Genomic DNA, 71,250 nt, shown 5'->3' on the forward strand with positions numbered 1-71,250 from the left:
TGTACCAGATATCCGTGTGCTTGGACCAAATGACTGCACATCCGTATGTACAGTATACCCATTCTTGTATATATGTGATCTGTAAACTGAATCATACACTTACATGACAATCAGTCATGTTAAGGATGGTGGCAGGGTTAAGGAAGAGCTGTAAAAAGATTACTCCCATTTCAAACGTTGCATTGATTGAGACCTGATTTTCATGGTTCATTGTGTGTACTGGAAGGAACATTCCCAAGTAGTCATCAGTGAAGGAAGCCCTCTCTACCTTTCTTATTATTTTCCACATTTTGCACCATGTTTGCCCACTTGAGACATAGGATAAGTAGGAAGAAGGTACTTTGAAGAGATATAGAACTCTTTGTATCACATTGTCCATTTTTATTTCAATTTTTAATTGCCCAGAGCCTAATTTCTTTGGGCCTCTGCTGATTTGCATATTTGAGATTCATGTGTAAATATGCATGTGGCATGTGTGCACGCCTGGGCTTCCTTATCACAAAGTGTGCTCTCTTGGTGTTTAAATACACACAGTCCACATCGATACATGATTATGGGCTCGCATATTTGCCTCTTCTCTAGAATTGGGCTAATTTTCCCTTCACTAATCCTCAAACCCATTAAGTTCCCCATCCCACCCCCCACCCCTGCCCCCACAAAAAAACTGCAAACCCTATCACAGACCACTGGTCTCACCCCACTTCTCCAGCAGGCAACTCTCCAGGCAGGGTGCTGGAGTGAAGGTTCCTATTAGGCAGACTTCATTAATGTTACCAAATATACCCCAGCACATTTACTCGTCTACTATGAAGTATTATCATAAATAATTAAAATTAAACTGCACTTGTCAAAATAAATGAACAAAGTACAGTTAGTGATGTCTTTGCCTTGATTTGCTGATTCCCTCATTTGAAGAAAAGGAGGAAAAGAAAAGGAGAGAGGGGAGGAGAGAAAGGACAGACCTCCGTGAGAAGGGGAGAGGAGCTGTGTAGAGAAAGCAGAGGGAGAGACCAAGAGAGGAGACCCCCTCAGTCCTCTGTCCTTGGGTTTCCAGTCGATAGGGCACTCAGGGAGGCTGAAATGCAGTCTCTAACGTCCGCTCCTAATGAATATTGAGGTGTGGATGTCGAAGGAGGGATTTCTTTGTTTACTGAGGAATGGCCATGGGAATGGGGGAGAGGATTGCCTTTGGGGATTAAGGAGGGGGCTTTGTTTTTATGAAGGGCCGTACTTCTTTTCTGAAGTTTTCTGCAGCTAATTGATTCAATTCAGACCTTCAACCTCCCTACCCAGCCAGCCCAGGCCCTGTGTCTGGGAGATGCGTGCGGCTCCACTTCCCCATCTGCTCCGACCCCTTTCTCTACTGTGACCCTTGAAAAGGGTGTGAACCTTCACATCCAGGAGATCACAGGCTATGGAGAAATCGGTCATCGGCTGAGACCTTTGTGTGCATATGTTTGAGATATGCTGCCACATACTTCTACACCTACATATATATTATTAGAAGTATAATTTACACATAGAAACAGCTATAGGTGTACAGTTCGTTTACATACATACATAACCAACACTCAAAATAGCATTTCCCTCATTTTAGAAACTTCCCTCCTGCCTCTTCCCAGTCAATCCCTGCCCAACCCCCTTCTGCTATCACCTACCATGGGTCTGTTTGACCCATCTAGACTGTCATATGCGTAGTGTGCCAGGACTACTTAGATTTCATGTTTGTGGATGCATCAAGTTAAACACGCTCCCCTTGAATGAGCCTAGAAGCCCGACTTGTAATTAGATTTGTTTGGGTGGGGCAGCTGGATTGGGGTGGTCTTCCTTCACAACAGCCCTGATCTCACCTGAGGTCTGTTAATGATGGGGGACAGGTGAAGCTCACACTTGCCTTTGCAACTTGCTTCCCATCAGCGGCATCCAGGACCTGATGGAGAGCTATTAATGGAAGGTGCCGGCTTTGTGCTAATTAGAACTTCCTTTCAGTCTCCATCTGCACAAGCACTGGAGCCCCTCACTGGTCAGCCTCACCTCCCCCCACCCCCGCAATCAGCTTGCAACCTAGTTTTTGTCCCCCCCATGAATTAGGAGGTACTGTGAGTGAAGCTGCTCTCCTCTGTCCCTGGCCAAACCCGGGTTCTTTGTGTGTTGCAGGAATGTGCGGAGTGGCATTTCTCAAATCTTCTCTGTCTTGTTAGGGTGGGGATGGACTGCAAACTGGAACAGGGTGGGGGGCTGGGTACCATGGCCTTTGCCCCAAGTTAGGCTGGTCTCCCACTCTTCCACTTGAGTTTATTTTGAAAGGAACCTTTCTCCTCTGTCCCCTGGAGAGTGTGTGTGACTTCAGATTCTTGTTCCCTCCATTTCCTCTGTTCCTAGTGTCTCTCCAGTCTGGCTGTACCCACCCCATCGCAACCTTCAGCTGCCATCTTTGCTGTATCAGGCAGCTGAGGGTGGGGACTGTCTCCCTGGTCCTCCTCTGAAAAAGCCCAAACTTCCCCCCCCCCAATCATTTTGCTTTATCTTTCTTTCACCTCTGGTCCAATGGACATAATTTTTTAATTATTAGAGGTTGTTTCTTATAGAGGTTTCATAAAAAAGAGGAAAAAAAAACATTAACGTCACATTAACGTCATTAACTCTCAGCTTGGAGGCTGGGAGAGTTATAGCTAGCTTCCTGTCTGATTATCAGTTGGGATTGAAATCTCTTGCAGAGAACCAGAGACAGGGGCATTTCCTCATAACTCTCGTCTTTATAGCTCCTGAATCCCCCCAGGTCTCCACTGGGGTTATGTGTAAAAATATCATGCCCTCCTGCCCCTTCATCTCATTTTCTCCTGCTTGAATTATCTTGATTATAATACAGGTCACCCAATTCTTTGACTGTGTAGACTGGGATTTTAAAAATCAGGAGTGGATTACTGGCCAGTCTGAGGCTTTGCCAGGTTCCCTCAAGGTTCTGGACCCAGTCTAGAGGGTGGAAATGCCTCCGGGTGGGGGGTAGCTGGGGGGCAGAAGGGTTGCAGAACTTCCCCCTCACGGGTCATGGGGAGAGCGGGACGACACGCTCTCCTCTGTGACATTTTCTGCCCCTCGGGGTGACAATCCTGAGTTGAGGCACTAGGATAGAGGGCTCAGGACTGTCCTGGAATGGGTTAATAATCCAGCAGTCCAGATTTCAGAAGAGCAGCAGCTGGGGGTGGGGTGGGGCTGCCCAAGCCTGTGAGGCAGGATTTGAGGACATGCTTTAGCCATTACAACTCAGTGTATCCTTGACAAGTCACATCATCTCTCTGGGCTTCTGTTTCCCCATCTGTGAAATGGGAATAATAGTCCCCACACGTCCAGGGGTCCTGTGAGAATTAAGTAAAATATACAAATAAAGCGCCTGGCATATGTAGGTACTAAGTCAATGATAGCTACCTTCAGGGTCAAACCGGGGTGCACATGAATACTTGGATCTGAAATTCAAACCTCCACCTGCTGGAGACAGAGTGAAAGCACCAATCGATGTCCAGAACCCCCTGGAAGAACTGACCAGTGCCTGCCATTACCCCCTGGGCCCCTGAATTAAGAGGCGAAACAGGACTCCAAGGTACACCCAGTTTTCTCCGGGGGCGGGAGGGCGGGGCGCAAGGTGGGTATAAAGGTCCAAACTTGGCAGGCTGGTGAGGACACACCAATGTCTACAGACTTGAAGGGAGTGGGATAGGGATTGACTTTCTCGGCCAAGAGGGCATAACCAGTTGGTCCTTGTCAGTTTGGGGGTTGGGGTTTCTAACAGTCGGTGCCTGGCATCCCAGCTCTGGCAGGTTCTGAATCTCAGGATTCATGAATATCTGTGAGGGGAGCCAGGAGCATTTTGGGGCGCTGTAGCCTCTGCACTAACCCAGGTGCCCCACTCACACTTCTCCATTTCTGGAGCTCCAGCTCTTAGCGAACCTCCTAGGGGTTCAAGGCACCCTTACTGGTGGGTGGATGCCTGGCCCACTGGCATATGGAGCTCCCGGCCGGGTCGGAATCCCCCTTAGCCGGTACACCAGTTCCTCCTCCCCTCCGCCCCGTCTTCCCTCCTGAGTCCTAGGCGGACGAGAGAGACTCGCGCAGAGCGTCCAGAGGCCTCCCTGGGCTGTGATCTTGACCTGGAGGATGCATACGCCCCTACCTGACCTTCGAGTGGACGCGGGCGCCTTTCTAGGCCGGCATGGGTTGAGAAGGGGAGGCGGGGGCTCCTGATTCTCCGCTCTGTTTTGCAGCTACTGCCCTGCAAGCGCTTGCCTCCTGGCGCCGTTCCGCCTGCGCTCGGTGCCCTCTTCGCGGGCATGAAGTAGCAATGGGCACGGGCTCTGTCGTAGGAGGGCGCGCCGGAGGCAAGGTGAGTAGCCAAGAGCCAGGGAATGGAAAGAGGAGCTGTCCTCCCGCACCCCACCTCTGCCCTGAGTTGTCTCCAAGAGCCGGCTTGCCGGCCGGCAGCTTGGGGTTTGGGCGATTCCAAGCTCGGGACGGTGGAGCGGCTGTGTTTTAACCTGGGTCACCAGAAAGGCGCCGGCTCCTCCCTAAGCCCAGATCCAATGGCGCGCGCGCACAAACACACACACACACACACACACACACACACGCCCAACGCCCTGTGAGATGCCATTAACCACACACTCTCTGGCTTGCGGTGCTTTGTGATACAATTCGGCAGGGCTGGCGCGGAGCAGGCGGGTAGCACACAGTAGGCCTCAAGTACATGGCGGCCCTGACGCTTCCGGCCTTGGCTTCTTGGGCACCTGGTCTCCCCCCTACACCGCCGGCTTTCAGCGGGAGGCCGAGGCCCCCAGTAGCCCGCGCCTTGCCCCTCGGCCTGGGGATGCGCGGCTGGCCTGGGAAGGGTGGAGCTGAAGAAAATGGAGTCCCCGGCACAGACTCGAGGGCCGCAGCGGGGCGCGAGCCTAAGCTGAGCGAGACTCCTTTGTAAGCCTTCACACCTCGTGTATACCCGGGGCACTGCCCGGGCCTACGGCCTTCGGAACCAGACGCGCCCGCCGGCCGCACAGCGTGGGCTCTGAGGAAGGGGGTTGAGCAAACGGGAGGCCCTCGGGGAGAGCCGAGGTCGGCGGGAAAGGCGGTGGCGGCGGGCCTGCAGCCGTGACCTCCTGACAGGCGCCGAGACTCGGGTGGGGCGCGCTGCGGGGCCTGGGAGGCCATTTTGAGAGCGCGAGGAGCGGCGGCAAGATGGCTGCGTGGGCACCAGGTAGGTCGCGGCGTCGCGGCCCCGCCGAGCTCCTCCTGGTTCCTCCTTGCGCTCGCCGGGCCGCAGGCCCACAGAAGCTGGAAGCGCGTCGAGCGCGCCCGGCCTCGCTGTGTCCTGGCCGCCGCTCGCCCCAGGCAGGCCCTCGGGCATTAATTACCCGGGGGGGGGGGGCGGCTGGTGAGGGGAACGGCTGCCGACCTCCTTCCCACCCGGACCTTCCATCGCGGCTCCCCGGGTCCCCAGGCCGCTCCGTGCGCTCCCACCCGGCCGGAGACGCGGAGTCCGGCGCTTGCCGTTGCGACTGAAAAAAGAGGCGCCAGGCAGGAGTTCTCCTCTCTTAACCTGCATCAGACGGGGGCGGACACTGCCTTCCCCCTCGGCCCGAACAGGTTGCGGCAGGGCTGGAGCGGACCGGGCGGGACAAGGAGGTTATGTTGGAACCCGGAGCCCCGGGCCTGCATCACACTCTTATTTCTGACGCCCGGTTTTACTTGAAACGGCGAGGCGCAAGAGAGTGACAGGGGGCTGAGGAGCAGAGTGCCCCGCCGATGGGGACGGGGCGGCGGTCTCTGGGAGGGTCTCCGCAGCGCCGCGGTGGTGGGGGACTGAGGACGGGGCTGGAGGCACCGCTCGCATCATTAGGGACTGCTTCGGGGCCGTCGCGTCCTCCGCTGGCCAGTTGGAGCCACTTTGAATTCGCCCCCTCGAGGTCTCGGCCCAAAGGTCAGAGCTATGGCTCTAATGCACCCCCAACCACGTCCACCTGGTTGAAAAATTTAAGCTCAGTCCTACCGCTGCCCTAAAGCAGGTTCCAAGCTTATGCTTTTGTACAGACTAAGAAATTCCAGTAATGTTCTCTGTGTTTGAGTCCTGCTTTGTGCCTGGCCCGCTGCTAAGCATGCCTCGGACTCTTAGCTTGATACATAGGGTGATGATTCCTTCTTTGTGATTTTGGCTATATAGCTATGATGTGGCAGAGCCAGGAGGTGGATTCAGGCCTGTCTTCCTCAAAGCCTGAGTTCTTACCCACAGACTCTGCATTTGCATAAATAACAACAGACTCATGGGTTCATCTGTTGTGGTCTCATCTCTCAAACACACACCAAGCCTGTCCTGAATCCAAGCCCTCATCCCCACATCACCTATGAGGGCTCACAAAAGAGGACTCTTCTGCCACCCCATCATCTCCAACCTCTTGGCCTAAATGTGTTAGTCATTCAGTGGTGTCTGACTTTTTGCCACCCCATGGACTGTAGCCTGCCAGGCTCCTCTGTCCATGGAATTCTCCAGGCAAGAATACTGGGGTGGGTAGCCATTCCTTTCTTGAGGGGATCTTCTGGATCCAGATATTGAACCCGGGTCTCCTGCAATGCAGGCAGATTCTTTATTGTCTGAGCCTAAAATAGATGTTCTACTTTAACATTGTGGTTCTGAGCCTCCTGGCAGCCAAGAGAAAGAAGAAAGCACGATGATTTATAACCTTGTTCAAAAAAGGAAGCTCATCAGGATTTTTAGAGATAGGGACATTTTTTTTCCTCTGCAAGATTTATAGAAAATTTAAGGCTTGGTGATTACGTAGGTCAGCGGCTCATGTCACAGATGAGGATCCAGCTCAGAGAGATTCATTTTCCCCAAAGTCATGAAGTTTGCTTAGCAGAGCAAAGAATGGGACCCAGGAGTCCTGATTCCCAGTCAAGTTTCCATCCTCTCATGAGTGGCTTTATTGGGATTCTCAGCAGTGGTTTATTTGTGTTTAGTGACTGCTCCATCCCCACTATAAATGTTTGCCCTGGTTCCTAGTGCTCGGCTGGTCTCCTCATTGTGGGTTTCTGTGAATATCTGGTGGTGGAAAGACATTCTGGTTTCAGTCCACTGGAGGGACTTTGTTTCTTGAACATCCCTGAGCCCATGAATTACCTAGACCTCTCTTGGCAGATGGTGTGAACTAGGTGGTATAATTCCCCCTTTTGGTAGTTTTCAGGTGCCTATCACATTGTTGGACCTAACAGGAAAGGGCTACTTCTCTCTTGTTTTTATTTAGTTCTGGCTCTGTTGTGTGTGGGATCTTAGTTCCCTGACCAGGGAGCGAATTCGTGCCACCTGCAGTGGAAGCACAGGGTCCTTACCACTAGACCACCAGGGAAGTCCCTGGGTTATTTCTCTCTTGAAGAGACATGTCATCAAATCTCCTTTTGTGAAGTAAGGAGAGCTTCCCCATGGCCCCAGCACACACAGCTGCTATGAGATCTGGTGGACCCATTCTTTTGTCTTCTTTGGGTGCAAAGCCAGTCTTTCTGAGCCTGCTCAGGTTTGGTTCCTGCAGCTTAAGTACAAGTCACAGGCTATGGCTCATCAGATCCCCAGAACTGATACAGATTAGCAGATTTCCATGGCTCCCAAAAGGTAGCCTTTGAACCCCTGGCATGATAACTCTTGGTGCTAAATACATTTAGTGAGCATGTCATAGACCAGATTCTCTGGAAATTTGTACTGGAAAGTTGTCACCCCTGTGTGTAGGGGGGTGGAGGGAAGGTGGGGAGGGGTCTGCTTCTTGGTGAGGAGCCCCCATGGGCATCAAGGCTCTAGCAGACCCTATCCAAATCCTGACCATCGTCTTTGGGCCGGCTCTGCCCAGGCATAGCAGAGTGGAGAGCTGAGGCCGGTCTACAGCTAAAGCCCCAGCTGTGGAAGAAAAACAGGGTTCAGCTCCCCAGCTTAGTTACTGTCTACAAGGATTAAAGGCCCCAAATAATGGCTGGCCTCTCCCCTCCTCCGTGCCAAGGGAAGACATGTAAATACAGCCGCACGCCAGCTTAGGCAGTAGATGTGTATAAATCGAATTTAGCAAATCAGATCATGGTTTAAATGCACTATTTAAAGCAGTCCTGCAGTGAAGCCTTTTACAAAGGGAATAATCATTTTGTGATGCTAATCATCAGCCTCCAATTTATCTCCTTTGTAAGTTCAGATGTTGGTGCACTGGGTGTTCTGAAATTGGGGCGCTCTTGTGTCGGGCCCGGGTGATGGCTGTCTGCCTTCTTTTCCTGACCTCTCATTTTAAATGGGTGCATGTCCCTGTTCTCACAGGGGCCTCAGGATGCTTGTCACTTAGTCTGATAGTTCTCATCCATCCCACTCATCTTTTTATAATCGGATAGAGGCCACCATTCAGCGGCTCCTGGCTCCTTTTCTGAGATTTGCACCCTTCCTGGGGGGAGATATAAGCCCTGCTGTTCTCAGGGTATTAGATAGAACCAGCTCCCTCTCTGATCTGAACCTTCTTTTGTTTCCCTGAGCTTCTGGTACCTCTGGGGCTAATCATAAAGAAGATCTTAGAGTTGACTGAACACGCATCAGCCTCTAAATTTAGTAGGTAAATTAGATGCAGGCGCCCACCCACTGAATAGACACTGTCCGAGAAATATTCTCCCCATTCACAGAGAACTAACTGAGGCCTAGATGTTCAAGTGACTTTTCCCACAAGTTAAAATCGGGACTCAAAGGAGAACCTGTCTCCTAATTGCTATAAAAGTGTTTTATACACTGAGCCATAGCGCCTTTCTTTGCAGAGAAAATATAATCAGAGACCATCTGGGTGGGAGAGAAAGAGAATGAAGGGAAAGAGATGGATCAGAGTGGAATAAAGGAAGTGGGCAGGAAGCTGGGGGCCGCGAGGAGCCTGACCTTGCTTAGCTCACAGGCCCTGATATAGTGTCTTTGTCAATGCTGCCACTATTGGCGCGTTCCTCGGTAATTATGACTGTGTGTTGGCATGGCGACTCCGAGTAAGAAGACTAGAAGCACTGGGTAAATGCACGACTTGTTCTTGCCTTCTAAAGCAGAGAGAAGCTTTTGTGGGCAGTTCCTCCAGGGAGACGTGGTCGCAGAATCACCAGACCCAGGGTTGGAGTGTGGGTGTTTATAGCCCATCGGAGCCAGGTGGCCCTGCTCACGGATGCCACACACAGAGGTCCTCATCAAGACCCGCCTCCCATGCAGAGATCTCCCAGAACCTCCCGTCTGTTCCTCCCCGTTGGTCTTTGTTCCGGAGCAGAGCGCGTGATGTCAAGTATATCTATTTCTGCTCCTCTCTGGCGTGTCTATTTCAAGTAGGTTTAAGTCGCAGTTTCCTTGAATTGTATTTATCATAAAATGATCTATTTCTTAGGCCATGAGTATTTACCAGGAGGATGAAGGGAGAGGCTGATGGGCCCAGCTGTAGGGATGGAGTTTGGGGCTTCCGTTTCTACCCCAGTGCCCTCTCCTGAGATACTTGGGCCACATCCTTCTCCAAAAATAGGGGAGGTTGCTGGAGTCAAGAGGCACTGTCCAGTATGCCAGCCACTGTGGGTCTCATGAGTTGTAGCGAGTGCAACATGCTGAAATGGTAATACTGGGTTAAAATATATTATTTAAGTTAGTTTTAGGGAGAAGGAAATGGCAACCCATTCCAGTGTTCTTGCCGGGAAAATCCCACAGACAGAGGAGCCTGATGGGCTACAGTCCGTGGGGTTGCAAAGAGTCGGACATGACGGTGACACACGCAACTTATATCAGTCGTCCCTTTACTATTAAAAGTGTCCTGCTTTAAAAAAAAATTTTTTTAAATAAATAAAACTTAGTTTTGGACTTCTCTGGTGGCCCAGTGGCTAAGACTCCACACTCTGGATGCAGGGGGCCTGGGTTCAATTTCTGGCCAGGGAACTAGATCCCTCATGCCACAACTTAGTTGTGTACTGCAACTAAGACCCAGCACAGCCAAATAAATATTTTAAAAATAAAATAAATTAGTTTTAACTGTTCTTACTTTTTGGTGTGCCTTCCAGAAATTTTTAATTAATTTGACTTCGCCACGTCTTTGTTGGGGCATGCAGGATCTCTAGTTGTGGCATATGGGTTCTAGTTCCCTAACTGGGATCGAACCTGGGCCCCCTGCATTGGGAGCACAGTTTTAGCCACTGGACCAGCAGGGAAGTATCTAGGAAATTTTAAAGTGATACATGCCACTCATATTTTCATTGAGCTAGACTAGAGAATTAAGACCTCTTCTAGCCCCAGTGCTCAGTAACTAATGCTGATCTACCCCTAAAAGATCTCTGGCCGTGAGATATCTGTGGAAAAGTCAGGCAGGAGGCCGGTACAGCCTTTTAAATGGGGATTACCCCTCAGTCCTTTGAGGCAGAAGACCTGATGGCTTCAGGTGGTAAAGAATCTGCCTGCAATGCAGGAGACACAGGTTTGATCCCTGGCTTGGGAAGATCCCCTGGAGAAGGGATTGACCCACTCTAGTTTTCTTGCCTGGAAAATCCCATGGACAGAGGAGCCTGGTGGGCTACAGTCCATGGAGTCACAAAGAGTTGGACACAACTGAGTGACTAACACTTTTTACACCTCAGTCCTTAGAAACAGAAGACCCAAATCTACAGGCAGCATCATGTTTCTTAGGTTTTAGGATGGCGGGGGGGAGGTGAAGAGAGCCAGTGGGGAACCCCAGAAGAGTCTTTGCTTGGAGGTTTAGTGGTGACTGGTGGAGTTTGTAGGGGCACAGATGTAGATGACAGGAGGGTGGTCCTGGGGTGAAACACGCCCCCCATCAACTCCTGTCCTTGAAGTGATTTCATCATCTCCCAGATGTGTGGAGCCCTCAGGGCATGAGGAGACAGCCGTGCATCCAGGTTCATGCCAGACCCACTTGCCCCAGGTTTCCTTCGGCCTGAGGGATCCTCGTTGCCCCTCTTCTGGCGACCCCTCCTCCCCTCCTCTTCTGCTGCTCTTTGGGAGCTGAAGCTTCTGGGATGCGCCTTGGCTCAGAGCCAGCATCTTCTTGGAGAAGCCTCCTGCCCTGGCTCCCTGCCAAGCCGCGGGTCTTCAGTGAGATTTTCTGGGGAGGCACTGGGCCCATTCTGCTGTCAGAGGGTAGAGAGGCCTTCTCACCTCGGAGGACTCCTGGCCTTGGGTCCAGCCTCACTCCCAGTTACCTCCCCATCTCTGAAACTTCCTGCCCTGGAAACCCTGGACGGGGCTAAGGACCTCGAAGCTCCGTTAAGCCTTGATGTTATGAAAAGAAGGCTCCTCACACGAGCTGGGGAGGTGAGGAGTGGGCAGCCAGGAAACCGTAATGAGTCATGATAATGGTGACAGGAACCATTTATTGAGCACTTATGTTGTGCCAAGTTCTGCGCTAACGCTCTGCATACTTTATCTCCTTTAAGGCCTGTCTCTTGGGGAGCAGAGAGAGTGATAAAAGTAATCTAGAATCTGCCCTTCTTTTCTAAGCCAGATGCCATTGGGGTGTTCGCATGAGGTGTGTCTCAGAAGCTAGAGCCATTGGGTGGGGGTGTCTGAGTCCCCTGTGAGTCCTCGTGTCCTTAGGAGTCAGACTGGGCTTTAGGAAGCAGTAGGAGCTCAGTTGGGCTGCAGGGGATGGCTCTGTAGTGTCTCCTCTTTGGGCTGGTATTATATCTGAATGATCCAAGTAGGAAGGCTGAGTGCTGGGCCCCTGGGAGCCTTGGTGAGGTGCTCAGAGGGGTGAGAAGCACCCACCAACCCTGACTTTCTCCTAATTGTCGGTGTGGTCCGTAGCCTGGCTATGCTTCAGTCTGTGAAGTCAGGGGTGGATTCACACCCACCAGTCTGCCCATGGTGCCAAGGGATTACACCTGCCTGGGACAAGATAGAAGCTCTACTTCCTGCAGTGTTACATGCCCTGAGGTGGCATGCTGTCTTCTGCATTGGAACATGGATTCTTAACCACTGAACACCCAGGGAAGTCCTGGACTTCTGTCTTCTGGAGAAGGCAAAGATCTCCACGTCTTCTGTCTAATCTTGTCCTTAAGCAGAGACCCTTAGACCCACTTCCCGTTCACCCACTTTGGAGGCACAGGACAGGAGAGGTGGTGCGTGCCCCTGAGGGTATGTCATGTCCATGGGGAGTGCTGGGAGACTGAGAGTAAAAAGGAGGAGGTCTCCAGTTTGTAGCCACCCCCACCCTTTTGAGTCTGCAGCTTCTCTTACCCCATTTTTAGTTGTTTCGTCTGTTTCTCTCCTGCTGTTGGATTGCAGGCTTCAAGGTCACAGTGGTATAAGGAAGTGCATGTGGCTCAGTGGGCTTCGGGAGTCTGTCTGACCTAGCTGGGACCTCTTGGCGCATTCTCTGTCTCCCAACCAGTTCTCCTATCTGTAGCATTGGGGATAGTAATACTTAACCTTGTGGCTCTCAAGAAATGTCAGTTTGCATCCCCCACCTGCTGTCCTAGAGCGGGTGTGTGTGTGTTGGGAGGAGGAACCAGCAAAGTTCTGCTACAGGGAGCCATTTCACTGGTGGGCCAAACATGTGGGATGAGGGAAGGAGCAGGGAAGGCGGTAAGCAAGAGATCAGGCTCAGCCAGTCTACAGTAAGTCATGGCGTCCTAACTGCATCAGCTCCTAGCTCCAAGGTCCAGAGAGAACCCAGGACCTGACCTGTTCCCTGAACCCTCGGGGCAGAAAGCAGCTTAAGGATGCACACATTGGAGATGTACAAAACTTGACTTAGGCCATCAGAGTTAGGAGAGGAGGAATTCATGTGGGGCAGAGCATCAGAGCAGGCTCATTGTAGCCAAAGAGGTCTTCTGGGCTGAGGAGGGGCACGACTCCTTGAACAGAGGCTCAGGTGTAGGCATGAGTCTTACAGGACAGACCTAGAGATTTGGGTATGAAAAGCAGGTCAGATGGTGGGGGCCAAGAACAGTGATGACAGAGGGCAGGCTAAAGGAAGTGGTCTTGTCACCCTGTGCATGGTGGGTGTGTGTGCTTCCCGGCCAGCCTGAGTCGAGTAGACACATCCACCCTGGGCCTCTCACCTCTGCTGGCTCTTGGCCTGGATTTCAGCGCTTCTAGGGCTGTTCATGGAACCATACCTCAGTTAGCAAGGGAACTGTGGAGCTCAGGAATTGGAAGTCTTCCCATACCAGATTGTATTTTTTCTACTTCATTCATTTATTCATTCAGGTTTCATTGACCGCGCATTCCATGTCAGGCTCTGGGCAAGGCCTTGAGGATACAGAGAAGAAAACCACAGTCCCTTGCCCAGCCCTTTAAAGCTTGTGTGATACAGAATTTCATCTATTCACTCATGACCGGAAGGCTAGGCCCTGAGCAGGGGGTGTTGGATTAGCAGGCGCTGGGGGTGTGACAGCTCTCACTCATTTGCAGCTTCCTGGCTTCACTGCCCCTCTCCACACCCCCAGAACCTGATCGAGGCCATGTCATGTTTTGCCCTTGGTGACCTTAACCTGCTATTTAGCCTGGCCTAGAACTTTAATTTTCCAGATTCCATTGATTCTTTATAGAACTGGACTTCTCAACAGCCTTTTCTTCATTTAAAACACAGCTTTGATCCTAGGAATCAGCATAACAGTCACCTATCAAGATTTGCATTTGAAGCTAGACTGTATCCCCAGGCTCCTCTGTCCATTGGATTTGCCAGTGGGTTGGGTTGCTGTGTCCTCCAGGTGATCATCCTGACTCAGGGATAGAACCCGGGTCTCCCGCATTGCAGGCAGATTCTTTATTGTCTGAGCCACCAGAGAAGTCCCTGAGATTGGTAAGGAACATCTTAAATGCAATCAAAAGATAAATTACCTCTAATTCTTGTGCAGAAAGTTTTTCCTCAGAAGAAATCCAACACTGTTTGGGACCTCAAGGCCAGAATTCTCTACTGGTTCTGCTCAGACTGGACCCCGAGTACAGTGGTTGGGAGGTGAACCTGCATATAAGGTAGCAGTGGTGGGCACCCAGGTACCCGCTCTCAACACATCTGGTATTTGGAAGAGTCATCCAGGTAGCTGCTAGATTGGAGCCCACTATGTAAATGTAACTCCCATCTCTGAAGCCCCAGCTACAGGCTCTCATTCTCTCACTTGCCTCCCAGGAGAGGGAAGGCCAAACAGGTTTCATCTTACTGTGGTTGTTGGTGATGGTGTTTTGGTGGTTTTCTTGTTGAGGTCCATATAATATGTGTTTAGAAAGTTAATGCGGTAACGCCAGGAGTTACAGGGCATTTATGGTCAGAGTACTTTTTCAGAGGTGTGAGAGAGACCATGCAACTTCCTGCTGCTTGGAAGGTAGTTCCAGATCTGTGAAGTCTGGAACTGGAATCCCAGATCACCTGGAGACTCTCAAGGAAGTGTCTTGCTCTCAACTTCTATAGGGCTGGGCCAGATGTCACTGCTGGGCAAGATAAGCATCTGTGAAACAGGCCTTCCTCTCTGGACAACTAAGAAGCAGGTAGTGAGATGCAGAGCATTGCTGGACTCTGCTTCTGAAACCTTCCTTCTTTCCTCCCCTGGGAAACTCCAGAGAGATTGGTAAGAGTGATTTCTTGGGAAGATGTGGTACGTTGTGTGTTCCGTGAGCGACAGGACCATAAATGTCCAACTGCTGGCAAGGAGTGGGCCTTCCTCACACTGGGTGGCCTTGCACCCTTCTAGTTTCCCTGGCATGGCTCTCACCAGGTAGTTGGAGTGAGTGTCATGTGCGCACAGCCTGGCCTTAGGTTTATGTTTTGTGGCCAGTTGACAGCGCACGCTTCAGTCTCAAAACTGCATGGTCGATGTCTCCTCCAGTACATGCACAGACTCTCAGCCAGCCTGGAGAAGCTCTGGAGAAGAAGCCAGTAGCACAGCTATCCCATTGCCCACGCCATTCTAGTCTCCTGTTCCTTCTGTTCTCCCCAGGACATGCTCCAGAGCCAGAAGATGGGGAAAGGAGAAGCAGGAGCCCCGATGAGGAGTCTGAAGGTGGGTCTTGGCCTGCTACAGGCCGCAGGCTCTGTGTGTGTGTGTGTGTGTGTGTGTGTGTGTGTTCACAGGTCATTCCAACGGCTCCTGTGACGTCTCTGCATGATGTGGTTATGTGGCTATAGGCAGATGCTCCAAAAGTAGATCTGGGTCTTGGATTATTGGCTGTTTTTTTTTTTTTCTTCTTTGAGAATAAAATAACCCAGTCTGGAGAGGAAATGTAAAAACGGAAAATGTACTCAATAGTTCTTGGAGCCAGTTGCCTGTTAGGTTGGCCCATATGAAATTTCTTTTTGATAGATCATCAATAGTTAACTATTGGTGATCTTGTATGGTTCGACCTAAGACATTTCCACTTTGCCCCAATTTCAAGACATGTCTCAAAATGCAGGACAGTCAAGATGACTTAAACACCTTTTCTTTCACTGTTAAAAAAAAATCCTTCAGGGCAGCTTAGACTACCCTGACTAAGGGCTGAGTCCAGTTCCAAGCCTTTCTGTCTCAGGAGACATTTGCTCCCACCTGGGTGACTGGTATGGTGTTGCACCTCAGCTCCGCAAAGCCGAGAGCCTGGGACAGGAGACTGTGGGGAGCCGGCCTGCAGCCTCTCCATAACCTTTCAGCCACCCTGGTGCTGGGCGGTGTGGGCTTTGGACTGAATGCTCTTGCCGTCCTGCATTCATTACACCATTGTCAGTGTGTGTGTCTGGGCTGCCTCTGGGTGAGTGTGTTTCATTTTATTTCTGCGTGTCTGTTTACGTCCGCCTGTCTAGGCGGGCTCAGTGCGACAGGGAGCTGGGGAACTGTTAGGATGAAGGGCTCAAGCCCCAGATCTCCCCTTCAGGAATCTTGGGGGATTTGTATAATGTATATATATTTACATGTGATATGTATGTGTGTGTATGTATATATATATGGGCCTTCCCTGCTTGCCAAGGCAGGAGACACGGGTTTGATCCCTGGGTTGGAAAAATCCCTTGGAGGAGGAAATGGCACTCCAGTATCCTTGCCTGGAGAATCCCATGGAGCCCCGTGAGCTATAGTCTATAGGGCAAGTCAGACATGACTGAGCGCACGCGCGCACACACACGCGCGTGCGCGCACACACACACACACACACACGGGGTATTTTTGTGCTGCTCATTGTCAGGCTCTGTGCAAGTGTCTGACCAGGTGTGGCGTGAGCAGCCGAGCACTGGGTGAGCCCCATCTGCCAAGAGCTTACGGACTTGCCTTCCCACCTGCCTGCCTGCCGTCCGTGGGGAGCCTGTCCCTTCGAAGCTCACGGCCTCCTCTCTAATTTATTAGCCAGGAAGGAGGAGAAAATGAAATGTTGCCTGAAGACAATGGCCAAGACAGCAGGTCCCACCCCGTGCAGTGGCCAGCACCTCTCCCCCCAGCCCCATCTCCTCGTCTGCAGTCCGGACCTGTACGTTCTGCTGCTCCGTCAGCAGTAAGAGAAAAAAGAACTCCAAACCCAGTTACAAAAGGCACACTGGCCATGGACACTCAGGGGTAGCTGTAGACTGTTAAAGGTGGGAGAGAGCGACACGGCAAAGATTTGAGCCAGACTGTATCCATCGGCCCAAGTAGATTCAAGTCCCCTCATCTGCTGCAGGGACCCCCCACCTCCGAGTCAAGTCCCGGCTGCCAGCCTGGTGGGGGAAGGGAGAGGGGCCCAAGGCAGCTGCAGGGGCTGTGTTAGTAAACACTTTCCTGGGTTCCCATTTTCTTCACCACCCCACCCTTCTCCACTCCCGATGCCCGGTTACACTGCCCACCCCCGACACACACCGCCCCCCAGCATCCCTTTTTCTGTGGCCTACACAATGAGCTCATTGTCCTGGGTGTGATTTGAATAAGGGATCGGCAGGCCTGTTCCCAGCATTGTCCGAGGGGCTGGGAAAAACCCCAGCGCAGGCAGGAGGACCAGACCAGACAGAGACAGATGCCTAAATTAGCAACAAAGCTTTGTGCACGTCCCCCGGACAAGGGCTCGCCTTGTTTGCGTGGACTCGAGGGTGTGGAGCTGGCCGGCTGCTCACATGTCTCCCCATGTTAATTAGTTTTGCATGCATGTCTGAGAAGGTGCCAGGGGAGATGTGTTTGCCTTTCCCCGGGAGGGGGACCTGTTTATGGCTGTGGAGCTGAGCTGGGCGGGTGCTTACCTGGGGAGCCAGGCTCTGCGCCTGGGTGGGAACCTCGGCTCCCCAGCCTGCTTTCCTGTCTCTGCCATTTTAGAGGGGCCTGGCATCGCTCCCCATGCCTTCTCAACTCCCACCCTGCCACATCTGAGAGTTGGTTAGCTCTGGCTACAAGGAACTCACTGGCTTCCACCCAGACCCGGGCCAGCGCCCGTCCATCTGGCCGTCTGTCTCCCGCGACACAGGGCCCTCCGGGACCAGGCAGCAGAAGCGGCCAGTCTCCTCCATCCCCAAGCCAGATGGCCAGTCTGCTTATCGCATTACGGCCTCCCCTGGCCCCAGACCCCCGCCGCCCACAGTTGGGCCAGGATCTTATTTGGGGTATGACGGAGAAGCCCTCTCTTAGGCCCTCGCAGGAGCCCGGCCCTGAGCAGACGCAGCAGGAGTACGTGCTTGCTGTGTGACCCCGGGGAGGCCAGTTTATCCTTCACACTGGATCCCGGTGTTCTCCCTGGCACAGTGAGTGAGGAGAGCTTCAGGAATCTCTTGGTTCCTTCTAACTCTGAAAGTCTGTGATGGTTGTGATCATTTCGAACCTGTGTTGATTTCACACTCCCTGAGCACGACGACAGGCATGGGACCAGTGAATTCTGGCGGGCAGTGAGCAGAACTTAGAGGAAGGATTTTACCCCTGCGGACACTGGAGTGTGGGCCTCTGCTCTCGGAGCGGGCAGAGCCTCTCTGCTCAGGTCCTCACAGAACCACCCCTGCCCCCAGTCCCCTGGGCTCTCGTCCGCTGCCCCTACCCTGCAGTGATGGGAAGCAGGCCCCGGCTGGCAGAGGGGAGCCTGGCAGTGGCGGCAACGGAGAAACTTGGAGTGAAAGCAGCTGCTGGCTAAGGCCCTGGGTGTGTCCTGGTCGCCCCCTGCAGGCCCTGGCATGGGGATGGGGCTGGGACAGGGCTGGACACCTGCTGGGCTGGGCCTCCAGATGACTTTCTGGGTCAGTTTCCAGGTCTGCACAGCCCCACAGAGAAATGCTGGAAGGTCAGGGAGCGGCGACCTGGAGCATGGCCCCTCTTGTCCAGGTGCAGGAGTCTTAGGATCCAGGGGAGCTGGCTCCAGGCCCTTTTCTTGCCTTTCCCCACCCAGCCCCACTGGTCCTGTTCTCTCTTCACAGCTGCTTAGTGATTGAAAGGGTAAGTCTGGGACCCTCACAGTCCAAATTTCCCTGAGTCAAAACCTCCATTTCTTTCCTGTTGGGTCTCTGAACCTAGCCATCTCATTTCTTACAGACCTGGTGATTCTTTGCAGACAGAAGGGAACTTTTTTTCCTGTGTTTGTGTTTTAAATGCTTGGGGATGGCATTGGTTCAGGAAGTGTTGGGGTCTTAGGGAAGTGCTTCGAATGCCCACATTCCTTCTCTTGTCCCTTCTTCACCATTCTCCCAATCCCTGGTGCTCCCTCCTGCTCCCTCATATTGCGGGGGGTGCACCTTGCTCTGGAGTTGGGCGGCTGGTTAGAGAACCTCTGGGATCGCCCTCAGAGGGCATGCAGTCCTGGCTGGGGAGGCCCTGGGCTCCAGTCAGTCCCTGCCCCCAGCACGCGCACTGTCTTCCTACCCTGCTCCATCTGGGGATCTGGAGGGGAAGTCAGAAGCTAAATGAGGAAGAGTGTACAGGTTAGAGTTCAGGCAGGAACAGTGACCAGGGTGCACAGTAGGGGTGGAGAGAAAGAGGCAGGGCAGGCAGGCCTTGGGAGAGCTGCCCACTGCCCTGCCCGCCCCTCCCCTCCCCTCCCCACCCCTCCCTCCTGGGTGTTAGCTGCCTCAGCTGTAACCCTGAGCTCCTTAATCTGGTGATCAGTGTGGTGCTGGGGGGTGGGCTGGCAGAGGCTTTAGGGGGTGACAGGGGATCTTGGGAGTTGCACTCTGCTAACCGAGCATCACGCAAAGCCCGGGGATCACATTCCAAGCGCGGCTTGGAGGCTGGGCCAGCGCGGGTGGCGCCATGGAGGGCTGGGCCGGCCCGCGCGCGGCCAGGATGACCCTGCGCTTTGTTCCTGGGAGGAAAGCTCCCAAGATGCAGGCTCTGCTGCCCTGTCTGCCTGGCTGAGGTTTTATTGTTTGGTAGCTGTCCCCACCCTCACCCCAGCCCCCAAACCCTCAGGCTCCCCATCTTAGTAGGAGACGCTGTCTCTGAACATGGCAGACAGTCCTTCCCCTGGTTAGCCAGGAAAATGCTGTCAGGGCTGCTCAGGGGCTGGGGGATTTGTCCTAGAACGAATCAGGTGTGCTGGGCAGTAGGTGTGCTGGGCAGTAGGCCTCTCCTGCTTACACTAAACCGTGAGAGAACCCGGGGGAGGGAAGAAAATGAGGTGGGGGTGCTAGGCCCAGGCCCAGGCCCTTCAGAGCCTTGCAGCCCCCTAGGCTGGTGATGCCCCGGGCCTGGGACCGTGGCTGGAGAGGAGGGGCCGGCAAGAGGCCCAGATTGGCGTTCTGCTTCTGGCATCACTGTGCAACAGACCCCTGAATGTCTTAGAGCCTCTCAACCCTCATCTGTAAAATGGGAATAATAATTCCTACCTCCCAGTGAAATCGCTCAGCACTAAACATCTTCCTTCTATCCCCTACGGTCCGGGGCAGGTATGGAGGATCTGAGCTTCTCAAGGTGGGTTGATGCAGCCATGATTCGGAGGATGAAGACAGTAGTGACATGCAAGATATTTAACTGTGGGCACCAGCCAGTCAGGTGGCAGCTGGCCCAAACCAGCAGCCCAGGAAAGAGGGCACAGCTGGGCTGAAAGAAAGTTCATTTGTCTTTGTATCTTTCTGTCCCATCACATGTCCCTTCATCAGCCAGCGCACAGACTTCCCTCGAGGGCGGTTCCTGACAAGGCCGCACGATGCAGGGTCCCTGACCTCCTTTGCATTTTGAGCAGGTCAGATCTGCCTGGAATGGGGCCCCCGCTCCACCTGGCAGAGGCCCTGGCAGCCAAGGGCAGCGAGCCGAAGTCCTTCCCAGCTCCAGACCCCGCCCTGGCTAAGGCTCCACCATCAGGCTCTGTGGGGCAAGCTTCTCCTGGGAGCTCCCACCTGCCCCATAGCCGTTGCTCCTCCCTGACTCTTCCGGAAAGCATTGGGGGGTCAGGCTTCGGGGCTGGTCTGTGTTTTCATCCATCTCCTCATGCCTGTTTTGTCATCAGCCAGACAAGATTTGTGGTCCCTACCTGCACAGTGGTGACAATGGTGTCTTCCAGGAAGGCTTCTGGTCTCAAAGCGGCATATGTCCCAGCCCCAGGCTTCCAGCGGCCACCCCTTGACACGTGGTGTGCTTTGCCAGCAATAACTTCTTTTATCTGGTCCTTCTATGTGCCTCATTGAGTGAAATCCCTGCTTTTGAGGACACAGGGTGGCCTGGTAGAATGCCAAGTCACTTGGGAAGGCACAGTCCTACCTAGCTGGAAGTCAGAGATTTGGACTTTTTCTGGCCTTGCGTGAACCCTCTCCCTTTCTGGACTTGGCAAAGGAGCATTGGCTAGGATGTAGCTGTGACATTTTGTAATTTGGAAGTTCTTCCTGCTTTTTCTCTTCTGCTACTTGCCAGTAACCCTCAGCCTCAGCCCCCTGGCTCTCAGGAAACCCAACCAGTGTGGTCTCCTGCAAATTACCCTGGGATGCAGGGAGACATCATCCAGGGGCTTCAGATGAAAACCCAGCTCACTGCCGGCTGGGACCTGAGGCTGGGATGTGACCTGCCCTGGGGCGAGACTGTGTCTGGAGGGCACAGGTCTAGCAGAGTTTGTCCCCAGCTTCTGATCTGGGGCCTTCTCTTCTGTTTCTGTTTGCTCTAGCCAGCCTTTGTACGGTAACTCTGCCACCAGAGACCCTCACCGTGGGCTTGCATTGTTCTCCTTGGGACTTGCCTTGCCCTACTTCCCTTGGCCACGCCCTTCAGACTCAGGAGGTCCAAGCCCCAAGAAGCAATCCACAGGGGAAATTCTGCTTCCCACTGCTTGCCCCCGCCTCCCCAGGACCCCAGCCAGGTGGTTCTGCCACCCATACAGCTGACACAAGTGCAGGCCCCAGAATCAGGGGACATGGGCTCAGGTCTATATAACCAGGGTGACCTTGGGCTTGCCCTTAACCTCTCTGAGCCTCTCTTTTCCTACTTCTAAAATGAGGATCACACCTTTCTCATAAAGTTGCAGCAAGGCAGAGCAATGATAAAGGAAAAGTTCTTTGAAAATATACAGCAGGTCTGTCTTACCTTCCCATCCAAGCTGAGCCTCCAAAGGCCATGGACAGAAACCATTGCCTTTCGTAACCTGTTGCCTTTGAGTTTCAGCCTGCTCTGCTGAGGAGGTTCTGAGACAGCCTCAAGAAGCTCCTCCCCCCAGCCCCAGGGAGCAGAAATACCTACTTTCAGCCCTAATAATACCTGAATGAGATTTCTAGGACACTTTCCTTCCCAGAGGGCCGAGCTCCTCCTCATATATTATTTCTCTTATCTCTAGATTGTCCTGCGAAGTGTGATGGGACAGCCTCTTTTCAGCTTCTCTGAAAATGGAGACAGAGGAGCTGTGAGTCTTGCTTGCCAAGGTCATAGGATTGGAATCCAGAGCCATGCCCCTCGCTCCAGGACACGAACCATCATCAGAGGCGGAAGAGGCAAGCAGAAAGGGAAGATGCAGTCGCTGCTGTCTTCAAGCTGCAGCCGTCAGGGGCCAGGATGGAGGAGGAGGACTGGGGCAGAGAGCACAGTGCGGGTTCTGCTCCCACTCCTGCCCTTCTGGGACTTGGCTGGCGGCCTGGGGAAACATGCCCCTACCCCCCTACCCATCCTGCAGAGGTCTTGGCCTTTGACCTGTGGGCCACCGTTTCTGCCCTCGTCACATTGTATGCCTGCTCCAGTGCAGGGTGTTCCAGCAAACAGAAGCTCCACCCCACATCTCCGCCCCCAAGGACTGAGGGCGGCGTGCCAGGTGGTTGCCCACGCAAGGGGCTCCAGCCTTCTAGGAGTTAATGATGCCCTCTCCCCAGCTGTCCTCCCCTTGGTGCTCCTCTTCCTCCCTCCTCCTGCTCACAGCAGGCAGGGCCTGGACCTGGGAGCCATGCCGCTGTGCTGTTGCCAGGGGAGCCGGGAGCCAGATCCGAGCTATGCAGGGAAAAGGCCCGGCCTGTCAAAGTGTCTGAGATGAACCGCCGCCATCCCTGTGCAGCTGGGCTCAGACGTGTCTCTGCTCTTGTTCTGTGCCTGAGAATGGCGAAGCCCAGTGAGGTTCAAGGGCAAACTCACTATTCATTAGTCAGGGGTTCTTGACATCCGTATCTCCCAGGGATGGGTCCCCCCTCCCTTTTCCTCTCCCTCCTGTGACACATTTCTGGGTGCCTTTGGTGAGGGCTGCACACCCTCCTCCTACTGCCCAACTCCTCTCCAAAGGCCCCTGAATAAACTCCCCACAAGGAGACCAGGCAGGGCAGAGACAATGGCCGCAGGAAACCATTCAGGCGGGACTCCGGCCATGCTGGCCCGTCCTCCACTCCCAGCGCCCCTGTGGGCCCCGCTCCCCTTCTGACTCAGGGCACCCCTGGACTACTAGACCACACAGGCCTGGACAAGACAAAGGCACTGGGCACTGCCCTCAGGGCAACAGGCCAGTCCATCGCCATTCTCAGTGGGCTGGTTGGATGCTTCCATGACCTGTATCTTACATTGCTGCCTCTCTCGATGCCTTTCTCCACCATCACATATCTCTTCTAAGACACTCAAACACCATTGGTGGGAAAGTATGAAATGTGGCAATACCAGAATGTAAAGGACACATGTACTTAGTTACAAGCAAATTGCACTGCTAGAAGTTTACTCTACGGTTAACATGTAGACATTGCCAAAGAAGAATGTACAAGAATGTTCATCTGAGCATTTGTTTTTTAAGAATGTAAAGAAATGGAAATGAACCTGTGGTCCATTCATACTGTGTGAAATACTATGCAACTGTAAAAATGAATGTGGTGGGTCTCTAAATATTACCTGATATGGAAGGCTGGCCAGTATACATTGTTGGGTGGATAGAATAAATTACAGAACAGGCAATAGAACATGATCTTATTTGTGTGTATTTAAAAGTCAAAAATATGCTTATATGTGAAGTGATTCTGGGTGTGTGTATTAGAAGACTACCTCTGGGGAGTGAGAAGGAATGAACGCAGTCTTCCATTTTCGTTCCATGCTTGTGGGAAACTCACTGAGAAATGTAAAGAGGTTATAATATAGAATATATCAGGCTTAACCTCTGTTATCCAAGTTGGAGTAGGAGCTCCAAGGGAATTTTGCCATTGGCCTGCCTTGTTTGCTTCACCCCAGAGAAAGCAAGTGGCCCAGCAGGTATCTCTGAGGAGTGACCCAAGGTCTCAGGAGTGGAAGGTGTGGGTCTGACTCCACACATGGCAGGCCAGAACCTGGCCACAGCGACTGGAGGAGCTCTCCATTGGGCCCTGATGGGCCTGGGTGGGCCCTAGGTAGGGTGGAGGGGCAAGGTGCCATAGATCTGGACCAGGTAGCCACCCAGAGGACCCTGGGAAATCCACTGGGTTGCAGAGTAGTCCGTGGGACCTGGGCGACACCTACAGTCAACGCAAGTTAGCTGTGGAGCTTTCAGAGTGAGCAGGAAAGAAGAATTTAAAATGGACCACAGGCAGAGGGCTGCAGTGACTCCTCATAACTTTATAGATTGTCGGTATTATTGTTACCCACCCATTATATAGATGAGGACACTGAGACCCAGAAAAATTAAGTTTTAGGTCCCAAGTCACACAGCTAGTTAGTGCCAGAACTAAGATTCAAACTCAAGTCTCTCGGGCTGTGAAGTCTTACTCCAGACTGCAAAGAAATCCTGTTTGGCATGGCCACTAGGAGGTCCCCAAAGCTGGAACCCCTCCTTTCCACCTCCCATTCATAGAGATATTAACCCCTCCTCTGCAAGGTCACCTCCTCAAATAGTTGCTTGCCTGGGGTACTCCCCCAATTTTACCTAATGCCATGTAGCTCCTGCAGTATGCCTGGCCCTGGACTGGGCAGTGGAGGGGTGGGGAGGAGGATTATAGAGACTTTGGTTAGTATAGCCTCTCCTCCAGAGCTGTCCAGGGCCAGAAGGGTTGTCCAGATGGACTTCCTGGGGGCAGTGGCCTGGAGGCAAAGATACAGCCCAGCTGGTTAACACAAGCCTGAATGAGTGTTGGAAAGTGGGGGCAAGGTACTGGGGAAGGCTCAGAGCTTCCACCTGGTGGAAAATGGGAAATAGGAGTGGGTGGGATCAGAGGGTCTAACTGCTGCAGCCCCCCAGTCCCCTGGCTGCAGGTCACCTACACTTCTGCAGACTCTGCTTCTCCCCTGACCTGATAGAAGCCTGATGGGCGCTCCTGGGCCTGCCCCCATGCTTCCCAGAGTCTGGCCTGATGAGGTCCTCAAGGAAAGCTAAAGCTGCAAAAGCAGCAGTCGGTAAGCAGAGATCTCACTCAGGGATCTGGAGTCACTGGGGCTCTTGCAAAGCCAGGGGGTCCCCCTGCATGGTCCTGAGAGAGGACTCAGGCAAGTTCTGCAAGAAAAGCCTCTTCTCATCCTGTAAACCTCACCTCTGTCTTCCCCACGGGCTTCCCTGGTGGCTCAGATAGTAGAGTCTACCTGCAATGTGGGAGACTCGGGTTTGATTCCTGGGTTGGGAAGATCCCCTAGAGAAGGGAATGGCTTCCCACTCCAGTATTCTTGCCTGGAGAACTCCGTGGACAGAGGAGCCTGGCAGGCTACAGTCCATGGGATTGCACAGTCGGACACAACTGAGTGACTAACGCACACACCCACACACACTCTTCCCAACTCACAACAAATAAAGTTTCTTTGCAAAGCCTTCAATGTGTCTGGTCAGTTCTGTGGGAAGGATGTGGGTGAGGAAAGTAAGATTCAGCCACTAGCAAAGACAATTCTTGCTGTGCCAGGTGTGGTGGGTCCCTGGCATGGATCCAAGAAACCCTCCCAAGGCCTGGGAAAGTGTCTCCCTGACCTGGGCTAGGGTCATCTGGCTAAGAGGATGAAGGCCATTGGCTACCCGGCCCAAGGCTTACCTCTAGCCTTGAGGGTGGCAATCTTAGGTGTACTACCCTCAGAAGTGGGGTTCTGTAGATTCTGAATTTTGAAGCAGCTCCCAAACCTCCCATCAGTGTCTTTTCATTTAATCCTCATAGTGACAAACACACCCTCCGCCATAAGACTTAATCCCATTTTACAGAGTAGCTAACGGAGGCTTCAGAGATGCTAAGAAACATGCACACTCACGCAGCTGGAAAGTGATGGAGCCGGGCTCCAGCTCTCATTTCTGTGACCAGAATGGGATGCCAGGCTTCGTAAATCTCCGGAAAGACCCTGACAAGGTTCTCTATGAATGTGCAATATCACAGCATCCCTTTTCACAAGGCCCTGGGACCCCAGACAATTATCAAGACTTTCTTGTGCTAGGCACTGTTCTAAGTGCTTGCTCATGTCCTAAATCATGGTTTAATCCTCAGACATCCCTATACAAAACGGGCACTGTATTAATTCCTGTTTAACCAACGGGGAGAGTGAGGCTGAGGTAGCTGGTGGGTGCAGGGATGGGTGCAGCTAGGATATCGGCACAGGCACATCTGCCCAGATGCCAAGCATTCAAAGCCCTGCCCACGCGGCAGTCCTAAGTGCCTGACGCCCTACCAGCCTCGCCCTGACCGGCAACCACAATGAAACGTCTCTCATCCCCGCTCCACCGCGCCCGGGGGGGCTGCGGTCAGGGCCGCAGGCGGCGAGGCGGGGTGGGCCCGGCCGTCCGGCAGGCGGCGCTGCCCCGGGGCGCCCGGCTCCCCCCCGCGTGCCGCGCTCCGCCGTGCAGCAGGCTCGGGGCCCCAGGGCCCCGGGAGGAGCCAGGACCCCGGGCGGGAGGGAGAAGACTGAGGGGCGCGCGGCACAAAGAGCTTTTTATTTAAATTTGTTTAGAGTTTCGCGAATTTGCATGAAAAATGTGTGAGAAAAGCCAGCTCCGGTGACCTCATCCGCACCTGCCATTAACGTTCAATTAGCGGCTGAATAGCGGCCGCCGACGCGACGTGCAGAGAATCCGGCCGGCCCCGCGCGGCTCCGGCTGCGGGCCGGGCTCGGGGTGGGGTGGGGTGGGGTGGGGATGGAGGGCGGGGGCGCAGGGCTCGCGCCTACTCCTGCGGGCGGGAGACCCAGGGCCTGGTTCGCACCCCGATTCTCCGAGGGGGAGGGCAGGAACCCCACGACCCTCGAGCCCAAGGCCGCTTGGGGGCGCACCGGGCCCTGAGGGCACCTGGGGAGGCAGGGGCTCCCTCCTGGCGCCGAAGAGGCCGGGTTCGCCCCCTCCCCAGGAGGAGAGGTGGACGGACTGAGCCCCCCGTCCTAGCTCAGATGGGTTCCCTCGCCACCTTCCGGACAAAGTGTCAAGTACAAGTTCAAGTTCAGGGCCAGCCCCGGGGATGGGGGTGGGGAGTGGGAGGTGGGGGGCGCCAAGCCTTTGCCGGCCTCCTTTGTCCTTCCAGAGAGAATCGCTCTCAAGTCCTCTCCGGGCGGGGCCCGGCAGACGCCCCCGCCCCGCCCCGCCCCGCCGATCCCCGCCGGAGCCGCCTCCTCCCGCCCGCGCGGCGCCTGTCCCCCGGTCCCGGCGCCCCAGCTCGGGGCCACCGAAGGGTCTGGGGGCTCGGGGCAAGGGGAGGCGCGATCCGAGTCCGTGGGAGCCTCCCCAGCCCCGCAGTCCCAGCAGCAGACCGAGCTCGGTCGGACGGATGCTCGCGCTTAGGTAAGAAGCCCTGGCGGGGTTCGCCCGCACCCCTTCTGCCCCGCCCCCCAGCCCCGCACTCTGCGACCCAGAGAAACAGGGCGGAGGGCAGTGTGTTGCCACGAGAATGGGAGGCTGGGAGGGAGCCCCGCCGGGTCTGGGGGCGGGGGCGCTGCCTCTCTAGGGCTCTGAGGGGTCCCAGGCCTGGGGCGGGGGGCACAGAGGGCAAGGGTGCCCCGTGTCTATCCGGTGAAGTCGCCGGCCTTTCCCAGGGGCGTCCAGTTCATCCATCTCTGGTCGGCCTAGCCTCCTTGGTCTCCGCTTCTACGCTCTAGTTCTGGATCTTGCTCTTCCTCGCCTTCTCTCAGATTCTGCAGGAGGGGCCCGCAGTTAGAATCTAGTTCCCCAGGCCCTGAGGCCGCTTCTGGAGAGCTGGAGAGGCGTGAGTGTGGCTCGGTTCTAGGGAGAATCAACTATGGACATTCCCTCCCCCCACATCTCCAGCACCTAAATTAAGGTCCTGGGCCAAGTGGTGGTGGGTGTGGTGGGAGTGGGCTGTGATTTAGTGGCGGTGCAGGGGCCCGTAAGATATCCTCCCTTTTTGTGGCTTAGGACTTCTGGCTGTTCTTACTGTGGCTGGTTCCTGGATTCTGTGCAGGGACAGATGTTAGCTGGTACCTCACCCACCAGCACACTTCGAGGCTGAAAGGGCACGGGAGGCCTCTTCTGAGGGGCCCAAACCTTGCCTCCCTCCCATTCCTGCCTTTCATTGTCAGATATTCATTCTGAGGTTGTTTATGTACTGATGTTTTACACACAAGCCTAACATCCATGTTATCTGGTTTCTAAATTCACAGCCAGTTAGAAGCAGCAAGATAAAAAGGGGGAGATGGGCTTTTCCCTCTGTTCACACTGTTCCCCTTCTGCGTTTCTTCCCTGCTTCTCTGTGTAGTTCCCAGATTTCTTACTCCTGGAATTCTAGTCATGATGAAGTTTCTCCTTCTAAGAATACACTTCCCATTTTCACTTGGCCAAACTTTAGCAAGTGTCTCCTCCTCCAGGAGATCTGCCTAGATTTCCTCCACATCTCTGCTTCTCTTAACATCTTCAGCTGCACTGCCAAGGGCTTGGTACAGGATAAATGAAATGGTTTTTGGATGGATTCATAAAAAAAAAAATCAAGTACATATAAATTTAGGAACCACTGAGGATTGGGGGTTTTTGCTGTTGTTGTTTTAAATAAACACTGGTTCAAACTGAGAGATCTCCCAGGGACTGCTTCCCTCTGTTCTATTACATACAAGGTCTCATTCACAAACAAGCATTAACAGGAAAATGCTGGGTCCATGTACTCTGTTAAAAAGAAAGGGAAAAAAAAGTGTGCAAATTGCTTTAAGATTTTAAAAAGAAGAAATGCCAGAAGGGAGGGCTTCAGCCTCTGTGAGTCTTTCCCTCTCCATCGAACCCAGTCCTCTGAGGGCTTGGAGGGGCTGAGGTTTCCTGAGCTGCATCAGATCTTGGGCCCTCCTGCAAGGCTTCAGCCAGGCCACCAGGAAGTTGACTAAAAATGGAGCCTGTGACCTACCTAGTGCATGTCTTTTTGCTCCCGATGATTCATCACTGACAAGCTGATGTCAGAGGAGCCTGGGAAGATGTTTACATCTTTTTAAAAAGGGGAAAGGAAACATTTTTTCCTTCAAAACCTTCTGCAAAGTCTGCTCTAGACCCTTCCTCTTCCTCGTGAGAACTTCTGGTCTGAGTCTAATCTGATTCTCTTCGGGTTATTGTGACATCTTGGATAAACTGCTTTTTTTTTTTATTATTGGTCCCAATAGCCAAGATGCCCAATTCATGGAGGGGTAGAATGAGGAACTTGAAGGCAGCAGTTCGCAGAGGGCAGTGTAAACACTACTCTGATATAGGCTGAGAAAATAATTTATAATTTATATATATGAACTCAGCCCTTCCAACTAAAGGAGACAGGGTCTTGTTATTACCCCCCTTTTACAGAAGAGAAAACTGGGATGTGAAGGGGTTAAGTAAACTGTCTTCAGTGTCACAGCAGAAAGCGGTTCAGGTGGGCTTTGAATTTGGGCAGGCTGTTTTATTTTATTTCTTTGAAATAATTTTGTTAGAGTATAGTTGGCTTGCAATTTTCTGTTAGTTTCAAATTCATTACCAACATTTGAGCTTTGTGTCTGAGCTAGTCACTGCAAATGCCTCCCAAATCACCTTTCACATGGACGCTCTTGCTTTCCTTATCAGAGAAAGAAGGTAGAGGGTGAGGGTGAACAGCTCAACCTTTGGAATCTTGTGTTACCCTGGCTCTCTCCCTTACAAACTAAATGACTTTTGCCAGTTCTCCATTACCTCATCTGTAAAATGGGCTTATAAATCAATCTCAGGGGCTTGTTGTAAGGATAAAATAAGATGTTGTGTTTGGTTCAGTGCCTGAGACATAGTGAATGTTTCCAAGAGGGAAAGCCATTATTGTTTTAACAGCAGTCTTCTTTAATGACGATGATGTTACTGTCACTTTGCATTATCAAAAAGCAACATTCCCTCCCCCTCAGAAAATAAAACACTGACACTAGTTGGTCTCCACGTGCTTCAACCAGGCATCTGAGGAGGTGTCTAGATTTTGGTAGGACAGCTGCTCCATTCTGTACAAGATAACCCAGACCCCCAGGAGGGCACACAGATCCCCAATGTCTTTGAAGGTGATGAATTAAACACAGACCCTTAAAATCTTGTCCCTCCTGGAGTCTAACTCCTTACAGGGATGTTTGTATGTGGGGCGGGGGGGATGTTCGAAGAAGGACTTTGTAAATAATCAAGAGAATTAGAGGCTGAACCAGAAGATGACTAAGGAGAGAAATCTGAGATGAAGAGTTCTCTTTTTTTCCTTTCTTATTTTAATATCTGGCCATTGCCTCTTGATGAGGAAAATAAATGAACACTGGACCCTGCTACAGAAACTGATCTGATCAGTGGGGACACTTCTTCCTTTCACTGACTTAATAGTTATTTAGTGAGGGCTTGTTCTGTGGGCAGGCATCACTTTTAGGTACTGGAGCTACAACAGCAAACAAAACAGAATAACCCCTGCCCTTGGGGAGCTGACAGTTGTGTATGTGTGTATTTAGAGAGGGCTTTCCCGGTGGCTCAGGGCTGCCCTGGTTGCAATCTATTCCTCGTGGCTCAGACAGTAAATAATCTGCCTGCAATGTGGGAGACCCAGGTTCGATCCCTGGGTTGGGAAGATCCTTTAGAGAAAGAAATAGCTACCCACCCAGTATTCTTGGGGCTTCCCTGTTGTGTTGAAAGGGGGAGAAAATGTCAATTGTTTTGTGCAGTACACCCCTACTCACCTCTGAACAGGATCGCTCATAGTGGGGATAGATCAACTGGGCCTCCCTTACTTGCTCACCCTTCAGAGCCAAGGGCATGTGTTTTCACACAGCTGTTTCTGCCTATGGGTGGAATTGAGGAGAGAGAAGGGGAGAGAGAGATGACTCAACTTCCTTCCATATCAGAAAATAAGTAAAGGATTGAGGCAGAGATTCCTCAGGCAATGTACTCATCAAGTGGGCAATGTACTCATCAAGTGTGCAATACACAGGAGTCCTGCCCTCCTGCATCCCATTCCCAGACTCCCTGGACCCAGGCAGAGCTGTGATTCTGTCAGTGGTGCAGGAACAGAAACGGTGACCATCAGTGGAGGAAACCAAGAGGGATGGGAAGGGGTGAGACTGCATTCAGGGTCTGGGAAGATCATTTTAACAGTTTGCCCATGCCAGCATGCTTCTAGGTGCATTACATATATATATATATAAAGATTAGCTCAGTTACCTTTAATTATTATCAATCTCTGTTTCAGAGATGAGGCAACTGAGGCCCGGAGAATAAAGTGGCCCAGGGCCACAAAGCTAGTAAATGGCAGATCTGGGTCAGATTTGAACCTAGGCAGCTTGGCTCCACTAACTCCACTATCATGCTGTTTATCAAAGGACCAGGTTTCAGAAAGAAATGTTCACTCCCTTGGGAGGACACCAAGCATCCTCAGAAGGCTGCAGGAGTTCCCAATGTGGCCCTCTCTCACACTTATTGGAGCCTCAGATTAGAGATGTTAAGGGTCTTCTTTGAAAACCCTCCTCCCTTGGCAGATGAGGAAACTGAAGATGGGGAGGGTCTTTCCCCAAGGTCACTGTCAAAGCAGACATCAGACCTGTAGTCTCTTGTACATCTCAGCCCACTCGCTGCATGTCAAGGTGTTGGGCTGAAGGGCTGCTTCCTTTACTGCAGACTCTTCAGCGTCAGAGAAACCTCATTTGTTTCATCATAAGCCCAGAGGGAAGATGTGAGATGTTCAGGAAGGAGTGGGCTTCCTCGGGATCCCCCACAACAGGATCCATCTTGAGTGCTACCTTGTCCGACTCCATCCATTGTGAGCCTTGGTGCTGTGAGGAGGAAGCTGGTCTGTGAGGTAGACCCCAGGAAGAGCCAACACACACTGAGGCCAGCAGGTCAAGGAGTCCGAGTTCTACTCTGAAGCCTTCTGGTCAAAACTTGGCATTCAGCAGTGTGCACTCTACATCAGTCACTGGGAGGGTGATGGGCAGGATGCTAGGTTACTGAGATATTCCCAGCTTTTCCAGGAGCTATCATCAACTGATCGATGTATGAGTCATTTGTGATGAAATGTAGCTGGAGTAAGAAAACCCATAGGAGACTCCTGCCCTAACTTATTCCAAAACTTGATAAAGCTCTTCCTGGTGAAAGGGTTCTGGCACTGGTGGGTCTAATTTCGGACTTAGGAGGGCACCCTATTGAGGGACTCTGCCCAGGGTTCCAGCTTAGCAGGCCTCATGGCCTAACTCACTAGACCACATAGTGGGGCTTTGCTAGAGCAAGATATCCCACGCCCACATGAGCACAAACTGCATTTGCTCAAAAGGCTTACTTAGAAAAACAAATTTCAGCTGGGGGAAGCCAACCCGAGGAGGGCCAAAGATTACATCCGGGCTTATCTACTTCTCCAGGAAGTCTATTCATTCTATTTTTCTGATGTGTTCTAAATCTGTAATGCTAAGAAAGTCAATCGTGGGCGTTAGCATTGCTGGCCCTCCTCCTGGTCACACCTGCATCTTTTGGGTGCGCGTTAAAGGTCTTGGGAATAGAAATATAAAAACTGCCTTGCGATGCGTCATCTGTAGTCTCCACCACCGCCCGCACTCATTCCAATCTTTCACTCCTGCCTAAATTTGGGGCCCCACGCCGGGGCCAGCAGCGTTTTATGATAACAACAGAGGAGGCCGAGGCGCGCTGCATCTGTCCCAGGTTCGCCTCCAGGGCCCTGCGGTATCCACTGCATGCCTTTCTGCACGGCTCTATCCCGAGCTCCTCAACTGCCCCATACCACTTACTCCAGGCTGCCGAGCAAAGAGGCTACTTGCATGACCTTGGAATCATTGCGACACTCCAAGGAAGGGGCCGCATCTAAACATCTCAGGCTCTCTGAGGCTAGGGGCCCGCAATCCCCTTAGAGCAGGGGACGCAGGCTGTAACCCTGGAGAACACTGTGCTCTGGAATCCAAACTCAGGTCCTAGCAGGAGACACAAGGGGAAGCTTTGCTTCGCTGTTGTTGTTCAGTCGCTAAGTCATGTCTGATTCTTTACGACCACATGGACTGCAGCTTCCCTATCCTTCACCATCTGCTGGAGTTTGCTCAAACTCATGTCCAAACTTAGTGATGCTATCCAACCATCTTTATCCATTCCTTCTCTAGTGATACCTTTAACCTAACCGCGGCTCTGGATCGCGCTGGGCTGCAGACAGGCTGATGGTCGAGCGATCTGGTCCGTGGGTGCTGGACTGGCCTCCGCATGCCTCCCTGCCTCACCTCTGGGTTACCACTTTTGGTGTGCGTTCACATCCCAGATGGCAGATTTTCTGGGGAATTGGGATTCTTATATCTGCAATTTATTCTAAGCCCAAGGTTCCAAGAAAAATCTATAATGAACATTAATGTCTACAATCGCCTGGTCAATCTGCATCGAGTGGCAGAGCCGCCTGGTTCTTATTCGTGGGAGAAAATGAAAAAAAAAAAAACTGCCTTGTGATGGGTCAGGTCAGGTTCCTGCCTGTTATTTACAGTTAAAAGAATTTTTCTCCCCACCAGGAATCCAACTTGCTTGAAATAGATTTCTCCTCTCTGATTCTCCAGACTGGAGAGAAATCTGTTTTCAAAACAGTTATTTTTTTTAAAAAACAGGCAACCAGACAGCCTGAGGATATCAGGCCAACAGGTCAACAGTGTCCCCTCCACTGTCTGAGTGCCCCAGACCCCTGGGCATGGCCAATAGGAAGCACCCTAGCTGCCTGGGGTGGGGGTAGGCCCCAGGGGGGTGAGAGACGCAGGTTGCCCTATGGGACTCCAAGGGAGATACTTGGCCGCTCACGTCCAAGCAGGCTGGGGACCCGACTCTCAGTCCCCCAAGGCCCGCGCACCAGCTGCGCTCTCCTCGCGCGCCGAGACGCCGATCGTGGGCAAAAGCTGGCGGTTCTTAGGGATTCCAGAGCCACTCCGAGGGCGAGATCCGGTCTGTCCCACGACCTTGGCGCCAGGAAGCTGTGGAAAGAGGCAGACCCCAATTTTCTCCCCTTGAAGTTGAAACAAAACCTGAAAGCCCGAGGTTACCCGCACGGCCAGAGGTGGCGCCTCGGCGGCGGGGGCGGCTCGAGCCGCGTGCCCGCGCTGTTCCCAGGCCCGGGTTCTGTGGCTTTCCTAGTTGTTGAGTTACTTAGCTGGTTAGCTAATAGCCAGCTTACAGGCAGCGTTTACACAAATGCCCAGTCTGGTCTCACGCTGAGTCCCTGCGTCCGCCAGACCGAGAGCTGCCCGGCTGGGCTACGGGAGGAGGGACGAAGGGGAATTCTTGGTAATTAGAGGGGAGGATTTCCCGGGACGCCCCTTGGTGAAGTGGCCTTGGCTTCGGACGGGGAACAAAGGGCTAAGGTGCCTGCGCGCCGCGCGCCCTCGGGGCCCGGCGCGGCCCTCATTCACGCCCCTCCCCACGCCTCTGCGGCCGCGGGCTTTGTGCGCTCGGGGCGCGCGCAGCGTTGCACCTGCCCGGCTCTAAGTACCTTGGCGAGGCGGCGCAGGCGGCTGTTCTAATCGCCATCTCCAAAGTACCTGCTCATGAATAAACACCAGCCCCATTTATCAGGTACTTAGCGCTCATTGTGAAGGGGAAATTGGCCCTTTTCTGAAAGTGTCTATCTTCAACCCATCTGCACAGTCGTGGCTGCAGAACTTCCCCCACCCTTTAGACACACACACACACACACACACACACACACTCGCAACACGAGACTCCTCCAGGCTAAGATAAACTCGCTTTTCTTCCGGTAAGTGCGTGATTGAGCTGCAACAATAGATGGAGAGGAGGAGGCCGCTAGGTCAATAACCCACCTCTCTCCCATTGACAGGAGTCAGCCCGCAGAATGCCCGGTCTTCGGAAAGGCTAGTCCTGTGTTCTGGCTACGGGGTCCTGTGGACACACTTGCACAAAACCCACAAGTCCCCAAACGTGGGGCCATATATTGGAAACGCTGGCCCGAGGTGTCCGTGGTGCCTGTCAACGTTGGCTGGGGCCCCCGCACGTCTTATCTTCTGCTCCCCTCTCTCCAGGAGTGCCCCATACCTGTGTCTGACCGTTAAGGCGTGAGCACGCAGGACACAGGGTGTAAGGATCTGCACGGCACAGGGAAAGGGGGCCTTTTCTGGCCCGGCTGGGCCGAATGGTAGCTTCTGGCAGAAGCGACTGAGGTTTCTGCCCACGCAAAGGAAGAAAAAGGGAGGCTGGCTAGGCCCGTACAACCATGGCAGCTCCACGGAGGGTATAGAAGCAGCGTAAACAGGCCAAAAAAAAAAAAAGTAGATGCCTGCAAAGTCACACCAGTGAGTTTATAAAGGCGTTTCGTCCTGGGGCTCGCTTGTTAGCCTCTCATCCATTCCTTCCAACATTTGTACACGGGCGCGCATTCCCAGGGCTCTGTTTCCTGGGTGGAATTCACCAGGAAACACAATCGATTTTCTGGACCTGTGTGCGGCCACAGACAGCTCTGAAAATGAAAGTGTTTGCTAAGTGTGGAGATTTCACCAATCGAACGTTTTAAAATGGCTTTGTCTTCATTTGGCTCTCTGGGATTTATTGTTTTACAAATAGAAGCCCAGAGCCTCTGCCGAGAGCCCCGCTCTGCCGCCCAGTCCTTGCACGGCTTCTGGCGGTGGTCACACAGGGTTCAGGAAGCCGGGATATTTAGAAAATCGCAGCTTATTGGGGTTTCGTAGCCCGTTCCCTTTATACTGAACGCAGGCAGCCACTGCAAATCCAGGTTCCAGTCTCTTGCCAACGACTGTGTAGAACCCTTGGGGTCTTGCTATACTGCTGACGGGTGTGACCGGCTCGACTCGGGGGAGACCTGCGGTGGGGACTGGTTTGTCCTCGAAAGACGGCGAAGAACGCCGGGTCTGAGCACGCGAACCAGGGGCTGCGGCGGAAGGAGCTGCGGTAACTCTGGCTTGAGCTTCTCCCCAGAAACGCCGGTGGCCCCGAGTCCCTAGCCCCTGCCGGCGCCCACGGCAGGCCCACGGAGATCCTACCCGAGCTCCGGCGGCGCCATCACGCCGAAGAACGCAAGCTCGGTCTCGCTGTAATTCACCCAAATACAGCCGCTCATTTTTGGAATCTTCTAGAAAAAAAAAACCCCAAAAAACCAAGATCCCGTATCTCTTTGTGATAAGAGGGAGGTAAATGATGGGGTGAGCCTTTGACGTGAGGGCAGACAAGGGAACGATGAGGGCGACTTCGGGAGAAACGCTCTAAACTAGGGACGACTCGAAAGTCCCTTGTCTGCAGTTTCTGGCTATAACTTGGCCTCGGGTGGCTCCTGGTTGGGAGAACCCAGGCACTTCTGCGCCGCGGCTTTTGGGCCGCCTCCAGCCCACTGCGGCTCCTTTTGTGGCCGCGGGGTCTGGCGGGCGCCTTCTTCGCCCTGTGAACTGGGGCACCAGGCCGCGGGGGCGCCTCCGGGAGGGCCGGGTGAAAGGGGTTCCCTCTCGCCCCACAGGGCATCCAACAAACACCTTCTCCGCCGGCGAGAGGCTACCCCACCTCACGGTCTAAAGGCTGAGTGTCGCCTCTTTAAGTTTTATTTTATGTGGAGAAAATTCTGGAATTCGAATTCGTTGCTCCCATAGATTTGCGTTGAATAAACTGTGTGGAATCGCTGTGTGCGCTTCCGCAGGAACCTACGGATTTCCGGGCGGCTGACAGTGCCTGGAGAGTGAGGGGCTGAGGGGTAGGGGAGCGGGAGGAACGCGTCCCCAAATACTGGGAGTGATCACCGAGGCGGGGCTGAAGCCTGATTTGGGGGCGATAAGGGCTCAATCCTCTCCAGGCGGCGCCCCCGTTTTCAGCCTTCTCAGCCGCGCCCTTGGTTCCATACCTGCTGTCCCTCGGGGCTCCGATCCAGCCTCCCCAGAAGACCTGGGAGGAGCGGAGCTGAACCGGATCAGGGCCCCGCGGGTCCCGAGCTGGTTCTCTTACCCAAAGGTGCAGCCAGGCCCGAGGCCTGGACAGTCGTTTGGGAAAAGCTACAATCCCTAGGCGAGGCCCTCCGCTGGAGACTTTGGCCACAGCGAAGGTCATGAGCCAGGTCCGCTCCACGCAGCGTGGTTTGTCCTCAAACAGCCTCTCCAACTCCTCCCCGCATTTCATTTAGGCTCTTCTGGACGAGTGGCCCCCGGGGAGTTTCTCTGTCCCCAAGATAGGAGTGCACTGGGCTTCCAGGCCCGGAAGTTCAGCCTAGATAAATCCCCAAAACAGAACTCTGCGGAACCAGACTTGAGAAGGGAGCAGTGAAAATGCTCCCGCGGGAAGGGTGTGCAGAGGTCACACGAAACCTGTTATTTGACCTCAAAGCTAAGCTTAGTAGACCCTTGGGTGTTAATTCTACCTTGGAGGAACCGGTGGCCCCTGAAAATTTCACGCTGCAGTTACCATGGACCTCTTGGAGGGGATGGGAAGGGATCTGCCATCCCTATTCCGTCTGGTTTTCTGAAACCTCTCGGTTCAGTGAATCAATCCCGCCTGTATCTTAAACCCAAGCCTCTTTGGTTCCCCAGTGATGCCTGCCCACCGCGGCGCACGTCTTGGTGCCCAAGCCCGGAGGATCTCACTTGCACTTTCTGTCCCCACTGCTTTCGGGGTGGGGGTCGTGCCCCTATTGTCAGCAACTAGCCTTGGCGCCGCCGTCCAGGGAGGAGGGGTGACAGCGGCCATGGCTGACCCCCGAAGGTAGGGGGGCGAGGGAAGTCTTCTGGGGCTTCGGGGTCCCCTCCTCTGCATCGGGTGGCTGAAAGGAAGTTTCTTTCCTTCCTGGGGCTTCTTCCTGGCTTCTTCGGCTGCCCAGAGTCATCCTCCGTCCACGGCTCAGATGGAAACTCTGAGGCCGGTTGGGTCAGATTCGCCAGCAGCTGGCGGCGGGTCCCTGGCCCCTGACAGTAAGCCCCCTCCTCTCAGTCATTCCCGGGGACTCACTGCGCGGCGCTGGAAGAAGAGTGTGTGTGTGTGTGTGTGTGTGTGTGTGTGTGTGAGAGAGAGAGAGAGAGACAGAGAGACCCCATGGGCAAGAGTGTGTGTGTGTGTGTGTGTGTGTGTGTGTGTGACCCCATGGGCTGTAGCTCTCCAGGCTCCTCTTATCTATGGAATTCTCTAGGCAAGAATATAGGGATGTTCTTAGAGATCGTGAGAGGAAAGGGGCGGCGACGCCTTGCGGTTCCCACGCTCCCTCTGCGGAGTTTACTTTCGCAATCTCCATTCCAGTCTGGTCAGCGCTTCCCCAGCTTTTCTCAGCAGAGCGCAGTACCGGAGCCAGTGGATTTCGCCGCGCGGACTCTTCGGGTCAGGCCCGAGGGTCAAGTGTATTCGTCCGGCCTCCTCCGGGCGCGCCTGTTCCAGATCCGCCGACAGAGGGCGTCCCGGGCAGAGGAAGCGCGGGGTTGGATGTCTCTCCTGGGTTCCGCGCGCCACACTGCGGGGCTCTGTGGCGTCCTAAACCCGCCAAGTCGCGCGGATGGAGCCACAGATAGGCGCGGCTGAAGGTGGGTGGGGTGAGCGGGGCGGCAGCGCCACCTGCAGCGGGACGTGCGCGGATGCAGGCCGCTGGACTCCCAGGCCCGCCCTGCAGTCTGTAACCCTGCGAAGAGGGGGAAATCGTGACCGTGTCCACTGCGGAGAGCACACCTGAGTGCAGAGACAGGGAAGGCGCGGGAGGAGTAACCCCTAACCCTTGACCCCTCCTAGCCAAGGGGTGATTTTTCACAGTCACCCCTTTCCACTTATACATGCCATGCACAGACACAAATACCCCTTTGCTCCTCCAAAGACACCCCCTCTCACACACTTCTGTAGGTACAAATACAACACCACACAATCTGCAGACACATGTACCCCTGGCTGGAATTTTCTAGAACATTAGTCCAAGCTCCTCCTTTTAATAGTAGGAAACTGAGGCCCAGCTAGGAAAGAGACCAGTCCGAGGGCCTGAAGCAGTCGGGTGACACCAGTGGCACAGTCCCTTGGCTGTTTTCTAAGCCTCAGTTTCCTCTGCTGTAAGCACTGAAATTGCACTAAGTCTGTGGTTTGAGGGGACGTGTCTGGAGGGATATGTTTGTGTCTGGGAAGCAGCCTGTTTGTCCATGATACACTCGGAGACATACATGAAGGAGGAGTGTGTGTCCATGCAATAGGTGCCTGTGAAAATACGGCAGGGCCTGTGTGTGTTCACCCAGGAAGGGGTGCTTGTGTCTGTTGATTGTGTGGACTTGCATTTGTGTCTACAGAGGTGTGTGTGAAGGGGTGTGTTTGGAGGAATGCAGGGGCATTTGTGTTTGTGCATAGCATGAATAGGTGGAAAGGGGTGACTGTGAATATTGGCACCCTCGAAAGGAGGGAGGGTGAGTATGTGTGCACACTCATGTACATGCACACTGCCCACTACCCCCTCCCCGCCCCCCGCCCCCGCCAATGCTTTGGAATCTGCTGTGAGGCCCTGAACCTGCCCTTTAGGAAAAATGAGTGAGGGGTGAGAAGGCTGAGGGGCCCAGTCTCCAGGGTGTGGCCCTGCCCCAATGCCCAGCACGCTCTAAGGGGCTGCAATTAAGCAACGCTTCTCCTGGGTTTGGGAGGAGGAGGATTATGGCAAATTCATTTCTATTTTCCAGCCCACTAAGCCTGCAGTGCGTCCTGGTGTTAGCATGAGAATGGGCCGGGCTCTGTGAACCCCTCCCGACCTGCTGACCCCTCCCCCCCAAGTGAATAGCCGGACCCGAAGCCTCTCCAACCAGCTCCTGCAAAGCCACGACTCCTAATCAGGGTAATTTAATATATTTTAAGCCCCCGGCGGCTTTATTTTCCCTCCTTTTCGAGTTTGTTTTAGGCATTCACAGCTCTCACCCCGTCATTAGACAGCCTTATTTGACGGATGGAAGGAGCTGCTATGAGACCACAGCCCTTTGTGTCCCCCACATAAGCTGGGCTTCCCTGTAATTAGAATGGTATTCCCAGCCATTGAGGCCTTTCATGAGACGGAACAAAAACCCGCCCGAAGATGAATATCCCCCAACTCTCAGCCTCCTGGCCGGGAAAGGGGCTGCGAGTTAAAGGGACTCCTTGGGGGAAGACGGTCTGGAAGGAAGGAAAGACAGCCTATGTCCTGCCAGGGTGAGTAATTTAGGGGCCATGGGGAGTGGGCATCAGACAAAGCCTCTGTGAGGTTGCCCATAAACAGCAGTCATCCATACTTACTCTCCTACATGCTCAGCCAACCTGGGGACCTGCCTGGGTTCAGCCTCTGTAGTCAGAACATTCACATATGTCCATGAGACTGGGGAATATGGAACACGCTGGGGTGTGCAGGAAAAACACATGGGCATACAGAATCATCCAGACCCTGACTGAAGTATGGTTTTGCATCTAAATACACAAACACTCCTAGTCATTCATATATAGTCTTGGGATTACATTATAAACACATATACACACATGCATAGATGCATACATACATGCTCAGCTACAAAATGACAATTGTCACAAAACCAGGTTAGAAATGTTTGTAAATATATACACCTACCACATGCACTGTCACCCAGATGTAGAACCAATTCGTCTTTGTCTTTGTCTTTACACATTCATACTATCCACCCAGATGGGTTTTTTGTGAACACACACACACAATTCTTATATACTCATGCTGCTGTTTAGTCGCTAAATCGTATCAGACTCTTTGTGACCCCATGAACTGTAGTCCACCAGTCTCCTCTGTCCATGGGATTTCCCAGGCAAGAATACTGGAGTGGGTTGCCATTCCCTTCTCCAAGGATCTTCCCAACCTAGGGATCATACCCCTGTCTCTTTGACAGGCAGATTCTTTACTGCTAAGCCACCAGGGAAGCCCCTTACACACTCATACATACATGCATATACATATACCCCTAGAGTTTTCTGGACCCCATTTCTTCTGTGGCTCTAGGGTATTAACCAGCTTGAGCACACTGTGGTGATGCCACACATCTCTCCTTTCCCAGGATATAGGCTTGTTTCTGGTCATGTTCTTGGATCCTGCCTAGCCTAGATGGAAATCCAAGAATGAATCTCTGTGTTCAGATACAGAGACTGTCATGCACACACATGTGTGGACATATGCACATCCTTTAGCTCACACTGAAGTGAAAATACAGGAAAATACTCTGGATATGAAATGCCATTATAGTGTCATTTTAGCATTGCCAGGCCAGCCTCTCCCAGCCTCATGACCAGACATTCAGAAGAGTTTCAAGAGTAACCCCCAACAAACTATCCCCTGTGTGTGAATTCAACTTCTGCATGGGCTGGATTCTCCTCTGGGGCTCAGGTGGGTTTCCCCATGGAAAAAGAAATCTCCCTTTTCCAGTTTTCCCCTTCTAGCTGGGCTCCAATACAATCTGTAGTTTTTCAAAGGTCTCAGGAAAGGCTCAGTGGGTGATACTAGGTCTAGGAAGCTACAAAAGGAAGAACCCAACCTACCAACTGACTCACAGGGGAAGCACTCCCATGGAGAAGTAGTGAGTGCCCCATTTCCAGGAGGATTCAAATAGTGACAAGATAATCAGCAGTCATCTGATCCCAAAGCAGGGATGCTTTGGGGGAATTTGTTTATTAATAGTTCAGCCCCACCTGTACTTCTGTGTCAGATCCTGTGCTCCGAGCTCAGAGTACAATGATGAGTAACATACAAACCTGTCTTCAAAAACTTAAGGCATCTTGGACTTCCCTGGTGGTCCAGTGGTTAAGAATCTGCCTGCCAATACAGGGAACACCAGTTAGATCCCTGGTCCAGGGAGATCCCGTGTGCTGAGGGGCAGCTAAGCCGGTGCACCACGGCTGCTGAGCCTGCACTCGAGAGCCCAGGAGCACAACTACTGAAGCCCATGAGTCCTAGAGCCCGTGCTCTGAAACAAGAGAAGCCACTGCAATGAGAAGCCCTCGCACTGAAACTGGAGAGTAGCCCCCACCTACCACAACTAGAGAAAGCCTGTGTGCAGCAAAAAACAAGCAAACAAAAAAACACCCAGCAGAGCCAAAAATAAAAATAAATAAATACAAAACCTTAGAGTCTTAAAAGGGGCGTGTATGCGTGCATGCTCAGTTGGTCAGTCTTGTCTGACCATGTGACCCCATGGACTGTAGCCCACCAGGCTCTCTGTGTCCATAGACTTCTCCAGGCAAGAACACTAGATGGGTTGCCATTTCCTATTTCACTTAAAAGGGGCAACCACACCCAATATTTTGGCCTGGAGCAGGGTATAGGCATGACACTGGGGCTGAGTAGAAGACAGTGAAACGAGTTTCTAGTTTCCACATTGGAATATCAATATCAGGGACTGGAGAGGCCCATTTAATGTCATGTGCCTAAGGTACTGTTGTGGCACCTTTAAGTCCCCCTGTTGGATAAACAGAGTCACTGGTATCCAAGGCCTCTCTCTACTCGAACAGTCTTGGACTTCCATTTGGGTTCGTGGTTTTCTCACTATGACACTCTCTCCATGGTGGGTAGTCATTCTCTAACTTAACTCTGCACAGTGTAATTTTACCAAGGCCCGTTGCCAGCCCCCAGGAACAAAGGAGAAGCTCAGGAAGAGTGTGACAGGTCCACTTTGAGGCAGTTAGGCACTTTAGGCAGATAGGTCAGTTTCCTTTATGGTTCCTGGCTTATCTTGGAAATGAAGAATGGCCTACTGAATTTTATTAAGCCTCATTCTCTTCCCTGCTGGAAAGGAAGTACAATTTTGAAGGGATAGGTGGGGATCTTAAAACTGCTAGTGAGTTACATGTTTTGAAAAATGATTTTTTTTTTCTTTAAACTTTACCTCTCCTTTGAAATGTGGGGAAACCATCTTATTCTGGTGCCACAAGGAAACAGGAAGTGACCAAGAAAACCCTTACATCTCTCTCTAGATGAAACATTCATCTGTTTCTCTTTCTAGGAGAAATTCCCCAGGGAAATTAGAGAACAAGATGCTTTGAAGCCAATTCCAGTGTCTTTTTTTTTTTTTTTTTAACCACAGTGTCCCATATGTAATATGTTGGCTGATGGCCTGGGCACTAGGGACAGCCTAAATTCAAAGCCATTTACCAGCTATGTGTGACCTTGGACACATGTCTTGGAGCCTGAGTGTCTTCAGCTGTAAAGTGGAGATAATAACAGTGCCATCCTGCTACCTCTGTTGTGAGAGTTTAATGACCTAACACTTGTAGAAGAGCCCAACAATCAGCACTCAGTTAGTGTTAGCCAAGGTGGATAACCTGGTAGCTCATCTAGTAAGCAATCTGCCTTCTCTGGTAGCTCAGCAGGTAAAAAATCTGCCTGCAATTCAGGAGACCCCGGTTCAATTCTTGGATTGGGAAGATCCCCAGGAGAAGGAAACAGCTATCCACTCAAGGTGGTTAATCTTAGAGTGCTCAGAACATATTTGTTGAGTAGATGAGTGCATTCTTTATTTTGTTTGCATTTAGGATAAGTTGTAGGAACATAAAATTTTCCCGGAATCTTCTCATGTGTAACTTTGGCGGAAGGCGGGGCTGGGGTCAGGGTTGATAGACCATGGTTGGAGGAACCCCTAGCTTAAAAAAAAAAAAAAAGCTTTCCAGTTTTCGCCGGCGTTGCGCGCTCAGGTCGTGACCGAGGGCGCCAGCAGGGGGAGCCCGAATCGCCGCAGCATGGCGGGTTCCTGCAAGAATTACTCTCGATCGAGCACCCACTGTGCGCGGGGCACCCGCCAGTGCCGCAGCTGTCGGATAGCCGGGAAACTGGGGGCTCAGGGAGAGCCGTGAGGCGCCTTACTTGGAAAGAACTCTGACGTGGAGGGCAGACTTCTTGAGCGCGAGGGTCCCGGGTTCGGGTCCTGCCCCGGCGTGGGCCAGGGAAGCCCAGTTGGTGGTGACCCGCGCTGGTGGAGGGCCGCCGTGCGCTCTGCTTCACAAACGCTGCGCCGTCAGCACCCACCTCCGACGGAGTAGGCACCCTGTACTTCTCGCTTAAAGTCTCGGGGAGGCTTTGTGGCCTGGGAGGCGTGGGCGCCAGGGCCTCATTCCGGGCAGTTTGGAAGTGAAAACCGTATCCTTCCCCCAGCCCTTCACGCCATCCCTGCGCAGACCCGCGAAGGGGTAAAACCTGAGCCCCCTTGGCACCAGGCGGGGCTGCCACGTGCGATCTGGCCTTGACTGTGACATTCTGCGTTCCACTTCCTGCCGCGCTGTTTTCTCCGCCGCTACCCTGCGGTGGCGGTCCGCAGCTGAGAGAAGAGCTAATTCGGGAGTCCTGGTATGTATATATGCATATCTATCTACGTAATAGTTGTTTTCAAAGGTATTTTAAAATATCAGAGCTGCTGACAATCCATCATCGCGGCTAATTAAAAACCAGTTTGAATCTGGTCTTTGAAAATGCGGACGTCAGACATTGAGAAACAAATGACCGAAGATGGTTTTCTTCTCTCCCCACCGCAGGAGGGTTCTCCAATCCCAGGATCTCCTGCCCCGAGGGTTGAGGATGAGGTCTGGCACCGGAATCTGAAGTAGGGGTGGGAGCGGGGGACCCGTCTGGGATGCCTCTACTCAGCTTCCTGCCCGCCCAAGGGGCCCAAGGAAAGTCAGAACCAGAGCCTCCGCGCAGGTGTGGGCGGCCTCGCCAGCCCTCGGGGCTCCTCGCCCATGCCTTTTGCCCCGCCGCTCCACCGACTCATCAGGAGCCTGGCTCCTGCCCTCTCAGGGGTTCCAAGAGAACTTGAGTTGGAGTGGTGGAGCCACTCGTTTCCATTGATAAACCCTTTGGAGCCAAAACATCAGCCCCCTTGCAGCTGGGGTGGAGTGTGGGGGTGGGAATGTGGGTTCCTTTGGGGCATCTGTAAATCCTGGACGCATTGTTGCATTTTCTTCTAATTTAATCCTCATGCTCACCTAAGGAGTCTTTTTCTCCTCATTTAAAGATGAAGGAGCAGTCGTTCCCAAGGTTCCTTTAGAAGTTCCTGAAATGAGGTGCTGGAGCCCCTGGAAGTGAGGAGAGGCACTTAAGGTAACTCTTGCTCAGGATGGACGTTTCCCTTCATCTTGAGTCTTGGTCAGAGGAGCCAGAGCAGGATCCCAGACAGGCTAGGTCACCTCCAGGGCCTTACTTTTCCCATCTGTACAATGAGTGTGAACATGTTTGCCCAGTCCTCAATGGAGGTCACAGAGATCTCGAGAGATACTAGGAAATGAACTAGTTGGGGTGAGGAAAGTCTCCCTTAATTCTGAGATTCTCCTCAGGCACTTCGCTTTCTGGAGGGCACCCACATTTTAATGAGTCCTTGGGGCTGTGGTAAAAGGCTTACTTTATCTCAGTGACTCCTGATAGCAGCCCCCTGGGAGGAACCACGTTCATCCCATTTTACAGTTGGGCAAACTGAGGCTGAGAACAGTAAAATGAAAAGGGACTTACCCAAGGTCACCTAGTGAGTGAGCAAAAAGAGAAGGAGCTGGAGTTTAAATGAGGTCTCAGTCTGGCCACCTTCTCACACCAAGATACTTACTCCTAGCCACCTCCCCACTTCTGTATCCACCTCATTTTCTCCTGGGGACAGGGTGGTTCTGAGGTTGAGACACTTAAGCCCTGGTCCTTTTGGAGACTGGCAGGCCTAAAGACTGAGCCCTCTCAAAGTGTGGGGAGGCTCCTAGAGGACTTCTGGGCCTCACTCCAGAGGGAAGGGAAGGAGAAAGGGGGAAGTGGGTGGCCAGATAACCGTGTGGACTTGGGCAGTGGCAGACCAGTCTGAAGGGCCAGACTGATGCAGGGTTAGCAGTGTGGGGCCATTCCAGATGCCCAGGTTGGCTCCCGCTGTAGTTTGCCAGTAAACCTAAGGCTAGAGTCTGACTCTCTGCTCCCTTACCCCTCAGGGAAGCTCAGAGATAGCTCCCCTGTGGGGACTCAAAACTCAGAGTTCATTTCAGAGAGGGAAATCTTGCAGTCCCTCTTGTCCTCCCTGATCCCTCAAGACTGTCTTTGTGATAGCCTGAGTCAGAACAGCAAGGTCCCTTTGGTCTGCTGACCCCAAGTGGTGCACCCCAACTCCACGAAAAGGAATTCTACCAATCTCCAAATAAGAAAAACAGACCAGGTCAAACACATTGAGAGAAACTAGATTTGGTTAGATCCCAGCAAGGGGAAGGGCAGGAATGGGATCCCTAACCCTTGCCATTTCATCCTGGAGAAACTGCTATTGGAGGGAGAAAATGTCCACCGTGCCTGAAACAATTCAGACTGATTGTCCAACTCTCAGAGAAGCAGTTAGTTATCCAGAGCAGCAGCGACGTGACATAGTGGAGTAGGAGACCAGGAACTGCCTGGGGAAACACCCCAGATTAGGTTTCCAACAGCTCCTTCCCTCAAGGGAAGACTTGGCTTCATTTTAAACTCTCAGAAGTCAGGGAAATGAACTCTGAGCCTGTGCAGACACTCCAGCCAGCCCCATCCACTGGTGCCCAGAGTCCTTGAGTAGTGGACTCGTTGGCCCTCGCAGCAGCCTTGTGGTGTGGTGTGAGGAGTGACTGTTATCACCTCCATTTTAGAGTGTAGCAAACGGAGGTTTCCAAAGGAATGATGTTTGCCTAAGCCCAGTTCAGGCCCACTTCCCCTAGCCACCGGCCTCAACGTAGGGCGCTGGGCGAGGACTGAACCCCGAGGCTCCCAGCTCTGAGATGGGGCAGGAGCTGTCCACCCAGTGGTGCTGAAACACGGACCGCCTCTGCTGGGTGCACCCACAGCGTGAGCTGGTTCAGCCACACCCTGGCCCGCCTTCCAGACTCTGAGACCGGCTCCTCCTTGGGGAATTGAGGTGGGGGATTCTTCATGTAAGAAAGGTAATGCACATCATTATCATCCTGCCACCAAACCTCAATAGCTACCTAATGGGTCTCACTGCTTCCAGTTTTGCCCCCTCAATTCATTCACCACTCAGTACCCAGGGAAGTGTTTTTAAGAGGCAAATATCATCATACTTAAAACCTTCCAATGGTCTCCCATATAATTCAGAGTAAAACTTAAATGTTCTTGCTACAGCCAAGAGACCTCTCCTTTCTTTCAATATTCTAACCGCTGCCTACTTCTCCCACCTTAAACACCTATGAGGATAGTGGAGATAGGTCAGAATTGGCTTATTGCTCATTTATTTTGAAGACAAAACTGCCATGATTTGCTGAGGGACTGGAGGTGGGGTGTGAGAGAAACAGTGGAATCAAGGATGATCACAGGGATTTAATCTGATCTCCTGAAAGGATAAGGCTTCTATTTCCTGAACTGAGATGACAGAAAGAGGAGCAGAACCTGGGGGATGAGGATATCAGCTTGAGATCAAACCAGTAAATCCTAAAGGAAATCAGCCCCAGCCCTCAATATTCATTGGAAGGACTGATGCTGAAACTCCAATACTCTGGCCACCTGATACAAAGAGCCACTCATTGGGAAAGATCCTAACGCTAGGAAAGATTGAAGGCAAAAGAGGAAGGGGGTGGCAGAGGATGAGATGGTTAGATAACATCACCAACTTGATGGGCGTGAATTTGAGCAAACTCCAGGAGATACTGGAGGACAGAGGAGCCTGGCATGCTGCAGTCCATGGGGTCGCAAAAAGCTGGACACGGCTGAGTGACTGAACAGCAACATACCAGCTTGGGAATTCCCTGGTGGTCCAGTGGTTAGGATCCCACGCTTTCACTGACAAAGGCCTGGGTTCAGTCCCTGGTCAGTGAACTAAGATTCCACAACCCACAAGTGGTGCCATTGGGGGGAGGGGGGGAAGATAGCTTGACTCTGGACATGTTAAGTCTGAGAGGCCTATCAGATAATTGAGTGGGGGAAAGGTCCCACGGGCAACTGGACTTATAGACATGGCATTCAGGGGAGAGGTCCAGGCTAGAATTTTAAATCTGGAAGTTGTTACTTTATAGATCTTATTTAATTTAAAACTACAAGGCAAGATGAGAATACTAGGGAGTGAATGTTGAAAGAAAAAAAATTGTTCTAGGAGCTGAACACTGGGATACTTTGATTTTGAGAGGAGGAAGATGAGAATCAGCAAAAGAAACCAAAAGGGAGAATCTTTGAGTAGGAGGAGAATGAGAAAGTGGTATCCTTGAAGTCTGGGAAATAATACCTTAAGAAGGAAAGAGAGATTGAAAGAGTCTATATACTGACAGACCAAGTACAATGACTAAGAACTGGCCCTTGGATATATCCCCAAAGAGATCCTTTTTGAGAAATGGGGGTCTAAGTTGGTGAGCAGGGGGAAGACCAGGAGAGTAAGAGGAAATGGTAGCTAGCGCTGACATGAACAGACAGGCTAAGGAGGAGGGAAATGGAGCTGGCAGGGAGGCCAAGAGGTGGTAAAACCCTGGGCTAAATATTTTCAGCCAGTTAAGTGTCCCATTGGCAGACCATGTCCTCACCTTCCGTATGCCTCTAAAATCAGCTCAGAACCTGTCTAAACCTTAGTAAAACATTCAGGGCACACATGTTTGGGGGAGTTTTCATTTCCCTCTTCTTTTTTATTTGAAGTCAAGATCCTAGCTGATGAAATGATTTGACCTCCAACCTTCTGGGATCAGAGCTTCACAGCTCGTTAACCTCATAAAGACCAGATTGGGGTGGGCACTGGGAGCATCAGAGCATATTCTTTCTTCTCTCCAGCCTGTGAATCTGAGTCTGAGTGGCCTTGGACCACATACCCTTTGGCAGGCCCCATGCCCAGACCTGAGACTCTCCAAGCCACGTTTCTTGCTCAGCCTCCCTTCAGGAGGCTGTAGACATCTCTTTTTGCCTTATTTTCAAATTGGGAAAGAAACAATGCTCCCAGATGTGGTCAGGCTTTGTTTGGTCTCTTATTTAGGAAGATGGTAGCGGGTTTTTCTCTCTGGCACCCTGGGCTCAGTGAGAGTCCCCAGAATCTAGGGTTGCAGTGATCCCTGAGCAGCCTTGATGAACAGCCCTGAGAAGCAGAGGTGGCCTGTCTCACTCAGAGCTCATTTTCGGAATGATGGCTGTGACTGTTTAGTGAGGGCGCGTGATGCCCTGAGTCTCAAGTACCAAAGATGGAGACAAGGACCAACCTCATGCTCTTGGTACCCAGGTGCAGAAGTGGAGCAGATGGATTCAAGTGGGTTCCCTTGGGTGTTCCTCGGCCTCCATAGCCTCCCTTGAGTGTTTCTGTGTCCCCTTCTGAAGTCATAGGAGAACTGCAGAGCCAGACCAAGTGCAGGTCCCAGGCCCCATGGGGTAGGTGTGTGTGTGTGTGTGTGTGTGTGTGTCTGTGTGTGTGTGTGTGTCTGTTTCTGGGGCTGCCACCATTGCAACTGAGAGACTGGACCTCTGGGTACCCCCTGCCCATTCAGCCCCTTTATGAACCACACCTCCTGGCATCATGCCCCCAAGACTGCCCCCTTGTCCCATAAAACACCCAAATGCAGGCTAAACCTAGTAATACAAGTGTGGTATGAGCACCGATGGTATGCCTCTGTGTGTGACCTTGGGCAAGTTACTGCCTGTCTTCAGGTCTCAGTTTTGTTTTTTTTTTTTAATTTAGCTACACCGAGTCTTAGTTATTGCATGTGGGATCTAATTGCCTGATCAGGAATCAAACACTGCCCCCAGTCTAGGGAGCACAGAGTCTTAGCCACTGGACCACCAGGGAAGTCCCGGGTCTCAGTTTTCTCATCTGTCAAATGAGGGCAGAAGAACTAATTAGAACCTATAACCTTTTCCCGTCTCACAGACTCAAGGGTAGCCCCAGCTTGCCACCTGCCGCACATGTAAGGCTGCTGTACCTCCAGGTCAGGCCCCACTTTAGCCCTGGACAGCAGACTTCCTTTTCCTTCTCCAGCCTGTGTCTGAAGGCACAGCCTTTCCTGTCTGTCCTGCTCACCCCTTCCTCTCTGACCCTGGAAGTCTCTAGAGAGGAGGTAATCATCTAACTAAATGAAGATGAGGAAAAAAATGGCATTCCAAGTCTGGGCACAGGGGTAGAGTCACGGAAGCAAGGCTGATTTAGAGAAGGCCAGTGTTCCAGAGTAGCTAGGATGAAGGGTCAGTGGGAAGTAATGAAGATGGATCCGGCAGGACTTTACAACCCATGATCATACATTTGGAGCTCCTGTTAAAGATAGCAGGGAGACACTGTCTTTAGGCTTTAGACATGATCAGAAATTTCAGTTTAGAAATATTACTCGGGGTGGTGTGAAGAACTTGAAGGTTTGTGGCAAAGCCTGGGTTGTCTCCATTTACCCCTGCGTGCCCCAAAGGAAGACTGCATTTTCAGCCTGTCTTGGGGTTAGGTATAGACATGTGATTGAATTTTGGCCAATTGGGTGTAAGCAGAAGTATCCTGTGCACCTTCCAGGGAGTGTTCCTGGTGGGAGGGAAAGTGCCTATTAACCTCTACAGCTTCCTTCTGGCTGGAAAGTGCCTCAGTGGATGGGTCTCTGGACCTGCTCTGGTTAGTCTGACGGAAGCATGTTTAGGGGCAAGACCAGGGCAAGAGGGTGGCTCTCTTCTTTGGTCCACAGCTATACTGTGCTTTTCCAGTGTGTTCTCCCATAGCTGCCTGAGCCTTCTGCCCACCCACCTGAAAACTGGTGACAGTGCACCATCTCCACGGCTTCCTTTTTCCCCGTGTTCCCGACTGTTAGCCCTATCCTGGAGGAGGTCTTTCTCAGGGCCATTGCCACATTTGGACAGCTGAGACCACTTAATTTACTTGGTGAAACAGTAACAGCTAACTTTCACTGAACACTTACTATGGGCAGGCACCGGACTTGGGGCTTTGCACAGATGATCACATTTATTATCTCTTGACCTTCATGGGATCTTGCTTCTGAAATCACACCAGGGGAAAGACAACGGGAAGGTTCTGATGGAATCGGGAGTCATTACTGAACAGAACTGATGAGGCTGTTCAGGCTGCAACCCCCTGACCCACTTGAATCACCATTCCTCTTCTAGATGAGGAATCAAGCTCAGAGATGTGAACCAAGTGGCTCAAGATCACACCTCTGGAAAGCAGTAGACAGGAAACCTCAGATATTTACTGTGCTCAAGAGAAGCAGGTGACCCTGTGAACTTCATCTCCAGCGGGGGGATTCCAAAGGCTGGCTCTAGAGTCTATGTTTACATCTCAGCTCTGCCACTTACTGGCTGAGTCTCTCTGTGCCTCCGTTTCCTCATCTGGAAAGAGGTGGGTAGTCGCAGTGCAACCGTCATAGGATTACTCTGAAGAGATAATGCAGGGCTTCCCTGGTGGTCCAGTGGTTGAGAATCTGCCTGCCAGTGCAGAGGACACAGGTTCAGTCCCTGGTCTGGGAAGATCCCACATACCATGGAGTAACTAAGCCCGTGAGCCGCCACTACTGAAGCCCGCACACCCAGAGCCCATGCTCCGCAACAAGAGAAGCCACCGCAACGAGAAGCCCATGCACCTCAAGGAAGAGCTCCCCACCCCACAACTAGAGAAAGCCCACGTACAGCAAGGAAGACCCAGAACAGCCAAAAATAAATAAGTAAATCTTTCAGAAGAGAGATAATGCAAATTATCTTAGCATTGTAGCTCTTATCATTTCTATGATTATTATTATTATTACTAGTATTATCACGGATCTAAGCCCCTCCCCTGATCTTGCCAGGTAGAATCAGGAAACAGACGGGAAAGCCAGGGCCGAGAACTTTCTGCCCCATCACCGGCGCCGGAGGCCAAAGGACAGAGGAGGGGCCGCGTGACTGCCTGGGCTGGCGGGCAATTCACTGGAGAAGTTCATTTGGTGACTCTGACTCGGAGTTAATTAAAGATGGCCGCTAGGGGTCATCGCCATGGCGACAATTAGGCCTGGAAGGAGCCTCATTAAGGTGCGGTTTTAACAAGGCTTGTAGTCTTACATGAGATCTCGTGAAAGAGGAATCTTCAGGCTTTCTGTGTTTCGGATCCATTTCCGAAGAACCTCTGAGGGCGAGCAAGACAGAATTCTCGGGTTCAGTCCCTCGAGAAAATCAACAGGTTTCTTTTCCCTGGTTCTGCTCTGCATCTGAAAGGAGGTCAGGGTGGCTGAGGTTTAAGGAGGGAGGGGAGGGTAGAGGCCATGAGGCCTGAGCAGAAGGTGAAGGAGGAGGATTTTCTTTAAATTGGAGCTGGAAGCCTTTCCAGGAACTTAGAAAAGTGAGGGAGGTTGGTGTGGATGGAAAGGGTGGTGGAGGAGCTCCAAGTTTGTTTCTCCAGAGTTGAGAGAGGGAGGGAAGGAAGGAAGAAGGAAGGAAGACTTCACTTTAAAAAAATTATATTATTGTTATTTAAAAAAATATTTCTTTATTTACGTGGCTACGCTGGGTCTTACTTGCGGCACATGGAGTCTTTTAGTTTCAGCGTGAGGAGTCTTCAGCTGGGGCGTGTGAAAACAAACCCTTAGCTGTGTCACGTGGGGTCTAGTTCCCTGACTAGGCGTGGACCCCGAGCCCCCTTCTCTGTGGGCTCAGAGCCTTAGCCACTGGACCACCAGTGAGGTCCCAGGCAGGCCTCACTTAATTCTGAGCACTTTAAAAATGTATGTATTTTTTATTTCTGTAGTAATATATATGTTTGGGGCTTCCTAGGTGGTGCTAGTGGTAGAGGACTTTCCTGCCAATACAGGAGAGGTCAGACGTGGGTTCAATCCGTGGATGGAGAACATCCCCTGGAGGAGGGCATGGCGACCCGCTCTAGTATTCTTGCTTAGAGAATCCCCCTGGACAGAGGAGCTGGGCAGGCTGCAGCCCACATAGAGCCAGACATGACCGAAGCGATTTAGCAGCATATATGCTTATTGAGAAACATCAGAACTTTCAGAAAAGCACAAAAAAGAAAATATCCCCTGCAGTCCTGCCCCCAGACTTAATATAACTGTTAATGTTTCTGGTAAGATGAGTTGAGCAGAGGCAACAGGGAGCTGAACTGAGGGAAGCGGGAGGGGAAGGTATATTTTTATATTTATCCCCTTTTCTACTGTTTGAATTTTTATCAGGAGAATGTCAAATAAAACTAAGTTAAAATAGCACACAGTGCAACACTTTGCTATACATTGAGATACAGTGTACATTTTTCTCAACTAAAATAGGGGTCATATTGTACCTATGATTTTGAAATCTAAATTTATCATTTCGGATAACAAGGTATCTTGGATGTTTATCTAGGATGTTATGTTTTCTTCCTGATTTTTTTTTAAAGCACATTGTAAAATATACCATCTGTACAAAGGGTAGACAGAAAAGGTAAGTTTCCTACCTGGATCCCCAGCCCTTGGTTCCCCACTCCAGAGACAACTACTGACACCAGTTTCCTTTGTATCTGTTCAGAGACATTCTAGGCCTTCCCTGGTGGCTCAGAGGGTAAAGAATCCACCTGTAATGCAGGAGACCTGGGTTCAATCCCTGGGTGAGGAAGATCCCTTGGAGAAGGGAAAGACAACCTACTCCAGTGTTCTTACCTGGAGAATTCCATGGACAGAGCAGCCTGGCGAGCTACAGCCCATGGGGTCACAGAGGGTCGGACATCACTGAGCGACCAGCAGTGGTGCGGTCAAGGGGAGGCCATGGACTGGGAGGCTGAGGAGCCGAGGTCGGTCCCAGTGCTGCAGCTAACTGCATACCCTGGAGGTACGGAATGGAGGCAGGTCCCACAAGGCTCCCATTGGGCATCCCTTCCCTCCACTTATCAAACCTATTAACATGCACTCACATTGAGTATAATTTATTTTATGAATAAATTGGCTGGTTGGCACTAGTTCCATTCTACAGACAACTAAACATTTGTTCATGTGGATGTTGTAGTTTTCTTTTAAAAAACAATACTTTGAGGGTTATCCTGCTGGTCCAGTGGTTAAGACTTCACCTTCCAATGCAGGGCATATGAGTTCGATCCCTGGTCAGGGGGCTAAGATCCCATAAGACGCGTGGTCAGAAAACCAAAACATTAAAAAAAAAAAAAAAAAAAAAAGCCATATTATAACATGTTCAATAAAGACTTTAAAAAAAAGCAGTATATTCTTCTTTTCATGCCCCCTCCTTTTCGTAGCTACATAAAAGCCGATAAACTGAACTCTGTGCCTGTTGCCAAGCTGGAGACCCCAGCTTGCACTCACCCCCACCCCCCGTGCCCCCAGACTGACCCAGGCCTCCTCCTCCATCTCTCATCAGGTCCAGTGCAGTCTTCTGCCATGCTGTCTGCCTCCAGGCTCTGTCTCTGCAACTTGTCCTACTCAACATAGCCAAAGTGATCTTTTTAAAAATTCATTCATTCATTCATTTTGGTTGTGCTGGGTCTTCATTGTTGTTCGTGCTTTTCTCCAGTTGTGGCAAGCAGGGCGCAACTCTTTGGTTGTGGTGCTGGAGCTTCTCATTGCAGTGGCTTCTGTTATTGCTGGGCATGGACTCTAGGCAACTACTGAGGCCCAGGAGCTTCAGTAGGACCTTCAGTCTTTGCAGCTCCCGGGCTCTCGGGCACTGGCTCCATAGTTGTGGTGCACAGGCTTAGTTGCTGCAAAGCATGTGGGCTCTTCCCAGACCAGGGATTAAACCTGGGTCTCCTTCATTGGCAAGTGGATTCTTCACCGCTGAGCCACCAGGGAAGCCTCATGATCTTTTGCTTTTAATTATAAAGACTTTACAATCTTCAATTTAATAATTTTTATTTTTCAGAAAAGTGATTCATTCACATGGCTCAAAATTCAATACTAATAAACACAGAGAAGATTTCCATCCCACCCCTGTGCCCAGCCCCCAGTCTTACTCCCAGGAGAAACTAATGTCTATCATTGTTGTGTATCTTTTGGATAAATTCTGTGAATACTCAGGAGTGTATGTGTGCATATTTTTTAAATTTGCAGCCAATTCTTAAAAAAATAATAATAATAATAACAGCAGGATACTTTTCTAAGTGTACCTCCAACCAGACCTTTTTCTGGCTTCCTAGAGTCCCACCTGAAAAAGCCCAAACTCTTTAGGCTGGGATTAAAAGCACTGGGTGTTGCAGAAGACTCTTGAGTTCCTTGGACAGCAAGAAGATCCAAGTCAATCCTAAAGGAAATCAGTCCTGAATATTCATTGGAAAGACTGATGCTGAAGCTGAAACTCCAATACTTTGGCCACCGGATGGGAAGAACTGCCTTATTTGAAAAGACCCTGATGCTGGGAAAGATTGAAGGCTGGAGGAGAAGGGGACAACAGAGGATGAGATGGTTGGATGGTGTCACCGACTCAATGGATTTGAGTTTGGGTAAACTCCAGGAGTTGGTGATGGACAGGGAGGCCTGGCGTGCTGCAGTCCATGGGGTCGCAAAGAGTCGGACACGACTGAGCGACTGAACTGAACTGAACTGAAATGAAAAGCACTCAGCGACCAGTCCCTCTGCTGACCGCTCCCCTAGGCCCTCGATCACCTCCAGGCCTGTGCACACCTCTGCCTCCTACCCCTGCTCCCGGCTCTCCCTGCTGTTCCTCAGGGCTGTTTCCCTGGTTACTCTGCACGATCTGACTGGCGCTGTCGCTCCTGCCTATGTGCGCAGGCAGCGCCCGCCACTGGCACCGTCACTGCCTCCTTGTGAGTCTCCCCCGCCAGCGTGTGCGATGCTCCGGGGACAAGAGGCGGTGCCTTACTCATCCGGATCCCCCAGATCCGGGCACGAGGCCTGACACAGAGAGGGTGCTCCCTCCGCCAGCGTCGCCTGGAGGTTTCGGAAGGGGCGGTAGGTGGGGATCGCTTTGCTACAGCGGCACCTCGTGGTAGACCTCGGAAGTGCAGCAGGAAAGAGACCTTGAGGCTAGGGGCGGGGGTTTCCCTGGCTTCGGGCGTCCTCTCTGGTCCAAGTCTGAGGCGCTCTCTCGCCCATCCACCCCAGACCCCACCTTGCCCAACGGCGGCGCTCAACCTGGGCCGAACCGGGTGGACAAGTGACCCACCTTTTCATTATGGGGTTTGTTGCCCGCTAAGGAGATCTGCATACCCCATGGTCATTGGTTTGGGGCACTTAGCAGAGAGGGAAGGAGAGAGAAGGAGGGAAGGAGAGAGAGGAGGGAGGGAGAAGTCTGTGTATGGTGTAGTTGTCTGTTTCAGGGTGTAGCTAGCATATAGGCTGAGCGGATACTTAACACCACTTCTCCTCTATAGAACAAAATTATGAGCAGTAACGACCATGAAATGAATAACAGTGAATAAATGGCAGGCAGCCAAAATTTTCTTTTGACTGAATTTTGTATATAAATTCATGTCATTTCAAAAATAAAATTAAAAATGCAATAGTCATTGTAGTACAAAAAGGGAAAAGTAGATACATATTTCTTAAATTGTATTTTTTTTAAAGAGGGAAATATATACCTATATATTGGTCTATCTCAATAATGAATACAATTACCTTAGAATTAAATCAGAATAAAAGACTAACAATTTTAAACGAAGAAATTTTAATTCTAAACAAACTGTTCAAATTCAGTAAAATATTTCCCATAAAATCGAAAATTCACACTTTCCTAACAAAACTATTATGGTCTCACACAGACATTTTGATTCATTGTTTTAAACACTAATAAAACAAAGAAATTCAAATCTGTTTCTACAGCTTCACCATCACAGAGCCTAGGAGACACGAACTGCACCTGAAAACAGTTGATTCCAAACCCCAGTTGATTCCAAACACCAGAACTGAATGAGGGGTCAACTGTGTTGTGTGGATCTGGGACTTGGGATTAATTTCCATACAGAACACAGAACTAGTTAATAAAAATGTGCTGACTTGAAGCATGCTGCTGTGGCTGCTTAGTCGCTTCAGTCATGTCTAACTCTGTGCGACCCCACGGACTGCAGCCCGCCAGGCTGCTCTGTCCATGGGATTCTCCAGGCAAGAATACTGGAGTGGGTGGCCATGCCCTCCTGCAGGAGATCTTACAATCCAGGGATTGAACCCGAGTTTTCTGCATTGCAGGCAGATTCTTTACTGCTGAGCCACCAGGGAAGCCTGACTTGAAGCCTGCATATTTCTTACAAGAGCCAACAGGTTAAGACACAAAAGGACACGTGTTACATGATTCCACTTATATGAGAAACTGAGAATAGGCAATTCATAGGAACAGGAAGTAGAAAGAGATTACTAGGGGCTTGGGGAGGGGGAATGGAAGTTGTTTAATGGGTGCAAGGTTTCTGATGGAGATGATGAAAAAGTTCTGGAAATAGTGGTGATGGTTATACAATGTTGTGAGTGCACTCAATGCCATTGAAGTGTTCACTTAAAAATGGTTAAAATAGTCACGATAAAAAATAACAAATGGTTCATTGTATGTTTTGTATATTTTCAGTTCAGTCCTCAGTCATGTCCAACTCTTTGCGACCCCATGGACTGCAGCACGCCAGGCCTCTCTGTCTATCACCAACTCCCGGAGCTTGCTCAAACTCATGTCCTTTGAGTCAGTGATACCATCCAACCATCTCATCCTCTGTTGTCCCCTTCTCCTCCAGCCTTCAATCTTTCCCAGCATCAGGGTCAATTCCAAGGAGTCAGTTCTTCACATCAGGTGGTCAAAGTATTGGAGTTTCAGCTTCAGCATCAGTCTTTCCAATGAATATTCAGGACTGATTTCCTTTAGGATTGACTGGTTGGATCTCCTTGCAGTCCAAGGGACTCTCAAGAGTCTTCTCCAACACCACAGTTGTTTTTCTTCCACAGCTGTTTGTACATTTTGCCACAACAAAAATCACCTGAAAAAAATCCAACAGGTTAGAATTAACAAAATAGTTTGGGGAGGGGAAAGGAATATCTTATCACTGGCATGGTTAAAGAATTGCCAGTGCAAGGTGGGAAAAAGCAGACCTGAAGGTGTGTTATCACTATTGTTTTCAAATTCTCTGCAGACAAGGTATTTGCCTGCCCCCAGGCAAATCCATCCCTTGGGACACCACTGGGGTGTTTATCTTTGTGGGTCCAAGGTGTGATTGTCCCTCTTTTGTGTCTGAGTCCGTAAGGTGTTTGTCTTTAGGCTTCCAGTGTGTGTGTGAGTCTATTTATATCTCTTTGCCTGTATGTTTGTGTGCCTGTCCACAATGAAATGATCAGGCACCCATCACAGTGCCTCTGATGAAGATCCAACAACTGTCACACACTGTGCTTGTATGCGGGTGCTCATCTCTGCGTCTCCAGGGTTCTGTCTATGGTGAGGTCTTGGTATCGCTGCACCTGTGTGCGCATGTGTGGTAGGCACATGGTGACTATCTCCATCTCTGCTACTTCTCCCTGGCCTGGGGGTGTGGGTGGGGGTGCCACAGTGGATGCGCTCATAGAGAAGGCTGGTGGTGCCCTCTAGTTTTCCAGCTTAGGGTTCCCCTGGAGTTGGACTGATGGGGGAGGGAACCCCACAGCCTGGTTTTCCTAAAAAGTCACGCTAAAAAGTCTCTGACATTTTGTCTGAGACTGTCTATACCTTGTGATTCCCAGTCCTTCCACAGTCCCAGCTAGCCCTGCACTTGCTCATCCATGGATCCAAGTTGGGTTGTCAGGAGTGGACAGCAAGCCCTGGCAGTGACTGAGCCCTCTGCAGGTCACCTCGGTCCACCCCTTACATGGAGCTGGGGCATGAGTCCTTAGAGAAAATAGCCTGCGAGCCACATAGGACCACAGTCTTGGGTCCGGAGACCCGCTCCATGCCCCTCCCCGGGGCCCATCCATCACCTCCACCTCGCTAGGTCTGCGCTCCACTGCCTTCAACAGCTTCCCAGATGGAGATTGTCATAAACAGCCCACCTGCCAATGCAGGAGACATAAGAGATGCGAGTTCGATCCCTGGGTCTGCAAGATCCCCTGGAGAAGAAAATGGCAACTCACTCCAGTATTCTTGCCTGGAAAATTCCATGAACAGAGGAGTCTGGCAGGCTACAGTCCATGGGGTGGCAGAGTCAGATGTGACTGAGGCAACTTAGGAAGCACCTTCAAAGCAGGCACAGTAGCTCCAGTTGGAATCTCTCCCTCCAAACACAGCCCTGAGCACGCTTCAATGGCAGCCCCTTTCAAGACCAACAGGATGAGCCTTGTGAAAGGCCTTCAGAGCCCTGATGAATAGGTAGGGGTGGGTGGGGGCTAGAGGCGGTGAGCCAGGCGGGCCTGGGGATCCCGTAGCTTTAGAGTCAGGAGGGAGCAGACAACTCACAAAGATGGGGGCTCACTTCCCTTTGCAGCTCTGAGGTTCCCAAGGTGGGGGGATGGGAAGCCCTGGCTTTCTAAACAGAGGTCAGCCCCTTGCCGCTGATGCTCTTTTGGGAACCTTTGCTTTGGCCAACGGGGAAGAAAGGCTCCTTCTCTCTGGGTGGTGGCAGGCCTGGCACGGGGCTGCCTGGGAAACAGAGTCCAGTGTCTGGCTGTAACGGGCATTCAGAAGCTCAGGGCCTGGCAGCTCTGCCAGCTGCCGGGAAAGGGGGGGCACTGCCCCATCCTCACAGGGGCTAACAGGGCCTTCCCTCCCCTGCTCTTGGGGGCCCAGTGGCCTCCCTGCTCCCATGGTACACCAGAAGCAGGGGTGGCCACCAACACTTAGTTCTGAGGGAGAGAGGCCTGGGGGAGTGGGCTGGGACTCCTGGTTGGCATTCAAGCGCTCAGGGGTGGGGAGGAAGTGTTCTGGATCCAGGACCACCCTCTGAGCTACAAGATGGCCTGACTTGGGGCTGAGGGTATGTGTGGACCCCAAACAGCTGGGCCATAGGGCCTCTCTGATGCTCCTGGGGCCCCAGTCCCCATCAGCATTGTCTGGCACCACTCTGAAATTCTGCCTGCAAACTCCCAAGCTAGTGAGAAGCCACTGAAATCCTTCATGAATCCAGAGCTCTGTGAAGGGCAGTCCTATATGCACTCGTGAGTTTAGGAAACCCACTTCCAGATGGGGGAGACGCTGCAGCAGCCACAGGATGGCTTGTGTGGATCCTGTGCCCTCGATGGAGACAGCTTTACTGGGAGCTCTGCCTTTGGGGAGTGAACAAAGCTGATGAAGTGTCTTCCATCCATTAAAAAACAGGTGGCTCTGAACTTCGCTGGTGGTCCAAATGGTTACGAATCCGCCCTGCAATGCAGGGGACGTGAGTTTGATCCCTGGGTGGGGAACTAAGATCTCACCTGCCATGGAGCAGCTAAACCCTTGTGCCGTAACTACTGAACCTGTGTGCCACAACGAGAGAGTCCGTGCACCTCAACAAAAGAGAATCTAGAAAGATGGTACTGATGAACCTATTTGCAGGGCAGCAATAGAGACACAGACATAGAGAAAGACTTGTGGACACAGCGGGGGGGAAGGAGAGGATGGGACAAATGGAGAGGGTAGCATGGAAATGTATATACTACCTTATGTAAAATAGACAGCCGATAGGAATGTGCTTCATGACTCAGGGAGCTCAAACTGCTGCTCTGTGACAACCTAGAGGGCGGGGATGGGGTGGGAGGTGGGAGGGAGGCTCAAGAGGGAGGGGACAGATGTATACCAGTGGCTGATTCATGTTGTTGCACAACAGGAACCAACACAACATTGCAAAGCAATTATCCTCCAATTAAAAATAAAAAATTTTTAAAAGGCCAGGTGAATATTGTAGAAGGAGCCCTATTTGCCTATCACTTTCACCCGGATATACAACATTTGTTACTAAGATCATTGGAAGCCTTAGTCTGAGCACTACTTTTGCTGGTTTTTGGTTTTTTTCCCACTGGTCCATATCCTTTTATTACAATCCTGTTCTGTGTTCCAGAATGAATGGCTATTTAACACACAACCCAAAGTACTCTAAAAACTGATCTCAACTTCTCATTTCTTTCTCAGTATATTGAATCAAAAGAAAAAAAAAACTTCAAAAAAATTGGATACAACTTTTCTAGAACTCATAACCATTCCACATTCAAACAGGGGCTAAGAAATATTAGCTGCCATTTATACAGCATATTCTATGTGTTGGGGTCTGATACCCATCATCTCACATAATGCACGTTCCATCCTGCAAGCAGTATTTCTGTTTAGAGATGGGTTATGAAGCCCATTGAGATCACAAAGCCAGAGCTGTGGAGCCTGGGCAGGCTGCATCTTGAATCCGCACACTTGCGTGGTGCTTCCCATAGTCCCAGATCCCCAGCATGACATTCCTATGTGAGAACTCAGCTGACCAAGGACGTGGCTCTTGCAGATGTGACTGACCAGTGGGGAGGATGGCTCAGAAGAGGGGCTGTCTCTAAGCCTCCTGTTTGCAAACCAGCAGCCCCTCGGGGGGTCCATCCCTCATCAGTGGCCTACAGGCCTTTCTGAAGTCCCCCTTAGCCCTCATCAGTCACCAGTTCCAGTCAGTGTCCTAGGTAAGATAAGAAGGCAGCATTTCAGCTCCCCTACTCACTTCTGGTGGGGACTCTTTGGGTTTTTCAGGCTCCGTGGCCAGAGTGTGTGTGGGGTGTTCCTCCCAGCACAGCTGCCCAGGCTGTAGGGGGCTGGGGCCCAGCTGGCCCCCTGGGTGGGGTGGTGGGGTGGGGGGAGGATGCCTGGGTGGGCGGCAAGTGAGAGCTAGCTTCCTGGGGCCTCCCCGGGTGCTGAGCAGCGTGGCCACTTCCGAAGGCCCCTTTGTTTGCCCCTTTATCCAGAAGAGTGGCTGCGATTGTATAGGGTACAAAGCCCCTGTGGGCCCTGACTTCCCACCCCTGCCTGTGGCCCAGCAGGAAGAGGGTTTCCTAGGCTCTCGTGAGTCAGCCGGAGACCCAGACCTTCTATTTCTGGGTCCAAGACCTGTTCATTCATCTAGCCTGCATCAGCTCCCCGCTGCCCCCACCCCGAGTCCCCGCCATTAACACCAGCCAGGGGCTCCCTGCTCCTCCAGGGCTCATATCTGCACACACAGCGTAACCAGTTCCTGCGCTAAACACTGGGGGAGATTCCAGGAAGATGCTGCTTTCTCCGTTCACCTGCTGCAAAGCATTTTTGGAGGTTTGCTGAGATGCAGGCAGCCAAGGATGCACTGGGTGTGGGCCTCCCAGAGGGGTAGCTGGAACATGGGGTGAGGTAAGGAAGTGGGCAGAGCGCCTGTCTGTGGGGCCCTGCACCCACCATGAACACATGCACGGCTGCCCTGGGCCAGGGGAGGAACAGAGTGAAGAAAGGATGAGGATAGCAGGAGATCGTGACCTCCGCCTCCAACCCCTCCTTAGTCCTTTAAGCCCTGTAGACTGAGCCTGGCCCCATGGTATGGCGTTCAGTGCTCCCAGTGGTACCCCTTCCTGCAGACAACTAAGCCTGAGAGAACGAAGTGACTTTCTCCAGGACTCATGGCTCAAAAGAGACATTTAAGGCCATGGGTCTCTCATCCTTAAACTGTTAGTCACTCAATCATGTTCGACTCTTTGTGACCCCTTGGGCTGTAGCCCACCAGGCTCCTCTGTCCATGGGATTCTCCAGGCAAGAATACTGGAGTGGGTTGCCATGGCCTTCTCCAGGGGCTCTTCCTGACCCAGGGATCGAACCTGGGTCTCCTGCATTACAGGTGGATTCTTTACCATCTGAGTCACCAGGGAAGTTTAACCAAGATTCAGGAAAGCGAGCAGGAGTGCCACCCAGGGGAGGAAGCACACAGCCATGGCCAAAGAGCCTGATCTGGGACTGGCTGCTTTGGCCACCTGTCTGCCCAGACTGCCCAGTCTCAGCTATCCCCTGGGAGTGACCACCTTTGCCTAGTGGGAAGGTTCTGGTCCTTCCAGGAAAGAGTCAGAAAAACTCTTTATCCTTGTTTGATCTGTTGCCTCTCGGTCTGCCCCCTGGCCTCCAAAGAAAGGACGGGGGACTGTCCTGGGCACATGCGTACATTCTGAGTGCACTCCGGAGGAAATAACAGCTTGCCTATGGACCAGTGGCTCTCAGTTCAATTGCTTAGTCGTGTCCGACTCTTTTGCAATCCTGTGGTCTGCAGCACACCAGGCTTCCCTGTCCATCACCAACTCCTGGAGCTTGCCCAAACTCATGTCCTTCAAGTCAGTGATGCCATCCAACCATCTCATGTCTTCTGCTTTCCTCTAGGCCAGGGTAGGTTTATCACTGGAATCCAGAAGGGCCTCCCCAGCCCCAGGGATCAGACTCTGGACATCAGCCTCTAGGAAGAACCCGCCCTGCCCCCCCTCCCACAAGCTGGAAACCCTTTAGGTATCCTGGGAACTAACTCATTCTTGGTCTCCTCTGCAGAGAGGGGAGCAGCCCAGCTGAAACTTCCTTCTCATTCCCCCTCCCTCTCTCCTCCCACTCTCTCCTCTTTCCTCTGCCCTCCCTTCTACTCTCCTACCTTTCTTTCCCCCTGCTTCTCATCCCTTTCTTCCTCTCCTTTCCTTTCCCCCTTTCCACCCCCTCTTCCTCATCCCCTCTCTCCCACTCTTTTCCTCTCTTCCCCCTCTCCTCCACTCTCTCCTCCCACCTCCAAACCTCCCCAGGGACCCAGGACTTGAAGTTCATAAATAATGCAGTCAGCACCCCCTCCCCCTCATCAATCCAGAATGCCCACAAACTGTAAAGCTCATACCAGAAGGAGGCCTTGGATTTCTTCTCCTCCAAGCCTCTCGTTTTATGGACAGCCCAGAGAGGGAAAGCAATTTGCCCAAGGTCACAAAGCCCAGTGCACTAAAGTACTATGTGGCCCCACTTGTCCATGGGAATAAAAAGAGTCATCCTGGGACTTCCTTGGTGGCACAGTGGATAAGAATCTGCCTGCCAATGCAGGGGACATGGGTTCAGTCTCTAATCTGGGAAGATTCCACATGCCTCGTAGCAACTAAGCCCATGAACCACAACTACTGAGCCAGAGTGCTGCAACTCCTGAAGCCCGTGCACCTAGAACCTGTGCTCAAGAGAAGCCACCGCAATGAGAAGCCTGCACACCATAACTAGAGAGCGGCCCCTCTCTCCATAACTAGAGAAAGCCCAAGTGCAGCAATAAAGACCCAGCACGACCAAAAATACATAAATAATTTAAAAAGAAAAAGAATCATGGTGCCATTTATCAAGCACCTACGAAATATTAGGTCCTGTGCTAGGTATTTATATCTATTGCATGATAGCAACCCTGTACAATAGATATCACTATTTCCTTTTAATATTTTGCACCAGGGAACTGAGAAGTCCAATGACTTGTCCAAGGTCACACAGCTAGGAAGTGGAAGAGCAGGGATTCAAGCCAGGTCTGCTCAAGCTCTGACCATCCATGAGGTCTTCTAGGATCACCTCCTCCAGCTCTCTCCTGCTCTGGGCTCTTTGGTCACTGATACTCCCAGAGATTGTTGAGTTTAAGCAGGGGCCCCTATGTTACGCCAGACCTCCCTCTGCCAGCCCAGTCCTGCGGCCCCATCACACGCCTGGCCCCTCTCTGAGGTCCTGCCATCAGTTCAGCCCAAGGACTCTGTCCTACCTGCCTGGGGGCCTGCAAATGAGGACAGAGGAGCATCCTGGGAGTCTGGGGTGGGGGCCTGGAGCACCTCCCCTTCCATCTGTCCACCCACCCAGGAGCCCTCCCTCTGAGATGTCACATGAATTCAGCGTTGGCAGAAGCTCAGGGCTGAGGTGGGAGTGTAGCCACAGCTGTGGGGATGAGGCGGGGAAGGAGGGAGGCAGGCGGCCAGGGACATCCCCAGCCGCTGGCTGCCCCTTGGAGGAGAAAGGGGCCTGTCAGATGTGGGAGGACCAAGAGCTACCCCCCGATGAGTGGAGGTACCAGCCCCAAAGAGGGCCTGACCCCAACTGAGCCAGCTAGGACAGAAAGAAGGGTTTAGGGGTGAGGTAGTGCAGGTTCTTGCTCTTCACAGGTGTTCCCTGCATTCATAGGTCACAGGCCTCCTGGGTGTGTGGAATTAAGAGATCCAGGCAGCAGGAAGCCCCTGTCGCTGGACTGCTGATGGGTGCAGAAGAGGAGGAAGAACACTGGTCCATTTGACAGATGAGGAAACTGAGGCTCAGATAAGGGAAGGGAATTTTGTGGGTTCCAACATGAGACTACAGGCACTCAGGGCTCTTGGTTCTTGGGGGAAAAGTTTCAGGGAGAGCCACCAGGGGATCCCTTCCTTGTCCCAAATGGGGTCACCAGACCCAAGAGGGCTCAGAGTCTAGAGGAGGCTATCATGAGGCGGGGGGCAGGAGTTCCCTGGTGGGGCAGTGGTTGAGAATCTGCCTTGCAATGCAGGGGATGCGGGTTCAACCCTTGATCGGAAACTAAGATCCCACATGCCTCAGAGTTAGAATTAAGTCCTGCAACTCCTGAGCCCATGAGCCACAACTAGAGAGTCTGTGCCCCACAGTGAAAGATTCTGCATGACCAGAGATCCCACGTGTCACAACTAAGACCAGATGCAGCCAAATAAATTCATTAATTAAAAAAAAAAGAGGAGACTGGGGGCAACTTTTCCCTAGAACAGGGTCTCAGGTTCAAACGCTCATGAGGTTCCCTGCGGCACTAGAGCTAACCTGGTGTCTCCATTTGAATTAAAAGAGGACCCCTTCCGCTACACACCCAGACTTTCTGCACCTCAGAGCTGGGTGCTCCTGATAACCTGGCCCCTCGTCACTCTCCCCTCTTCCCTTCTGAACATCACCTCTCTCCCCTGCGTTTCCTCCCTCCCCTCGCCTTCCATTCTCTGAGCTCAGCTGTGCCCATATACACCTCGCCCCCAGAAGTCCAGACTCCCCTGCAGGGCTCACAGGAGCGGTTCCTCTTAGGAGCTACCTTGCCCTCCCTCCGTGTGCCCCTGTTCCAGCCGCCCTGAGCTGCAGGGAACCTTGACATCTGCTGCTTCTGGCCAGAACGCCATTCTTCCTTCTTGGCCGGGACTGTTCCTGGGCACTCACTGGGCTTAGAGGTCACTTCTTTGAGCGGGACTTCGAGGCCCCGGTGACTGGGTTAGCTGCCCCTCCTGCCCAAGGGGCTGCAGGACCTTCTGAAACTAGCGCTGGCTCCTAGCCTTGTCAGATGTGTGAGTCTCCCCTGTGAGCCTCTGGGCTACATCTGTAAAACGGACGTTGTGCTCCTGCCCTGGTTCCCCATATCCCAGTTTGAGGGGTTCAGTCAAGATCCTTGAAGTGCATGTGCTTTGAAAATGGGACAGCTTCTTGCAAACAGAAAACAGAGTTTGGGGTTAATAAAAGCTACTGGCCCAGCATCTTCCCTGGAGGTCCAGTGGCTTAGACCGCGCTCCCAATGCAGCGGACCTGAGTTTGGTCCCTGGTCAGGGAACTAGATCCCACATGCCGTAACTAGCAGTTTGCCTGCTTCGATGAAGGAGAAAGTCATGAATATTGCAACTAAGACCTGGCACAGCCAAACAAATAAATTTTTAAAAAGCCACTTACCTCTCTCTGGCTCCTGCTGCCCTCTCATCCAGGGTCTGGAGCTCCCCAGACTGCTGGAGACAGGGGTGTTTGGACTATCTTGGGGTCATCAGCTCCTTCTCTTTGCCGGGTCCCCGACATCTTTGTGAGTGTGGGTTGACAGCCTACCAGGAGACGTAGGCTAAGGCTTTCTAGGCCCTGCAAGGCCCCTTGGAGGTCCATGCCCTACAGCAGGGTGGGTCAGTTTCCCCACCACGTAGATAACAACCTGTCTTAGGGCTTGTCTTGAAGACCAAGGTGGAAGTGGGTTTAAAATCCAGCCTGCACCCAATGCCTGAGCTGTGTGCCCTGCATCTTCCCAGAGGGGGCGCCTTTTCCTAATTTTCGCGCAAGACTTGTCTGGGCTAGCAGCTGGGATGGGGTGCAGGTCACATCAGGGGAGAGGCAGCCTGGCATCTGGAGCCCACCAGGACTCCCTGGGGCTGGAGCCCTTTTCAAGGCGTGGGTGGGTATTCAGCAGGTCTCCAAGGCAGGGGGGAAGGGTCTGCGTGCCCAATGTTCCACGAGGAGTCTGGGTCAGTGCTGTGTGTGGAGGTGCCGCAGGTGGGCCCTGGGCCGTGATCCACGATCCCCACGTAGTCCGAGCATCACCCGCAGGGGTGGCTTCTGGATGCCAGGCCCTCCTCTCCATCCTCCAACTCTCCCCTCTTGGAAAGAACGAAACAGATAATGAAGTTCTTTTTTCCATCTCATTTGCCATTTCCTGGTCTAAGCAAGGAGTGTCAAGAGAGTGACAAGCTAAAAGCTGCTGATTACTGTGGCTTTAAGGCAGCGACCAGTGAAAGGAGCCAACATCAGGAATAATGTGGTCCAGCCGGTTTTGGGTGCCCAACCCTGCAATTAATCAGCATTGGAGTTGGGAGGGGGGAGTGGCTGGAGAAGATGGGCGAGGGTCTGTGTGTTTATCCCCAGGAGGTGGGGAACCCAGCAATTAAAGGGACAGACACTCTCCCTCTCCCGGGTAGTGATGGGGCCTGAGGATGGAGGAGGCAGGGGCCAAGTTAGAGTCATCATGAAACCAGTTTGGGTATTTTGAATTCAAACCCATATTGCAAGTCTGTGGCTTGGGTCTCCCCCAACCTTCCCCCAGAAATCCCTGGGATTATCATTCTATCCGATTTAGCGGCCTGCCCTCTGGGGGTCTAAATGTTAGACAGCTGAGGCTGATGGACACACACACACACACACACACATACACACACTCAGAGGCATTTAATCAGTCTGGCAGGAGGGTCTGTTTGCAGAAGTGATTTCATTTATTTTATTCCCACTAGCAAGCAGGCTTGGCAGGGAATAAGCCTGTCCTCTGGGTAGGCTGGTAAACTCTGTGACTTGTTTGCAAGGTTATTTTAAACGTATGGTGTCCTAGGAATAAGGCGAGCTTGGGGCCTAGATCCAGCTCACATTTATCCTTCTGGACTCACCTGAATTATTAACTTTGATGGCGCTGGTGTTATCAGGTACGTGATCGCCTGGATTCAGGTTTCTGGGATTCCCGTAGGTCGTCCTGCACTGGTGGAGCCCCTTTAGTTTCTTTTATAAAGAAAAGTTATTTTTAAATTTATTTTTACTTTTGGCCACGCTGGGTCTTCGTTGCTGCCCTCGGGCTTTCTGTAGTCGTGGCGAGCCAGGGCTGCGCTCTAGTTGAGGTGCACGGCTCCTCATTGCAGTGGCTTCTCTTGTTGGGGAGCATAGGCCTCAGTAGTTGTGGCTCATGGGCTTGAGTTGCCCTGCGGCATGTGTAGTCTTCCTGAACCAGGGGCTGCACCCATGTACCCTGCATTGGTAGGTGGAGTCTTCACCCCTGGACCACCTGGGAAGTCTGCGTTTCTCAGGTTGTTCTCTGGGGTTCAGGAGCTGCCAGTGACGGCTCATAAGGTGGCTTGAATTCTGGACCTCAGGCTGGGCAGCAGGGCCCTCGTCAGCGGTGGGATTGTGCCCAGGCTTCAAGGCGGCCAGAATGAGGAAATGTCCAGATCCCTCATCCCATGGGAACCTCTGGGGCCATGATGCGGTGGGTGGAGTGGGGGTGGAGGCTTGATCTCTTGCTCTTTTAGCCCCCTGAGGATCACTAAATTAATCCACTAAAGAGGTTGGGTTGTTTTTATCTCACTCCCAACTACTCCCCCCCACCCCCAACCCCCTGGCCCGCTGGTCTCCTTTGTACACCCTGTGGGCTGAGAGACCAGACAGGACTAAAACCCACAGAGGGGTCAGAGGGGAGGGCCTGGCAATTAACCTCACATCCTGAGCAGGGTGGGGTCAGGGGTCATTGGAGGTGGGGGGAGGGGCTGACCACCAGCTGCCAGGCCCAGGAGGAGGCCTCCAGAGGCACCCACAGGTGGGATTCCAGCCAGACCAGAGCTGCAGAGAGAGAGGACCGGAAGTTCTTGCTCTCAAACCAACCCTTGTATCCTCCCCCAGACCCCCAGGCAAGCATCTTTCTCACTTGGCTCCCACTGCACGCAGGGACCATCCTGTCCCCGGCCAGACTTCTTCCAGGGCTGGGACCCTGCCCCCCACCCCATCCAGGAGCGGCAGCTGATTCTCCTCCCTCGCCCCTCCCCCCTCTCTACTTTCGGAGGAGAATAACCTGTGATAATTTTTTCTTCTTCTTTCTGGCAACTAATGGACTCCTTAAATAGCAAAAATTGCGGCCTGTAATTAAGATCTTGCTTTTTAAATGATTAATCATTGTAACCCCTTTGAGCAGCATCCTACTTTCCTCTCTTCTCACATTGAAATGCAGATCGCTGGCAGAGGGAGGGAGGTGCTCCCAAGCCACCGAGGAGCAATTAAACCTTCCCAGCTGTCACTCGTCCCGTCTGCCTCCCGGCCTGTCCAGACGCCACGGAGAGAGGGCAGGGCGTTGCTCAGAGTGCTGGAGCTCACCAGTGGCCTGACTGGGGCCTCCTGGAGAGCATGCCTCCAAGCCTGACCCTGGGGTGGCAGCCCAGCTGCTGGGGTGACTCTTGGAAATGCCCAGGAAGGCAGATAACGCTTGCCGAACACTTCCAAATGTGCCCAGCTCTTTAGTAACAAGATCTAATTCAATGTTCACGCTAGCTACCTGAGAGAGATGGGAAGGTGGCCCATTTCTACAAAGTGCCAACATTTATCAGCCCAAGGGTTTTCCAAGCCTTTTGTCCCTTTGACACCCACATGGACTGACCACATGATTTGAGGATGGTATATCATCAGAGCTAGGAGGAGACTTGGAACTCTGGTGTCCATAGCTGTCAACTTAAAAACTAGCAAACAAAAAACTGGAAGTGCTTTCCTAGTGGTCCAGCGGTTAAGAGTCTTCCTGCCAATGCAGGGGACACGCATTCATTCCCTGCTCTGGGAAGATCCCACACGCCTCGGGGCAACAAACCTCCGTGTGCAACAACGACTGAGCCAGTGCTCCAAAGCTCAAGAGCCACGACTACTGTACCCAGCAACTACTGAAGTCGCCACGCCTAGGGCCTGTGCTCTGCAAAAAGAGAAGCCACCACAATGAGGACCCTGTACACCACAACTAGAGAGCAGCCCCTGCTCGCTGCAACTGGACAAAAGCCACACAGCAATGGAGACCCTGCACAGCCAAAATAGATAAATAAATAATCTTAAATTAAAAAACCACAGGGAATTCCCTGACAATCCAGTAGTCAGGGCTCCATGCTTCCACTGCCAAAGGCATGGGTTTGATCCCTGGTCGGGGAACTAAGATCCCACAGGCCACGCAGCAAGACCAAAAAAATTAAAATAAAAACAACAAAAAGTAACATACCTGGACTTCCCTGGTGGTGGTGCAGTGGACTGAAGTCCACCTGCCATTGCAGAAGTTCGATCTATCCCCGGTCTGGGAAGACTCCACACGCCACGGAGCAACTCAGCCGTGTGCCATAACTACTGAGCCCGCTTGCAGCAGAGAAGACCCAGCCCAGTCATACATAAATAAATAAATAAAATTTTAAAATAGCATACCTGTCATCTGACTCAAGAGGTTGCTGGGGCCCAGAGGTTAGGGGACGTGGCCAAGATCGCGCATCACACATATAAGCACTTAGGAGGCTGCCAGGCCTACAGTGGGTGCTCATGGATCTGTTGACTGAGTAAACATGGGCGGATGTGCTTCTTTCTTTAGGGCTCTGCTACTGCCTTTTTCAGAACTGATTTGTGTGTGTGTGTGTGTGTGTGTGTGTGTGGTGGCTGGGGGAAGAGGGTACCCTCCTTTATAACACTTTCAGAGGAAGAGGCAGAGGAGCAAAAGGGAAGAGACTTGAGTGTGAGCTGGGCTGCCAGGTAAGAGAGCACTGTCTGGGAGGCGGAGGGGCCCGTGCTCTGCTGGCCAAGCCGCAGAGGGCATGTGTGACCATCCTTGCTAAAATCCCATCAGCCACAGACTGTGAATGGGGGTGGCACCGCCCCCATGAAGAAGACAGTAGAACAAAATGGCAAATGCACAGAAGTTGTGGCCCAGCGGTCCCTCTCCTGGGAATTAGTCCTACAGATACACTCACACTTGTGAGAACTGACTTATGAGCAAGGTTATTTGTTGCAGTGACATTTGCAAAAGCAAAAGGTTGAAAGCAAGGCAAAGCAGTCTCGAGAGAGGATTGATTAATATCATACTAGGAAGCTGTGTCAAATAAGGGAAGAAAATACGAGGACAAGTTTGGATGGGCCTGGTTTATGTATAAAGAAAATTCTGGGGAAGGATACATAAAAAATGAAAAACAGCTATTACCTTTCGTTAAAAAAAATTATTTATTTGGCTGCACTGGGTCTCAGTTTTGGCACACAGGGTCTTCATTCGATCTTCACTAGCATATGGAATCCAGTTCCCTGACCAGGGATCGAACCCGGATCCCCTGCACTGGGGGCACAGTCTTAGCCACTGGAGCACCAGGGAAGCCCCCAGTTATTAATTTAACGAGAGACTTGAGAACAGGGCAAATGAGAGGCAGGAAGTGAAGGAGACTTCCCACAACAAACCTTTTCAGTTTTGTACTAGGTTAAAGTATGGGGCTTTCCCGGAGGCTCAGCTGGAAAAGAATCCAACTGCAATGCAGGAGACGCAAGAGTCGCAGGTTCAATCCCTGGGTCAGGAAGATCCCCTGGAGAAGGAAACGGCCAGCAAGTTGCGTGAAAACACCTAGTCTTGGGTGCACAAGAGGCACTCAGTAGGCAGGAAGGTTGTTCTTAGGGCCTTTTCTTGCTC

This window comes from Muntiacus reevesi, chromosome 15 (genome assembly GCF_963930625.1).
Source record: "Muntiacus reevesi chromosome 15, mMunRee1.1, whole genome shotgun sequence".
NCBI classification, from domain to species: domain Eukaryota; kingdom Metazoa; phylum Chordata; class Mammalia; order Artiodactyla; family Cervidae; genus Muntiacus; species Muntiacus reevesi.